The 61,164-nt window shown below is 41.3% G+C and overlaps 6 protein-coding genes and 1 long non-coding RNA gene across 10 annotated transcripts; 4 read left to right on the top strand and 3 right to left on the bottom strand.

Annotated features, from left to right (window-relative positions):
* Window positions 1-2,172: 2,172 nt before the first annotated feature.
* On the bottom strand, window positions 2,173-6,268 carry LOC114354787 (uncharacterized). The gene is made up of 5 exons (XM_028307348.1): window positions 6,061-6,268; window positions 3,800-3,892; window positions 3,194-3,331; window positions 2,872-3,085; window positions 2,173-2,720 (listed from the first exon to the last, which is right to left on the bottom strand). The coding sequence occupies exons 1-5, from the start codon at window positions 6,090-6,092 to the stop codon at window positions 2,436-2,438; spliced, it is 762 nt and encodes a 253-aa protein (XP_028163149.1). The 5' UTR covers window positions 6,093-6,268; the 3' UTR covers window positions 2,173-2,435.
* A 470-nt stretch (window positions 6,269-6,738) lies between these two features.
* ALiX (programmed cell death 6-interacting protein-like protein AliX) lies at window positions 6,739-19,265 on the top strand. Its single transcript, XM_028307312.1, has 12 exons — window positions 6,739-6,957; window positions 7,167-7,285; window positions 8,107-8,234; window positions 8,875-9,028; window positions 9,636-9,760; window positions 9,976-10,077; window positions 10,342-11,055; window positions 11,401-11,517; window positions 12,941-13,300; window positions 13,707-13,971; window positions 15,127-15,263; window positions 18,456-19,265. Exons 1-12 carry the CDS (start codon window positions 6,758-6,760, stop codon window positions 18,543-18,545), a joined length of 2,511 nt encoding a protein of 836 aa, XP_028163113.1. The 5' UTR covers window positions 6,739-6,757; the 3' UTR covers window positions 18,546-19,265.
* A 430-nt stretch (window positions 19,266-19,695) lies between these two features.
* Window positions 19,696-22,897, bottom strand: Cdk2 (Cyclin-dependent kinase 2). Its single transcript, XM_028307347.1, has 4 exons — window positions 22,887-22,897; window positions 21,473-21,668; window positions 21,129-21,405; window positions 19,696-19,913 (listed from the first exon to the last, which is right to left on the bottom strand). The coding sequence occupies exons 1-4, from the start codon at window positions 22,895-22,897 to the stop codon at window positions 19,696-19,698; spliced, it is 702 nt and encodes a 233-aa protein (XP_028163148.1).
* Window positions 22,898-24,670: 1,773 nt separating this feature from the next.
* On the top strand, window positions 24,671-27,759 carry Smu1 (Smu1 spliceosomal factor). Its single transcript, XM_028307313.1, has 7 exons — window positions 24,671-24,902; window positions 24,972-25,038; window positions 25,209-25,467; window positions 25,803-25,991; window positions 26,360-26,480; window positions 26,557-27,334; window positions 27,405-27,759. The coding sequence occupies exons 1-7, from the start codon at window positions 24,877-24,879 to the stop codon at window positions 27,501-27,503; spliced, it is 1,539 nt and encodes a 512-aa protein (XP_028163114.1). The 5' UTR covers window positions 24,671-24,876; the 3' UTR covers window positions 27,504-27,759.
* Window positions 27,760-29,810: 2,051 nt separating this feature from the next.
* LOC114354795 (uncharacterized) lies at window positions 29,811-30,211 on the top strand. Its single transcript, XR_003656051.1, has 2 exons — window positions 29,811-29,946; window positions 30,026-30,211. It is a non-coding gene; the product is annotated as an uncharacterized LOC114354795 (long non-coding RNA).
* A 7,238-nt stretch (window positions 30,212-37,449) lies between these two features.
* LOC114354798 (uridine 5'-monophosphate synthase-like) lies at window positions 37,450-40,417 on the bottom strand. The gene is made up of 5 exons (XM_028307362.1): window positions 40,178-40,417; window positions 39,622-40,096; window positions 39,070-39,539; window positions 38,743-38,854; window positions 37,450-37,751 (listed from the first exon to the last, which is right to left on the bottom strand). The coding sequence occupies exons 1-5, from the start codon at window positions 40,322-40,324 to the stop codon at window positions 37,531-37,533; spliced, it is 1,425 nt and encodes a 474-aa protein (XP_028163163.1). The 5' UTR covers window positions 40,325-40,417; the 3' UTR covers window positions 37,450-37,530.
* Window positions 40,418-42,090: 1,673 nt separating this feature from the next.
* LOC114354799 (zinc finger protein 260) lies at window positions 42,091-60,617 on the top strand. Of its 4 annotated transcripts, none has more exons than XM_028307364.1 (12): window positions 42,091-42,213; window positions 42,755-42,795; window positions 43,277-43,484; window positions 44,607-44,773; window positions 45,442-45,656; window positions 46,486-46,699; window positions 54,567-54,691; window positions 56,053-56,221; window positions 57,151-57,284; window positions 58,402-58,588; window positions 58,950-59,086; window positions 60,400-60,617. In XM_028307364.1, exons 2-12 carry the CDS (start codon window positions 42,777-42,779, stop codon window positions 60,526-60,528), a joined length of 1,704 nt encoding a protein of 567 aa, XP_028163165.1. In that variant the 5' UTR covers window positions 42,091-42,213; window positions 42,755-42,776; the 3' UTR covers window positions 60,529-60,617. The 4 variants fall into 4 exon arrangements, with proteins under 4 accessions (XP_028163165.1, XP_028163164.1, XP_028163166.1 ...); XM_028307363.1 differs by having other exon boundaries at window positions 42,091-42,267; XM_028307365.1 differs by lacking the exon at window positions 42,091-42,213 and adding an exon at window positions 42,360-42,616.
* Window positions 60,618-61,164: the final 547 nt, after the last annotated feature.

Raw genomic sequence — 61,164 nt, 5'->3', positions numbered from 1 at the left:
AGGAACCAGGGCTTCGATTGCGCTAAAAATTTTCAACTGCAACGCGATTGAACGACGAACGAACTTCAGCTGTTTTGACAAATCCGTATCGCGGTGTCGTTTTGACATCTAGGAGTTCAAACGAAGTTGAAACTTAATTGGAGCGCAACTGCCCCTTTACGTAAAAACTGACAGAAAGCTAGCTTCACGAACATTTTCTGTGTATTAGNTATTAGTAAAAAAACATACAAAAGTTTTAATTAAAAGATGTAAAGTAAAATATACATTTTGTAATGCCACCTGGAGGGAAAGTTCTCTTAATATTGTAGATATATTTTTTTTCTCAAAGAAAGAAAAACATTCCTTTATTTTTGAAAAGAAATAGAACTGCATTAAAAGATTTTCCACAATTTTCTTGCCACACCCGGGAATCGAACCAACTAAAATAAGTATATTAAACATTACATCCTGTATTTTTTTTATTGCATCGATCGTTAGGGTTAAGTAAAGTGCCATTTGCCCAATGTGTTATTCCATAAATAACCCTATTCTATGTACTTTATGATTTAATAAAAATAATACAATCAAAAGGCTAAAAACTATGTATTCTAGTTAATTCAAAAGTTTCGTTAATTTTGGGACACCCTTTATAAGGATGAAATCTCTCTAACAAACTTGATAAATCAAATTAAAGGAAAACCAAGAAATCTTAGGGCGCTGTACAATCCGTCATACATTAATGTTATTTTTTATGCGCTCAATAGCGACGACGTTTGATGTAAGCTAAGCCCAAATTATTTTAATTTTAAAAGGTACAGATTATTATATGGTATGGTAGTGAATATCCGATTTTTTTTTAAATCTTTAAATACAGTTCTCTTTTTTTTTCAAAAATAAAGGAATGTTTTCTTTCAGTAAAATTTTCTATCTACAGTGTTAAGAGTACTTTCCCTCCAGGTGGCATTACAAAATTCCATCCTGTATATGATATTTAAATGAGAAAAAGTAAGGGAAAATAAAATAATTTCTACTATAGGCATAACAAGATATCACAAATAATAATTTAGTAAACCGATAATGTAGTGAACGTAGAATGTATTTTTTTGTATTTTATTTTTAATCTTTTAATTATAGATTCCACGACAACTCGATCCCAAGATCGCTCGACTCTGACAAGTTGACCCCTGCAACAACTCAACCTCAACCCTCGAGTATTTTGGAGTCGAGCAGGGATCGAGTCGTCGTGCGCGATACTGTCTAAATTTCAACAGAAGAACGGTCACAAAAAGGCTGCACGAATTGGAATTCGTTAAGAAAACCGCACATCGATCGTTCGTCGCACGGTACCTGCGGTCGCGCGCGAGTCCCGCGGGGCCTGCGGGTTGCCGTTGGCGTCGCGCGTGGGGCTCGCGGGGCCCGCGCTGCCGCTCGACGAGTCCAGCTCCAGCGACGACTGCGACGCCACCGAGCCCGACTCCGAGCGCGCGCCGCTGCCCGCCGACCCCGCCGACGCCGACCACTGCAACACAGTCGCGTCAGTGAGCGCCGCGCTCGCCGCCCCCCCCGCCCCGCCGCCGCCGGGCCTCACCTGCGGCCGCGAGTCGGAGCCCGAGCGCGAGCTGGAGCGCGGCGGCGAGCGCGGCGCGCCCGACGAGCTGCTGTCGCTGCCGCTGCCGCGCCGCGAGCCCGCGCCCGCCCCGCCCGCGCCGCCCGCGCCGCCCGCCCCGACCGAGCCCTCTGCGGACAGAGATTGGAACTCCACTTAGTGGTGCCTAGCCTTGTGTTCTAAAAAAAGATAACTTTTAAAACTTATCTTTTGGGACCTACCAGCGCTTCGTGACATCTCTAGGCAACTAGGACGAGACGCGTGATGCGACCCGGATTTGCAGCTCAGAACCCGGACATGAATGTATAGATCGTGCCATCCACAAAGACGCGTCCCACCAATTTTTGGTCGAGGGAAGCGCGGGGTGCGAGGAGTTTGATCCGAGCAATCCAAGCGTCATTACTGTAGTGTGCGTGTGCGATAATTTAGTAGATTGTACCGATAACACCTACAACCTAAAAAATCTGATTTGCCCCCCATGGGGGGGTAGGTCATACCCATAAGGGTAAGGGTAGGGGGTACCTAAGTCATACCCAGAAGCTGGGTATGACTTACCCCCCCCCCCCCCCTGAAGCTGAGTACGCCCATGCGGACATGTCAACAGGTTTTTTAAAAACTTATTTGCGTCACCCGGAATCAGTCTAAGAATTAATTTTTTAAAGCCGGACTACAATTATTAATGAAACCCTGCCCGGACACCCCGAACGCCCTCTAAAAACTAGGACAAATCGGGGGAAACCAGAAGAATGGCAACCCTATTCGAGACAAACAATGGCAAATACTGAGAAAAAGCAACTATAGTCAGTTGTCCTTGCCAGTCATTATTAAAAAAAAGACATTATGTACTTAATTATAATGACATTCGCATGAGAAAATAAACATCAAAGATCACGTTTTTTGCACGTGTAGTTTTAAAAAGTTTTACAATGTGGAAGCACTGGCCGTTCCATTTGAACATTGATTCGGAGAGCCAGCCCTGACGAACGTAAAGGCGGGAGCACTGACCGCGCTGGAGCTTGTGGCGCAGCAGCGGGTAGAAGCCGCGCGCTGTGGCGTTGTGCGGCTCGTACTGCAGGATGAGGCGGCAGTACTTCAGCGCCTCCGCGTACTGCCGCCGCATGATCGCCGACAGGAACTGCGAAACACGCGCTCGTAATTACGATTCAAGTTAACATGTGCAACCAGTGCAACTGAGGCTATGAAGCCCGAGATAACGAAACTGGTTTTATGGATGCTCGCGGTTCATCATTCACATCAGAAAGCGATCAAGCGAAGGGTTCACTCACCTCTGCGAGGAATTCGCTGGGCGCCGAGAGCGCGTCGGCGTCGGAGCAGTCGTCGGGGCTGGTGGAGTGGCGCGCGGCGTCCATGGCGCCCGCGCCGGCCGGCAGCGTCACCACGAGGCGGCGCGCGGGCGGGGNGCGAGTTGGGCAGCGGGCGCCGGAACACGCGGCGCCGGGCGCGCCCGCGGGGCTCCGCGCGCCGAGGCCGCCGCTTAGGCTTGGCGGCCGGGCCCGGGTACCTGCGCAGACGGCGGTGAGCGGGGCGGGCGGGCGGTAGTCACGGCGCGGGCGGGCGGTACTCACGGCGCGGGCGGGCGGTACTCACAGGCGCGGGTTGGGCGTGTAGGCGCGGCGGCGCGGCGGGCGCGGCAGCTCGCGCGGGGCGCTGCGCAGGCGCCGCGGCGCGCCGAGGTCGATCACGTCCACGCGCTCCTCCTCCGCCTCGCGCACCACCACCTCTAGTCTGCAACGGATCGTTTTGACGATGGCCGTTAATGTTCTGCCGCATGTGTTGTTCGACAGACGCGTTATCTGCCTGAAACACGCTCACGGCGATGCACGATGCCCCGATCGAGAGGCTGAGTGCGACTTCGATTGTCCTGAAAAGCTAACTAATGCTCACAATGGCTGTGAGCATTAGTTAGCTTTGCAGCAAACGCAAGTATCTCACATTATTATAAAACCCTCTATATAATATAATAGGCAGCAGGCATTAATGAAACACCAGCTGCAGCCAGTAGGTACAGGAGATAAAACAAAGAAGCTGTACGAATGAAATATCTAAAACAAAGGAACGCTTCGAAAGTGCTCGCTCGCGCACTTCCTGGCTGGGGGCGCGGACTTCATTAGGACAATCAGTGCCGCCCACCCTCCACCTCATTTTCTGCTCATTATTCAAAGTTCAGTTTAAATATTTCAGAAACTGGCATACCTCTTAGGCCGTTTATCCGCCTGCTTGGGTTGGGTGACGCTAAAGTCTTTCCAGCTGGGGCCGCTTAAGTGGGTAGGCGCAACCTCTCTGAAACTGGAGTAAAGATTACTTAGTTAACTACTTACACAATAATAAGATAAAAAAAAATCCGATTGCCTAAGGGAAACCGTTGATCATTGTCATTGTCTTCTTTCTTTCTTGCTTTTTCTTCTCTTGTCAACCAAAAGACTACCATCTTTCATTAGGAAAGGCCTTACCTACACTTCTGTCTTTTAGTTATGTATAATGCATCTGTCTCGCTTTTATCAATTTTAAGTGTAGAAGAAAAACTGGAATTTTAAATGGGATTTGGTTGACAAACGGGCGCAAATATCGTAATAAAAAGTAATAAGTAATCGATTTAAATAAAAATCGATTATATACATATAACGTTTAACCGTTTATTCCCGATGTCCCCCACTATTTGTCCACCACTGGTGGACATCGAGAAAAAAAGTTGCAATGTCCACCAGTGGGGGACAGCGCTACTGAAATCTTCCCGTTGGGCCCTACTGGTGGACACTGAGAAGAAATGAGTTGCTCTGTCCCTCAGTGGTGGACATCGAAACCAAAAAAGCGTTCTTTCGGGATATAGTAAATCGGGTTAAGAATCACAGATAAAAGTATCGGTTATTGTTACGATTAAAATAAGGTGGTGCAACTCAGCCTAAGCCTATTGTGGTAAAGCAAAATATTATTTTACAGTGTTAGTTATACTAAACATCAACTAGGTAGGTAAATACACTTTTAAGTGCCTAATCTCGGTTAGGTATGGAGCGTGTTATGCAGCAGTAACGTCAGGAAAATAAATGAGTCTTGTTGTACTTAAGTAATCAGTAGTTTATGGCGCGGTCGCAACTCGCAGTGGGTCAGCCGGGCAGCGCAGCGGAAGCGAATAACTCACGCAAACTTTTTACTACCAAAAAGCAATGGAAATCTCAATATTCGACCTAAGTACAGAAAGAAGAATGCTCATGAATTAAAGTTAGCATGCACTCGGCTCGGGCCTCGGGGTCACGCTATGTGCACGTGGAATTGTGGACTGAGTGATCCTTTCTCCAACCTTAACTATACTACTCTATAATCAAGGAAGTTATTAGTAAAATTATCAGTGGTGGATTTACCAGCAGGCTGAAGGCGCTGAAGCCTAGAGCGGCAAATTCTAAGGGGCGGCAGATTTAGTTCACATTTTTCTTTTTTATTTCGATTTACAATTAATAATCAAATTTTTCCTCACACAAAATACGAATTTCGGAAATTGGAGAGAAATGAAAATATTAATGCGATTCAGACTCGCGCACGATAAAACATTTATGAATAATGTAAAACTATAAAACCAGTGTTCTAGTCCTTGAATAAAACAAGTTTATTGAACTAACATTCACATTTTCAGTGAAAAAATATATCGACCAAACAACTGCAATGGGCGTTATTGTAGTCGACGCGACTGCTGACTTATTCCCACTGACATTGCACACGCACACGGTTATTAATACCTATGTGTACCTACACTTGAAGAATTAGCAAACTACCTACTACGACGCAAGGCATTTCCTATTCCTTCGGGTAGGACCAACGTTTATCTACCAAGTAGTACTGACTGGCCTTTAGTACTGCAGATGTTTTTGTGACTACTTATTTTGCGTATTTACAAAAAGGATAAGTATCTATTCCTATACACGTTAGTGTATTGAAATGTTGTGACCAAAACAAAAGCACATTCGAGCTGTATCGATTGTAGGAGCAACAGTTTGCCACGTAGCTAGCACGGTTATTAGAACCCGTTGTAAATGCAACTACAATTTACTCTGTGGATGTCATGGCATCCGAAAGTTTTAGCTAGAACGCATTAGTTAGCATACGACTTACTTTTGATGTATTTAGATTCACAGAGCTAGACCAAGGAATCACAGCTCAGATACGATAGGTCACGATTTTCACACGAGGTGCCACGGCGGCGCCGACCGGTGGACTCCGAGTCTCCGAATCACGCTCGGAATGCTACGGCTACGGGCCTACGCACGCCGCCGGTCCAAGCTAGTGCCAGGCATCGCGCATGCTCACTACATTCTTGGAGAAGGAGAAATGTATTGTAAACCTTTCCTCGTTTCCTCTGAATGTAAAAGCAATGCCGTAAACATTGAACCCGTGTTATAGTGACGTTTAGGCAAGCCAAGAACCTGTTTAACGAAAATACGTATGAACTACTTAGGTACACTTACTTTCTTCCAAATTGCTTCGTTTTAATCACCATTTTAGTCAAGATTCACAACAAATTTATCCTTTTAGTTGTACCTAATATTTTTATTCACATGACGGGCAATCAATACAAGACACCGTGAGCCAAAACAATTGAATCTCCCGCCGCCGTCATGAATGCCGTCATGATGACTGTTTTTTAAGTTTCATTTTTCGCTTCGCGTAACTGTATTATGGGCAATGTTTTAATAAAAATTGTATGATATCAGTGCTTTTAATTAATTGTGGACTACACAATACACATGTTTAAAATTAAATGATTTCCGTGACCCCGTCACAATACGCACGTTTAAAATTAAATAATTTCGGTGCAATAGATTCCTATCATTATTTTGTTAAATTGCAGTATCAATTTACACAGAGCGAGCACATATTTAATTTAACATATTTAGTGTAGTTTAAACAATGATTTCTTTGCTTATTTTTTTGACAGATCATTGATTTAAATGCATGCAAATGCACAAATTAATGTGTCGTGGAAATGGGGGCGCTACTTCCAACTAACACTGTCAAATTCTAGCGAATATAAACACAGATTTCATTAGTTCCATTTTTGTCCACCAGTAAGTTTCACTTGGTGGTATTGTAAAAAAAAAAATATGTCATGTCATGTCATTTTTCATTTTACGGAAATAGGTACCTTTTCAATCATTCGTAGAAATGGCTGAGTTGTTGTCGGTTCCGTTAAAAAAGTCTTCGGACGTTGATATAGTTAAGCCGTTGAAAAATCTTATTCAATCGACGTATAATTCAGATAAGGGCACCGAGGACTACAGCGATGCTCTCAACGAGCTCAGCAGGTTGAGGACCAACGCTATCTGGAAAGTGTTCGAGAAGTCTTCGCTCGAGGTTATTTACAGGTAAATAGCGCAATATTTGTTAGCTATGAGTCATCTAGATGATCATTGAATCATTACTAATATCTTAGCTCCTTTATAGAATCAGTTTTTAAATCGGTATACCGAAACAAATGTTTATTATAGAGTTGGTAATGATGTCATTGTTCTGAGAGATAAAAGCTTAATTGGCTGTAGGTAGTTTTATAAATATTGTGTTTCATTGTATGCAGTTACTATGATCAGCTCGTGGCTCTTGAGAAGAAGATACCACCACAGGAGGTGCAAATCCCATTCAAATGGAAAGATGCTTTTGATAAAGGCTCAATATTTGGAGGGCGGATGAGTCTTAGTGAGTATTTCTAACTCTTAGGCTGAGTAGCACCACCTAACTTTGACCATAACTCTAACGATAACCGGTGTTTGTTGTATGGAGTTTGACAGATTTTTTACATTTGTCAAAGTTAAAGTAAGATGGTGCAACCCAGCCATTAGTCATGAGCATTGCACTAATGTAAGTCAAAAATAATTGATAATTATATTAATAAATGTGAAACTCTGAATGTATTGCGTTCATGCATGAACCGATTTTGATGAAATTGGGTATAGAGATAGTTTGAATTTTTAAACATTATAATGCACAATAGTAATAATATTATGAAGAGAAATAAATAAATAGTTTTTCTGTGACATACAATATTGAGGCAGACAGAAGCTAGTAGTTTTTGAGTCATTTGATTGAAGAATTTATTAGTAATTTGTATAAAATTTTTTTGGTGTGTCATTTCATGCTATTTATATTGTGTTTAACTAAGTATTGTTTGTGTAATATTTTTTTGTTTGCTTCACTTATTATTTCCAATAATGGCGAAAGGAATGGGTGTATCTTTTTACCTTTATAAATATCAAAGATAATTTATTTATTTATTTTATTTATTTATTTATATTAGGAAGACCAGGGTTTACATAATTGATTATTTTACAGTTAATAACACTTGATAACCACTTATAGGTCCCCACAGATAGAATTGTGGTGGATATTTAAAGAAATTATAAAAACAGATAAAATTTATACGATACACGATACACCTAATTTAGCTGTTGAAAGGGGTTGCATTATTGATATTCAATTTACAAAGCATACTAATGGAAATGCATTGGGCACGTGAGCAGCGATCAGCTCGCTGGCGTACGAGCGCATGTGCGTGCTGTTCAACATGGCGGCGCTGCAGAGCGCGCTGGCGGCGCAGCAGCCGCTCGACACCGAGGACTCCCTCAAGCTGGCCGCCAAACTCTTCCAGGTTTGCTAATTCTTAAACCTTCTTTGAGCTTTTCTTGACTATTTTAATAATTAATATTCAAGAGCAGTGGTATATGTCACAACTGCTGACTGCTGAGCCAATTGGATACATCATAAATATTATCTTTACTACTAATATTATAAATGAAAACGAAAGTAATTCTGTCTGTCTGTCTCGCTTTCACGCCTAAACCACTGAACCTGATTTTGATGAAATTTGGCAGGGAGATAGTTTGAGTCCCGGGAAAGGACATTGGATAGTTTTTATCCCGGTTTTTGAAACAGGGACGCGCGCGATAAATTTTTGGTAAAGTTTTTCTGTGAAATTCCACGCGGGCGAAGCCGCGGGCGGCAATTGAAAAGTTGCTGTTCGTTAGTCTCACTAAAATTCGAGATAGGCTGTATCGATTTAGTTTATTTTGGTTTTAAAATGTACGTCGTAGTCCAGGGAAATTTCACACGATAAAAAAATCGTTTGTGTTATAAAAAGAAAAAAAATGGCGCTACGTACCTACCATTTTTTTCAGTCAGAAATATAAATATTGAGTCGTCTAAAAAAAATACGGTTTTCATCAGTCAAACCCAAGAGCTATGAAAAATGAAAGTTCCTCACGTACATAATCGAGAGTATCGTGTCGCAGCAAGCGGCGGGCATCTTCACGTACCTCAAGGCGAACGTGATGCTGGCCGTGCACCAGGAGACCACGCCCGACCTCGCGCCCGACACGCTGGCGGCGCTGGCGCAGCTCATGCTGGCGCAGGCGCAGGAGGTCATCGCCTACAAGTGCATCCGAGGTGACCCACCGACTGTTTGAACTACAGGGTGGAATTTTGTAATGCCACCTGGAGGGAAAGTACTTTTAATACTGTAGATAGAAAATTTTACTCAAAGAAAACATTCCTTTATTTTTGAATAGAAATAGAACTGCATTCAAAGATTTCCAAAAATTTGTATGAGACACCCGAGAATCGAACCAACTAAAATTTGTTAAAAATTACACCCTGTATTTTTATTGCATCGATCGTTAGGGTTAAGTTTATGGATGAAATCTCTCTAACAAACTTGATAAATTAAATGAAAGAAAAACCATGAAATCTTAAATTATTTTTATTATTTACAGAAAATTATATGGTATGGTAGTGGATTTTCAAAAATCTTTGAATGTGCAACGTTGGGCGTTGGGACGATTAAATACGCGCATACTACAAATGCAGTTCTCTTTGTTTTCAAAAATAAAGGAATGTTTTCTTTGAGTAAAATTTTCTATCTAAAGTTTTAAGAGTACTTTCCCTCCAGGTGGCATTACAAAATTCCACCCTGTATATTTTTTGTTGGATACGACAATTTATTAATTTGAGATCGAATTTCTTTATGAATCGTATGATCCGCGTGTGCTTGCAGACGAGATGAAGGAGAGCATGGTGGCCAAGGTGTGCGCGCAGTGCGAGGAGCTGTACACGGACGCGTTGCGCGCGCTGCAGAAGGACGCGCTGAAGCCGCTGTGGGAGCGCGACTGGATCCCCACGGTACGCCCGCCGCCGTAAGATACGACTTTCATGTTTTGGATCACGTGTAGATCTGGATCTCTGGCTCGTTTTCCGGCCGCAACGCTTGAAATTCTTACAGAGTGGACGTGGGAGGCCCGGAGAGCGATGAACGGTGCGCTTGTTTGTTGTTTGTTCACGGGCGGGCAGTTTTCACGATTCCTTGTCGTAATTTAATATAGCTTGTTCGCTTTTAGGTGACTGCAAAACAGATGGCGTTCCGTGGGCTCACTCAATTTTACCAGAGTTTAGTCTGTCGTGCCAACAAGAGCGTCGGAGAGGAGATTTCGCGGCTGCAGGTATAATATTTTATTCATAACTAGCGGCCGCCCGCGACTTCGTACGCGTGGATCCCGTTTTACCCCCTTCGTCTATCTTACGCGGTTTAGATTTTTTCGTACAAATGTTTTTTACCGCTTACTCCCGTTCCCGTGGGAATTTTGCAATATCCTGTTGTAACTAAGCTTCAAGTTTACTAACGACGTGCCGAAGGACGCGTCCCTACGTTTTCGGGGGGTCGCGTCCGTCGGCAACGAGCGCCCTGTAACGCGTCGCGTGCGCAGCTGGCGGTGGAGCTGCTGCGCGGCGCGGCGCGCGCGGGCGCGGCCGGCCCGCTGCAGGAGGCGGGCGCCCGCGCCGCGCGCCACCTGGCCGAGGCCGTCAAGGACAACGACTTCATCTACCACGAGCGCGTGCCCGACGCGCGCGCGCTCGAGCCCGTGGCGCGCGCGCCCGTGGCCAAGCCGCTGCCGCCGCAGGAGCGCTGGGCGGCCGAGCGCGACCTGTTCGCGAGCCTCGTGCCGCTGGCCGTGCACCAGGCGCAGGCGGCCAGCGCGGCGCGCTGCGGCGAGCTGGCGGCGGCCGAGGTGGCGCGCCTGCGCGAGGCCACGCAGCTGCTCAACGGCGTGCTGGCGTCGCTGAACCTGCCGGCGTGCGTGGAGGCGGCGGGCGACGGCGCGCTGCCCGCCTCCATCCGCGCCAAGGCGGCCGACGTGCGCGCGGCCGGCGGCCTGCCCGAGCTGCAGCGGCTCATGGCCGAGCTGCCGGAGCTGCTGCAGCGCAACCGCGACATCCTGGACGAGGCGGAGCGGCTGCTGCGCGAGGAGGAGGAGGCGGACGACGCGCTGCGGCGCCAGTTCGCCGAGCGCTGGGCGCGCACGCCCTCGGCCAAGCTCACGGACGCCTTCCGCGCCAACGCCGCCAAGTACCGCCAGATCATCGACAACGCCGTGCGCGCCGACAACATCGTGCAGCAGAAGTACCAGCAGCACCGCGAGGTCAGTGTCGCGAGAGAGACGGTTTGAGACACGTCACATGTCCGAAACGCGTTCGTCCTCTCCTCGAATGCATCTCAGAGAACGTAACGGACGACGTCCCACGCTGAAATTATTTTGCAAGCTCGACTCTTAGTCAAAAAAAGTCAAAAGTCAAAATTTCTTTATTTGTTTAGACTAATAAATAGTTCTTACAAATCGTCATTTTGCTCTTAGACTTAGAGAGCCCTATGTTGCCTAAAATGTTTTAAAAAAAAATGTTTGATCTATATTTTCACTATTGCGGTTCACATTCGATCCTCGCGGTGGCGCTGAACGATTTCTCACGCGACCTCTGGGAACTTACAGAACATAGCGCTGCTGAGCGGCAGCGAGGACGGCATCACGGCGGGCGTGCCCGACGCGCCCGCGGGCGCCGGCGCCGACACCGACGCCGCCGCCACGCTGCGCGAGCTCATGCGCGAGGTACGTACCGCCCGGCGGCTCTCCGCTCTCGGTGCGACACGGCCGCGGACTCTCAAAAAAATAAAAATCAAAAGTATTTATTCAGTTTAGACCACAAGTGGCACTTATGAACGTCAAAATATTATTATAGAAAATAATAAAAAAAGAAAAGGTAGCCTTCTGTTGGACAGGCTGGAGAGGATGGGTATCAGGGGAGTCCAACTCAAACTGTTCCGTAGTTACCTTTCCGGTCGAAGCCAATGTGTCACTATAAATGGGATTATAAGTTCTGAACTGCCCATTGAGTACGGTGTGCCTCAGGGAAGTATATTGGGCCCCACCCTCTTCCTGGTGTACATCAACAACCTGTGCGCACTTAGTATACCACACTGCAAAATCATCTCTTATGCAGATGACACTGCACTTATCTTTACGGTACGCACCTGGGAGGAAGCCTTTCTTAATGCTCAGGCGGGGCTAGATACTGTCTCTCTATGGCTCCGACATAACTTACTTACCCTAAATATCCAAAAGACCCACTATATGACATTTTCAATAAATTCCGTTTCCCCAAATATCTTAAGCAATCTTAACTTATTTTCCCACAACCATGCCAATTCACCCAGTCTCAACTGTAACTGCCTCAAACTTTCTTCTGCCGTTCACATCAAATACCTGGGGGTAATTATTGATAATAGGCTCACATTTAAACAGCACATCAGTACCACCTCCGGCAGGTTACGAAAGCTCATGTTTGTGTTTAGATCCTTGCGCCATGTCGCTGAGCCTGACTTAGTTAGAAAGGTCTACACAGCTCTCTGCCAGTCTCTCTTACTTTATTGCATTACCTCTTGGGGTGGCGCCAGTATGACTGCCATGATTGTGTTAGAGAGAGCTCAGAGAGCAGTTTTAAAGGTCTGTACGTTCAAGCCTTTGCTTTTTCCGACGTACGAGCTGTTCCAGTATTGTAAAGTATTATCTGTACGCCAGCTTTTTATTCTGCTTACTATAATGAAGCAGCACGGGGCTATTAAGTATGACCCTAATATCTCGCAGTCACGACGAAATTATCTTGTAGCTCGCTCATCTTTCAAGACTAGTTTCCCTAAACGCTTTTTCTCTTACCTAGGCCCCTTCTTGTACAATCAACTTCAACGTAAACTGGATACACACACAGGTCAGGTTTTAGTCGGTCACGTCGAGAGCGGAGAGTCCTGGTGTTCTGTAATACAGGCTTGCAGCCTAGCTCAGACACCAGTCTCCCGCAATCTAAGTGTCTGTCCACTACATTTATTATTGTAATTTAAGATAATATTAAACCTTACATTGTTAACTTTTAGATTTAGATTGTGGAGAAAATAAAGAAAAGAATTATTATTATGGGGCACTTTACATGTCTCCTTATCTTTTGGGCCCTATCATTGAGCCCTCCACTGGCCGGCAGGTGGAGGAGCTGAAGGCGGAGCGCGACGCGACGGAGGCGGAGCTGAAGGCGGCGTCGGTGGACCTGCGCGCGCAGTTCGAGGCGGCGCTGGCGGCGGACGGCGCGGTGGACGAGCCGGCGCTGTCGGCGGGCGCGCTGGGCGCGGCGCTGGCCCCGCTGCGGGAGCGCGTGGGCGCGTCGCTGGCGCGGCAGGAGGCGCTGGCGGCGCGCGTGCAGGCGGCGCACGCGGCCTGGGCGGGCGCGGGCCGCGCGACGGGCCGCGACGAGGCGCTGGGCCGCCTGTGCGCCGCCTACGACGCCTTCCGCGACCTCACCGGCAACCTCAACGAGGGCGTCAAGTTCTACAACGACCTCACGCAGGTGGGCGGCCGGAGCTCGGCCTCGACGTTGTGCGTTAGGTGCACCCCAGTGACGCATCGTATCGTTTTTCCTCCATTAATTGCAGGAGTGTAGCGACTTTTTCTCGTGTATTCGAGATCCGGATATTTATTTGTGACCAAAACAATTGCAACTCGTTTTGAGATAAAAATAAATACTTTCTATTGTAACAATATCGACAAACGGCGGACGCTTTATGTTTTGCATTTATAACGTAACGCGACAATTTGGCGTCCTCTGATCACCCATGGATAAGACGATCCGGGTGATCGAAGCGGACTCCGGATTAATTAATATTTTAGTTTCCTTCGATCACCTACGAATAAATCACACCTCTGAACGGACACCCTGATAAAATAAAATAACAAACAAAACGTCTCCGCCGCAGCTGCTGGTGGCGTTCCAGAACAAGGTGTCGGACTTCTGCTTCGCGCGCAAGACCGAGAAGGAGGAGCTGCTCAAGGACCTCACGCAGGAGGCGTCGCGCGCCTCGCCGCGGCCCGCGCCCGCGCCGCCGCAGCACCACGCCGCCGCCGACGAGCCCGCCGCCGTCCGCCNGGAGGCGCCGCCGCGCCCGCCGCCGCCCGCGCCCGCCGCCGCCGCCGCCACCTCACCCGCCGCCGCCGCGCTGCCCTACCCGACTCAGCCGCAAGGTCAGTGTGTTGATGACGGAGGTCTTGCACGACTGCGTCACGTTCTTGTAGATTAAAAAACAAATCACGGTCGTAATTATTGCTAGTGCCTTCACGATCTGCAGCTAGAGAGTTGAAATTTTCACAGATTATATTTTTCTGTTGCCGCTATAACAACAAATACTAACTGAACATTGAATTATATCAATCTAGTATGTATGATCGAAGGTCCTTGCCGGCGACTCAAAATTTCATTCAGTTTTGTTAAAATTTTCGCGCCAAATGGTTAAATTGTTTTATCTACGGCTTTAAAGCCTCGAAAGAGTAACTGTAACCTATTATTGATACCGTTGGATTAGAGCTCGTGAAGTACTTTTAGGATCAGTAACCAGTTTTACGATTTATTCTGTAGTATGTACATATTATGTGGCTGTACCAAATGCATGATAGCTGGAAGCATTGATTTTTCGAATAGATTCAGTTTATTCTGTAACCGATTATTGATACCGTTTTATACAGGGTGTTAGGTAAATGGGTATATGAGCCGACACTAGCCCATGTTAACATAGGCATATAAATGGTATGGTGAAGTCAGAAATTTGATATCATCATTTTAATTTTTTAAATTATCATACAAAATAAATTTTATAAAATCCGATTTGTATGAAAATTAAAATAATTAAAATGAAGATATCAATTTTCTGACTTCATCATACCATTTATATGACCATGTTAACATAGGTTAGTGTCGGCTCATATACCCATTTACCTAACACCCTGTATAGATCATGAAGCACTTTCAGGATCAGTAACTATTTTTTTGATATCAAATAAAGTTTAGAAATTATCAAGTGAGATCACTTATCGTTTCCATCCTGTATTTTTTTTTATTCGGAAAACCAACAGCAATACAATACAAATAATGGGACCTTAAATTATGTATCTAAATAGAGCAAAGTCCCACGATTCTGCAACGTCAAGTGGCGAAAAATGGGCGAAATACATTATAATATAGAGCCCCAGTGACGACGATATCAGTGGGACAACTATAACATGTGAAAATTTTTCACTGGGTACGAAATATTAGTTCATTTTGAAGGACGGTCTTACTTCCTTGTAAAACGAAACTCGGTCTTACGAGGGTAAGTGAGGTGTGTAACTCGTGTCGTGTCGCAGGCATGCCGCTGCCGTACGGCGCGCCGGCGGCGCCCTACCCGTACTACGCGGCGCCGCTGCCCGCCATGTACAACCCCTACGCCACGCTGCCCTACCCGCACCACGCGCCGCGCATGCCGCCCGCGCACCAATACCAGGTATTATCCTTACGTAAGAAAACGTAATAACTTGTATATCCTGATAAAAAACAGTAATAATGCTAAATAACAGGCGATACTAAAAAATACATAAAATACCAAGAAAATGGCAACAAATAATAAAAAAATGTTATATTTCGAAAAAACTGCATTCTAGCTCGTGTTATTTTGGTTATTTAATTTCGTTCGTTCGTTTCCGCCGAATGAAGTCTACTGCCGGACAAAGGCCTCCTCCAAGTTTTCCACAATGCGCGGTCTTGCGCTGCCCGGTTATTTATTAAACTCCAAATATTTTATCAGGATATACCTCTTAGTTTAAAAGTTATTACCTACGTTTTCTAGCTCTTCAACCGTTTTCTTTACAATAAGTAATGGAGAAGTTTCTTAATGTAGAAAACATAATATTTCTCTGAATGGGATTAAAAACATTTAATAAAAACTGCTACTAGGCAGCATTTTTCAAATATAACAGCGCGAGCGGCAACCATACGAGGTCGTAAAGTTGAAATTCGTAAAGAGCACCTCGAAATATATAGAAATACCAATTTTCATTGCTCTCGGAAAACTTTCCAGGTATAGGTGTACCAGAATCTCATGGCAAACAAAAATATTGGAAAAGTGCNGGCCAGCGCGGGAAGGCGGCGCGGTAGTCGGGCAGGCGGCGCGCGCCGGCCCACAGCGCGCCGCCCGGCGTGCCCAGCGCGCGGAACACGCGGAACAGCTGGTCGATCTCGCTGTCGCCCGGGAACAGCGTGCGCCCGCTCGCCTGCGGACGGACCGAGAGGTGACGGGCGACCCAGCATTTATTTTTGCTAGGTTAGGGTTGAATAGAGTTTAAGCACCGAACGATATTAAGGATTTACGCCCGTATTCACAAACGATGCTTGCTTATGTGAAGCAGCAAATCGAACGCATAGCGTTGAATAGAGCTCTGTGATTGGTTCGTATGTCACCCTATGCGTCCACACGCACTGTGAGACCACATAGTAATGTTTGTGAATACGGGCGTTAGTAAATGTTCATTTTGTTCGGTGCCTAAGTTGTTCCGAATACAGGTTTAAGTTTTGACTTGAATTTAGGGAGGGAGGGAAAATGCATGGAATTCAAATACATAATTATTAAATAAACTTGCCGCATTTGTGGATCTATGGCAAAAAATGTGCCTACTACCCGTTCGCGCTAAGTTTGCCGGTCCGTGGAATGCGAGTCCCCTCCCCCAACCGCGATTAAACGCAATTAATGTGTCTTATTTTACGCAAATACCAATGATATTATATAAAAACAAAAGCAGATATGTTAAAAGCGCTCACGCTGTGAATACTCAAATACGTCCCAATTGGGACGTCTTGTGTTAAGTCTTCGTGTGGCCTGCGTCGTGCGCAATCGCGTGCGTACCACACCGTAAGTTCCTGTGTTCTTACCAAAATAAATAAAAAATGCCATCGTGTGTGTTTCGAAAGTGTACCAATTGACTCTAAAGTAAACAAAATACAAGGGATCTCTTACCACATGTGATTATGCAAAATTATTAAGTACTTATACACTCGCGAGCAAAAGTATGGAATCACTTACATGAAGTTGTTTCCATGCGAACTTGTGTACTAACGAATTTGTTACGAACAAAAAAAGTGGCACCATTTTAAAGATTAAACTTTTATCTTTAAATTGATACCAAATTCATTTAAATCACATCAGTATTTAAAAAGATATCCCGGCTGATGTGAAGAAGTAACAAAAAAGACATCTATGAACTGTTTGATACGTCGCGAGTTGCGGCCTATTTACCCCTTATAAAAGCACGCGTTTTCGGATTTTTGCTTTCACACGTTGATTCATACACATCTCCGCTTCTTTTGACACTTTACCTGGGATTCTACACCTTCAGAAGCAGCACAAATCGTTGCACTATTGCAAGAAGGGCTCAGCCAGCGAGCTGTCGCACGTCAGCGCCACATAAGCCNTATAGGTGTACCAGAATCTCATGGCAAACAAAAATATTGGAAAAGTGTGTTTTTCATATGGCAATTGTCTATGGTTTAATTGTCACCTGTCAAAGAAAATTATGAAATCTGTCAGCCGCTGCAAAATTTTTGTAATCTCTTCTTGACTATTTGTTATTTTTGTGAAAAAGTCGAAAAAGTTCAAGCAAGGCATATTGTTTTCAATGTGAATTGTAAAATAAGGCATAATTCAAAGTCGATCTTTGATTCTAAAACGCGTCGTCGAGTTGACAGTAAGTTGGACTGAAATGTTTTGATACATTTAGTTTATTACCCAACTGTGTCAGAAGGAGGGTTGTGTTTTTTTATATTATTCTTACTTAATAGCTGCTTTATCGGGGTTTTCAGGTATATCTCACAAATTGGTGCAGAACAGATGTTATAACCATGTAAAGAAAATTGAAAAAGATTTCATAAAGCAAGATTGAATAATGGAGAAGTTTCCAATTTTTTTCTTTGAAATAAACTCGAAATAAATATAAGTAGAACTAATAATAATTGTGAAATAATCATGAAAATATCTCTACAAATAAATAAGTTACAGGGCCCTAGAGTTGCGCATAACTATTCACGCCATTTTGATTGGTGTATTCACACAGTCATTCGGTGTACAAACAGTAAATCACCCCTGATCCAGCCAGTTCATTTTTTTTAATCTAGCAGTTTTTAATTTTTCAGCTAGGGTCACTCAAGATTCTATTTTAGTAAAATTTTGTAACCTTTTTTTTAAATAACCCAGACCTGGCCATATACAAAAAGAACGGCACCGCCTATGTTTCAGTTCTACGCAAAAATATGTAGGTAATTCAAATAATTAATTTCTCAGACATTTCTTTTCTCACAGACGATTTATTTAATTTCCAAGACATTTTCCTATGTTAAAAACCTGATGTATAACAACATTCTTCATACACATACCTACCTAAAATGTATATTCGTACTTCATGTTCATTAATATTAGTCATAAAAGTAAAAAATTAAACAGTATCAAGATCGTTTATTCCAATTTCCCCAGTATTGCTCTCAACAAAGTTTATTTTCCCTATTTGCCATGAGATTCTGGTACACCTATAAAGCCATTATATGTATCTTCTGTGAAAATTTTGAAAACCTTGTCTAATTTTCGATGAAATAAATCAATTTTATAACTGTCTACGGCAACGAGTCTAACGCAGACGTTTCTTGCTCGCAGCCCTACCAGTACCCGCAGCAGCCGGGCGGCGCCGGCTACCCGCAGCCGCCGCCCGCCGGCTACAACCCCTACGCGCCGCACCAGCAGTAGGCGTGACACGTGGCCGCCTCCGCCCACCAGCGTCGATTTGGCATTCTTATTTACGACTATTGATATATCGATCGGATAAGCGCTTAGATCTAAGGAATGTGAGATGATGCGTGCGTCTCTTATCGTTGTGAAGTACGTCTCCGCTTCTCGGAGTTAATTGTTGTTCGAAAGGCGATTCCGCTTGTAGGCGTCCCGTGGGCGCGCAGGAGACGATATTAGACTTGTTTACATCGTTTTGGTGCGACTTTGTTATGGTTTTGCTGTGTTGTTTATGCATTTTTATGTAAGGCTCAAACGAAGTTCATTGATTTCATGCAGGGAATGGGTCTGAAAACGTTTTCATTGAGACGATAATTGCTGAGAGAATTAATTTAGTAGAACTTTTATCAAAATATTTTGTGCTTTAATTTTCTGTAACGTAATAATTTTATACTTTTTGACTTGAGATCTTTAATTGTTATAGTCGGTGAACTGTGATTACCTGCCTTGAATCTTGGATCGTTGAATCAATTTTGTTATTTACTGGCCTCCCCACTATGCATACTAACATGCACGATATAGAGAACTAGTGAAGGCACACAATTTATAAAAACAAATGTTATGTAAAATTAACCATTTTAATAGTATAGGGTATTATTTTTATATTTAGTTAACTTATGCGAACCATATTTTATAGTATCCAATGAAATGATAAATTAGGAAATAAATATATTTTTTAAAGACCATTATTTAATTTTTGTACTTCCTCAAGAAGTACATCTGTCATTTTTGAACATGAGTGCGCCTGAGGCGGAGATTCACAGACCAGAGCAGTCAAGTATTATTAATAATAATTAAGCTGTTCCAAACTTCAGGCTATGTAGTCGGTCTCGGTATTGACTTAGGGTAAATGTATCAAATAATAAAATTTAAGTTGTATTATTTTATTCCCAAATCTGAGACTGGGCTGGCTGTCGGAAAAATAACGACCTTATAATTTCTCTGTTGATGCTCTGTTCTGCGCGCTGCATCCTCACAACCCTAGCGGGTCGATACACTTAATAACAAATATGCAACATATTACATCCTTCATAATATTACAACTAGCGAGTCACATTCAATATCATCTAATAACACTTTACAAACTAGCACTTTGGCACCGGCACAACGGTCAGTCGGGCGTGGCGGCGGCGGCGGCGGCGGCGGCGGCAGCGGCGGCGGGCTCGGCGGCGGGCTCCAGGCGCGGCGGCACGAGGCGCGCGTCGCGCAGGTAGGGGTGCGGCAGCGCGGCGCGCGCCGACACGCGCTGCGCCGGCTCGTAGCGCAGCATGGCGTCGAACAGCGCCGCCGCCGCCGCGTCCGCGCGCAGCGCCGGCGGCAGCAGCAGTTCTTGCAATAGTGCAACGATTTGTGCTGCTTCTGAAGGTGTAGAATCCCAGGTAAAGTGTCAAAAGAAGCGGAGATGTGTATGAATCAACGTGTGAAAGCAAAAATCTAAAAACGCGTGCTTTTATAGGGGCTAAATAGGCCGCAACTCGCAACGTATCAAACAGTTCATACATGTCTTTTTCGTTACTTCTTCACATCAGCCGGGATATCTTTTTAAATACTGGTGTGATTTAAATGACTTTGGTATCAATTTAAAGATAAAAGTTTAATCTTTAAAATGGTGCCACTTTTTTTGTTCGTAACAAATTCGTTAGTACACAAGTTCGCATGGAAACAACTTCATGTAAGTGATTCCATAGTTTTGCTCGCGAGTGTATTTTCAATTATTTATGCAAACAATCAAGACGCCATGCGCCATGTTCAACTTAAGAAAGAGAAAGCGATCTTGTTTTGACGTTAGAGCGATAAGGATGCGTGCGCTGCGGACATAGATTAGTTAGTGCAGAATCGTTAAAACTATAGCTATCTCTTTCATTTGCGTGCTATTTCGTATCTTTTGTTTCACTTATCAGTTACATTTGTCAATGTGTGCAATTTGGAATAGCTCGGCACGGATTAAAATCGTAATTTCTATGAACGTAACATATCTATAGTTCTATAATATCATTGGCAAATACACAATTTTTATCAATAATAATAAATATTTTAAATATAGTTTGTTAAAGTTATAGACGCTTTTTTTCGAGTGACGTCATATCGCGAACGGATAGTACTCGCCTTTCGAGTGCACCCCGCGAGCTCGAAGAGGGCAGATGAGAATGAAGGTTTTGTGAGCGGTCAGTTGAGGAGTGGTTGGTTGTCCTTAGTTTTTATCTTAAATGTTTATTGCTATTTAGTACCTGTGTGATTAAATAATAAATAATATATTTTTCAAGTCACAATACGATTTACGAAAATGTGCAATGCCCCATGAGCAGAACTTTATTTTATTTTTATTTTATTTTATTCGGAAAACCAACAGCAATACAATACAAATAATGGGACCTTTCATAGCTGTAATGGCGTAAAACGCGTTTCCGAAGCGTCTTTGAATGGGTAAAACAAATAAAAAGAGGTGCACTTCGCGACAAGAACGTGTAACCCGTGGACACGCCGCCTCCACTCGAGTCACGTCGCCTCGGTGTGGGCGATGCGGCCGTACTCAGGGACGCTCACTCACCATCTCCGCGTAGATGCAAGCGAGGCTCCACACGTCCACGGCGGTGGAGTAGAACTTGGCGCCGAGCAGGATCTCGGGCGCGCGGTACCACAGCGTGACGACCTCGTGCGTGTAGGCGCGCACGGGGATGCCGAAGGCGCGCGCCAGCCCGAAGTCGGCCAGCTTCACGCGCCCCGCCGCGTCCACCAGCAGGTTCTGCGGCTTCAGGTCGCGGTGCAGCACGCGCTGCGCGTGGCAGTACGCGATGCCCTCCAGCAGCTGCCGCAGGTAGCTCTGCGAACAACGAGCGCTGTAGTGTCGCCGGCTCGCGGGCCCGGGCGGACCGCGGGCGGTCGCGTACCTTCACGAGGTCGAGCGGCAGCGGGCCCCGGTGCAGGTCCATGAGGCGCTTGAGGTCCATGTGCAGGAACTCGAAGACCAGGTACAGCTTGTCGCCGGACAGCACCACGTCCAGCAGCTGCACGACGGCCGGGTGGCGCAGCTCGCGCAGCACCGAGATCTCGCGCAGCGCCGTCGACGGCACGCCCTCCGGCTCACTGTGGACCGACGCGACACGCTGTTGATGCTTTTGTTTCAATTTTAAACAATAATGTACTGCATGAATTCAAACATTGGTGCATAATTAAACATGCTCTATAGGGGGGCCGGGTGGACTGCACCCACCCCAAAAAATGGTGTAGTGCATACCCCAGAAAATCTTAGAAATAGTAAATCTATATACTTTATGATACTACTCCCCCCCTCCTCCCGCGCTTCCTCATGTGAGGGTCCAGCCCCCCTGAAAAATAACCCTAGCTAGATACACCGATGAATATGATATAATGTGAACAAAAACAATTGGTGACTGAGTTTGTTGCGGCGTTTCTTCTCAACACTTGCCAAATGTTGGTCTCGAAGCGCTGGTAGGGTAAAAAGATTATGAGACATGTAGAGGCTCCTTAAGAGCAAAATATTTGACGATTTGAAAGCTATAATAGTCTATGCAAATAAAGAAATTTTGACGTTGACTCTGACTTTAGAGGCAGTTGTAAGTCCTTTGCTTATTAACAACTAGCTTTCAACCCGTGTGGAATTTTGTCTGACACAGAAAAACTTTATTGTGCACGTCCCTGTTTAAAAAACCGGGATAAAAACTATCCTATGTCCTTTCCCGGGACTCAAACTATCTCTGTGCCAAATTTCATCAAAATCGGTTCAGTGGTTTAGGCGTGAAAGCAAGACAGACAGACAGTTACTTTCGCATTTATAATATTAGTATAGATAACTACTAAATTAGTAAAATTACTGGTAAAGAGTGACTTTAGATCCTAAACACTTAATAAAAATCTATTCAGATATAATTTTAAGATCAAATCACCTGTTGCATTACATGGCCAAAATATAAATTGCAGAATCTTTAATCTACTCACAAATATTGGTGAAATGATTGTGGGTTGAATATTCTTTAGGCTTTTCTTAGCTATCTGTATTCATGTAAGCTGCATGTTTTCCAAATAAAACAAATGTATAATGTTAAAAGCACAAAGTTATTGTTTACGAACGGGTTGTATTTAGGATCAAATTGAAATATGTACTTATTTATGGGTCATTCCACAAAAATGTGTCAACTCTTAGTCCGCGCCACATTTCACATGGAATATTTGTTAAAATATTATTCCAAAATTGTTAAATAACAGCTCGCAATGTGTTTTATTCATTACCCATTTAATTTTTAAAAACTATATTTCAAACATCTTAAATTCCTTTTAAATTACCCAAATGTCATTCCCTAGGCACGTCCGTACTCCAAAAGTTTGTGTTTTGGAACCCATATTTATAGCAACTTGATCCTTTGTTTTAATTAACGAATAATCTATTTAAACGTATATTACACCAAATTCTCTTAATATTTTGCAGTAACAATAAACAATAATTTGATTTTCTTTAGATGAAAAAGAGTCCACAGCTTTTAACGTCATTCCCTCGCCAAGCACTGATTTTATTATTATGCGCTTTAATATGTATTTAGAGTGAATGACATTTAGCTAAGTTTAAAGTAAGATACGAAGTTATCCTCGGACCATACTGGCTTTGCGGCAGCCGTTTTAATCTGCGTTAAGCCTAAGTTAATCTGCATTTGTGTTAAATTTTACTCCAAATCGTCAGTCCCTAGACGTCAGGCCCTAGCTTTAAACGGCGCTAGGGACTAAGTTACTAGTTAGGGAATGACGTTTTTAATATAGTGATAATAACAAAACAACTGCATTAAGTATATTAACTTATCTATAAATGTTAAGGTTATAAGTTTTATACTTTATTAAAAGTCATGTAGCAGTAATGTAGTATGAAAAAATTTAAAATTATAATTTCTCCTAAAATAAAGCATAAAGTGACTGGCCCTTTTAGACATAACATAATTAATAAATAAACTATAATTTACACTAATAAAGTATTCAAAAGCATCTTAAAAAAGTTTAGGACAAAATGACGTCGAAAATATACAGATTTTTATGGAATGACCCTTCATGAATCCTAAATGAATGCACTATGCATGTGTGTGAATGAAGGAAGACTCACATTAACTTACGAAGAATGAATACAAATAAAATTCTATTAAGACTTCAGGGCTTGTTTTAACCCTCTCCAAATAATACAGGCTGCCCTGCCATCTAGATTGTTGTCCTGAAGATGTGGTGGTGGCTAGATTCTAGTCTAGATGCATGTTCCAGAAAAATGCAGTTAATAAGCCGGGTCTTCAGTGCCTGATTTGCCCTATACAATCAACAAAAACATGTCATCATTCAATAGTTTTGGTAGGCAATTTTGTTATATATGTTGACGTTTTAATGTTGATTGTCCAGGGCAAAACGCGCTGGTAACCCGGCTTTAATTTATCTGCTAAAATATTCACAGAACTCCGTTGAATAAAATTTCTAAGTGAAAAGTTAATTTCAAGAACTTGACATCTAAATGTCATTATTTCGCGCCAAAACTTACTTCTCAAGTTTGATTTTCTTCAACGCTATTTCTTTGCCAGTTGAAACTTCTGTTGCTTTATAAACAACACCGTATGTCCCTTCACCAATTTTTTCTTGTGGTGTGTAGTTATCCATCGATTAACACTAATTAAACTTAAATTACAGAATTTTATCAAATCAACACACAACACATGTAAAAGGCAGTCATTTTTTGGAATTGGATTGATTCATTTCATTCATTCACTCTCTCACTGATACGCACTCATTCATTCTTGTTTTTTTCTGATTTTGACATCAATGAGCCGTGGCGCGCCTTACTGTTGTAACTTCTTNAACTTGTACTATTTTGATGATTTAAGACTCGAAATCACGTTTAAAATGGCACGACACGACATAGCCTTATTCATATTTTAATATGGTGTCCTTTGTCTGTGGCATGTGGCATAGAGGAATTAATATGATCTGTGGCACAGATATGGATTAGAGGATCTGTGGTGTCAGCCGTTTGGATCTACAAATATAAATCCAAAGCCGTAAAACTTCTATTAAAAAAAAAAAAGTGATGACAGTTGGTTGGTGACAGTGACAGTTTTGGTGTTAGTTTTTTGGTTTTTGTTGGTTAGAATCACAGAATTTATTGTTTATTGAGAGAAACTCAAGTGTGTTATGTGTTTTTTGTGTTCCTCGCAATAATTTAATAATTGTCCGCCTTTGAGAAATTCTATGCTATAAGCGTAAAGAATTTATTTTATTGCTTTTACATACATTTTCTTCGATAAGCATCAAAATGTCTATAGAAATTGAATCAGCTGAGTAAGTATATTAGCAATAAATTAATTAAATATTTGAGCAATAGATAACATTTTATTGTATTATTTTCAGCGTTATACGGCTCATTCAGCAGTATTTAAAAGAATCCAATCTTACCAAAACATTGCAGACTTTACAGGTAAACAACTGAAATATTTTAAAAATCTATCTAGTTTCGTTACTATTCTAAGTATTGGGGCATGGAAATCCATTATGATGAATTATGGAATACCTACGGAAATATTTATATTTTTTTTTTGCAAATTTCTGACTGCAAATCATTGATCGCTTTTTTAATTTTTCTTCCAGGAAGAAACAGGTGTATCTTTGAACACAGTGGACAGCGTAGACGGGTTCTGCGCGGACATCAACAACGGGCACTGGGACACGGTGCTGAAGGCCACGGCGTCGCTGAAGCTGCCCGACAAGAAGCTCATGGAGCTGTACGAGCAGGTGGTGCTGGAGCTCATCGAGCTGCGCGAGCTGGGCGCGGCGCGCTCGCTGCTGCGCCAGACGCACCCCTGCCTGCTCATGAAGCAGCACGAGCCCGACCGCTACATCCACCTGGGTGCGTACAAGTGCGAGCGAGGCTCGGCCATCATTCGATAACTGTTCAATAATTAATGTAACTAATTACTCATGAAATTGTATTTTGTATTTAATTGCAGTTAAATATTAAACCACGATAGCCGAACGGTGAAGGGGACGGACCTGCCGACTCGTGACGCGAGGAACGCGGGTTCGAATCCCGCCGCTGCTCGACTGATTTAGTATTTAGGAATTGCTAATTTTCTTAAAAAAAAATTTAAAATATAATTTAAAAAATGGCTTAAGCCATTCGATTTCGGCATCATAACAGTGACCAGTGACCCGTTAACAAGTCGGCTCTCGGCCCCCTCGCAGAGAACCTGGTGGCGCGGTCGTACTTCGACCCGCGCGAGGCGTACGGCAGCGGCGGCGGCAAGGAGCGGCGGCGCGCGGCCGTGGCGGCGGCGCTGGCGGGCGAGGTGTCCGTGGTGCCCAGCTCGCGCCTGCTGGCGCTGCTCGGGCAGGCGCTCAAGTGGCAGCAGCACCAGGGCCTGCTGCCGCCCGGTAATGCCCGCGGGCGCTCCGTTTGAGCCTTGCGCTCTGTCTATATCTCTATGTGCATGGATCGAATGGGATAAGATCTCGGAAGGCTTTATTGTTTTACGCAGGGTTGTTGATGAGTGGCCGAGGTGTAAAAAATCTATTAATCGCTCCTCTGTGTGAGTTGCAAACGGGAGAAATAATGAATGATCATTTTCAGTCGTATGTCATTATTGTTTTACCAAATAAATAAATTATTACTGTAAGGTCTCCGGGCTCATAACAGAACGGATTCGTTTGTTGCAAATGAATCACAACACATTCTGTGGCGATGTTATTTCACGTCGACCCTCTTTCGTTCGAACAATACGAGCATAATGACACTGTTTCAGGGACGACGATCGATCTGTTCCGCGGCAAGGCGGCCATCAGGGACGAGGAGGACGACCAGTGCCCGACCCAGCTGTCCAAGATGATCAAGTTCGGGCAGAAGTCTCACGTGGAGTGCGCCAGGTGGGTGCCGCGCCCGCTGCGACGCGGCCGGCGGCGTGTGCGTGCGCGTGTGCGAGTGACGCTCTCTCTGCCGCAGGTTCTCGCCGGACGGGCAGTACCTGGTGACGGGCTCGGTGGACGGGCTGGTGGAGGTGTGGAACTTCACGACGGGCAAGATCCGCAAGGACCTGCGCTACCAGGCGCACGAGGAGTACATGAGCATGGAGGAGGCCGTGCTCAGCCTGGCCTTCGCGCGCGACTCCGACACGCTGGCGGCCGGCGCCAACGACGGCGCCGTGCGCGTGTGGCGCGTCAGCTCGGGCCAGGTGCAGCGCCGTCTGCCGCGCGCGCACGCCAAGGGCGTCACGTGCCTGCAGTTCTCGCGCGACGCCGCGCAGCTGCTGTCCGCGTCCTTCGACCGCACCGTGCGCATCCACGGCCTGCGCTCCGGCAAGCTGCTCAAGGAGTTCCGCGGCCACGCGTCCTTCGTCAACGAGGCCGTGTTCACGCCCGACGGCCACGGCGTGCTCAGCGGCTCGTCCGACGGCACCGTGAAGCTGTGGTCGCTGCGCACGGGCGAGTGCGCCGCCACGCACAAGCCGCTCGGCGGCGGCGAGCCGCCCGTCAACTCGCTGCTGCTCACGCCCAAGAACCCCGAGCACTTCGTGGTGTGCAACCGCACCAACACCGTGCTCGTCATGAACATGGCGGGGCAGATCGTGCGCTCCTTCTCCAGCGGGCGGCGCGAGGCCGAGGGCGGCGCGCTCGTGGCGGCGGCGCTGAGCGCGCGCGGCCGCCTGCTGTACGCCGCCGCCGAGGACCTCGTGCTGTACGCCTTCTGTACCGCCACCGGCAAGCTGGAGCGCACCATCAACGTGAGTGGCTCGCCCGCCCCCGCCCCGCTGCTACCCCGCCCGCCCCGCTCACGCGCGCGCTTGCTTTCAGATCCACGAGAAGGCGGTCATCGGGCTGACGCACCACCCGCACCAGAACCTGCTGGCCACGTACAGCGAGGACGGGCTGCTCAAGCTGTGGAAGCCCTAGGCGGACGCGGCGCCGCGCGCGTTCGACTCGGAGCTTCCGCTTCCTTCGCGGGAGTGCCGTTTTATGATACGAAGGATTCCGTTTTTTTTTGTTAGAATTTATTTTTTCATGTTTTATGAAATAGTTTCATTTTTAAGCTTCCGAACGATTCAAAATAGCTATGTTCGGATTAGGCTCACGGTGGTACGGACTGTAGACGGACCGGTGCTCTTATCGATCTGATACGACTGAATACAGACCATAAACCGAACAATATACTGTGGTTTAAAAAAAATGGACTACAACGAGTACTTTGTGTATTATATTACTCGGAAACGGATGGTGCGGAGGGTGGAAGCGTTAGGCCCTTTTCACACGTCCCGGTTGCCGTCTAACCGGCGCCGGGTACCCGGTCGTGAAGTGTATGGGCATGCCGGATTAATTACGCCGGAACATGTGAAAGCTACATACCATGCCCATACACTTCACCACCGGATACCCGGCGCCGGTTAGCCGGCAACCGGGACGTTTAAAAAGGGCCTTACAGTCGATGTTCGTGTGACAGCTCAAACTTAGAGGCCTTGCCACACTGGCGGCGGGTAACAAGCGGGTTCAAAGTGGAGCGGCGACGCCGCGTCTCCGCCGCGGATACGCGGCGTGTTCGCTGCGTCGCCGCTCCGCTTTGAAAACCGTTTGCAATCCGCCAGTGTGGCAGCTCACTATAACTTACATAAATAGGTACTTCTGAATTTTTCTTCTGTTATAAATGTAATCATCAACTAGGATCAAACAAGTAAACATGCTAATATCGTGACAATAAATGAAATACAACTGTATCTCTGCTGTCCCCTTTGTTTAAATCTATGCTATGGTTTAAATGCTATGGTAAAAAATAATAATAAATTAGTGTAAGAGAATCGTGTTTTATTTAAAGACGACTTGAAGTAATAAAAATGTTCCTAATAAGATTTCCTGCAAATAGGCAATGATTATTATTTTTTGCTAAATCAGCGTCAATCCTACCCAAGTTCTGGTCTCTTGTTACAATTAAATGGTATTTTAATGGTACAATTGCCTATCATAATTTATACGAGTAGTATGTAACTTATACAGTGTGAGTCACGTTAAAGTGTACATATCAAAATAGATGAAACTAGACCTATTTTTATCGACAAAAAAGAGGTCAAAAATTTTTTTAGATTTTTTTTTAATTTTTTATAGAATTTTTTTTCTTGCAATTACTTATTGTAAAGAAAACGTAATAACTTTTAAACTAAGCTGTATATCCTGATAAAATAAAAACAGTAATNCAATGAAACCAATGTAAAATCTTTATTTCTTGACATAGGTATCATTAAAAATGATAAGTGTAATTACTGGTAAAACGTTTTAGGAAGAAATTACTGTAAAAAATGTGAAAAATGTTTACAATGATCCAATGTCGGAAATCACGAAATAAACACTTACGCGTGGAATCTTATGTCACTTCCAGGACACCACGTACTACCGCAACCACGCACTACGAAATTTTGCACCAATTCTTGTGATAAAACAATGATTATTTCCTGTAAACAATCTCAAACGAAATTAACTGCTTAATAAACAAAATAGTAAACAACCGCCATGATGGGCCGGATTGGGCCGATGTTGCCACATGGTACCGATTACCCAGGAATTGGGATTGTAATTCCCTGATTCGCCAACACATTAAGCCTAAATGGCCGACAATTTTGTGATTTTTTATTTAACTAGGTAATCTTAGTTACAAATATTAATTATTTATTTGTTTAACTTCTGATTTGGTTAGTGAATCGGCTATTTCGAAGAATTTACAAGGAGATTTAAATCAGAAGATAGCAATACTACAGTTCACACCAAAAAGAGAGGTAGGGCCGCAGAGAGCGATATAGACATAAGTAGGTATTTGACTCAAGTTTTTGTTCCAACTCTGCCCTCCATTTTTATCTTTAGCTTCATGCTTCTTACCCATAAAGTTAATATTCCTTCGTTCTTACCACAGCACAGATAAGGATAGCTAAACGCGCGCAAACGCGGTCATAATAAATCTATCAAATTCCCTCAGATTAAGGAAAAAACACCGGTTAATGTTAAAATTACGGTTAAAGTGAAAAGGTGCAACTGGGCTTAAGTAATCTCTAAAAAATACTGACGCTGATTTATAGAAATCTAATCCCAAAATCAAAATGTATGCAGATTTTTGTTTTCACTGTATTTCAGATATTTCTTTATTATTCGGCATGTGACGATGCACAGCATCTGGTGAGAGAGATGCGTCTACTTCCGGTGTAGTTTTTTACCATTTTATACCTTAAATGACGTCATTTCCGCAATTATTTAATAGGAATTGATTTGACTTGCTTCCGTTTGCCGCCATTTTAGTCACCTGGAGGCGAGCTTGCTCGGAGTTCTTCATAGCGTCTTTAACTTCCAAACTAGCAACATCGTAAACAGAAACTCTGCTCAGATTTTTACTGAAATAATTTATTTCTCAACGTTCTTATACTAAGTTTAAATTTAAAAAGTGCAATTGACCGCGCGTGTGTGACCGCGAACGACATGTACGTGATGGTGGTTGGCGCCAAAGGGGACGAGTGTCTTCCGGACGACGAGCAGGTGGACCCAGAGCGTCGGATACCGGAGAAACTCGGACCCCGGCGAGATTCAAAACGGATGAAACGAGGTACGTGGGATTCTGATAGCTTTAACACTCTTTTCGATCAAATGAGCATTCTCGCGAATCTCTATAAATAGATTGAATAACGTACCCACAACCATCTTATACAATTTTAACGGCGGCCTNTAACAACAAAACTGAAAATGGCTCTAGATTTGTAATTTTGATAAAGACAAGTTAGATTTCAAATAAAAACAAAAGATTTCGAAGTAAAATAAGCATTTTAGTTAAAATTAAAATTGTCTCTACCTGTAGCGGAGAATAATGTTGTGGCAGGCCTTTGTTCAAACGATCATAGCAAATGTTGTGATAGGGATAGAGACATGCGATTTTTGGTTTTACAAAGATAATACGGTTGAGAACAATAAAAAATAATAAAAACCACCGGTTATAGGGGCATTTTTTGGAGAAATTTATCAAATAACAAAAAAAACACGAATTTTAAAGCAGATTTTTTTCAAAAAGTATCATTTTTTATTATTTGTTGGCCTTTTTTGTGTATTTTATGTATTTTTTTAGTATCGCCTGTTATTTAGCATTATTACTGTTTTTATTTTATCAGGATCTACCGCTTAGTTTAAAAGTTATTACGTTTTCTTTACAATAAGTAATTGGAAGAAAAAAAATTCTATAAAAAATTAAAAAAAAATCTCAAAAATTTTTTGACCTCTTTTTTGTCGATAAAAATAGGTCTAGTTTCATCTATTTTCATATGTACACTTTAACGTGACTCACACTGTATTGTATTTACTTTACATTCAAAACTCAAAACCGGTCAAAAGTTCAAAACCACTTTTGAGTACCAAAGTCAGTAAAGCACGAGATTTAATCGTTTATGTACTTCAAAATTATAGAATCATTGCGTAGGTACTTACAGTATTATTTATGGACCTAAGTATTTGAGTTTTTTTAATAATGATAAATTTATTCAACAAAACAAAATTAGCACAAACAAATTGCAGAACTTATAAGCACTTACAAGTAACATAAATAAATTATTCAATGCTAAATTTGTATTATAATGGTTCTGATTCTAATAGAATTTCTACCCTAGGCTGGTCGCGCCGACGGTCTCACAGAATGGGAAGACAATAAATAATATGGGGGTAGAATTAGATGATACTACCCACCACCTTACGCATGACTTGCTTGACGTGCCAGTCAGCTTGTGACCGCGGGCACGGCCGGAGCAACCCGTCAGGCAAATACTTAGAGGTAGGCGTATCGCGTTAAAATCTGTTTAAATTCATTTTAATAATTGACGTTAATTGTGATTTTTATAGAAGTAGAGTGAATTAAGTGTTGTTTTCTGGTGTCGTCAGTCTTGCTTGCAGATTCCATGTGATAGGTATCTTAGCATCGATAATATGAATAGATTTTACTTAATTCTTTGCAAAGAATTAAATAGGCACCCAGACTTTACTGTTCTTTGAGAGCCAGATAAAATCACAGATACATAGCGATAATCATACAGAAAACACCAATTCTGTGTAATGTGTTCACAATTTATAGAATTTAGTTTATTTAGTACTGATAATAGCATTATAAGGGTCATTCCATAAAAATCTGTATATTTTCGACGTCATTTTGTCCGTAACTTTTTTAAGATGCTTTTGAATACTTTATTAGTGTAAATTATAGGTTATTAATTAATTATGTTATGTCTAAAAGGGCCAGTCATTTTATGCTTTATTTTAGGAGAAATTATAATTTTCAATTTTTTCATACTACATTACTCCTATATGACTTCTAATAAAGTATAAAACTTATAACCTTAACATTTACAGAGAAGTTAATATACATAATGTAGTTGTTTTGTTATTATTACTATATAAAAAATATCATTCCCTAACTAGTAATTTAGTCCCAAGTGCCGTTTAAAGCTAGGGCCTGACGCTCTAGGGACTGATGATTTGGAGTAAAACTTAACACAAATGCAGATTAACTTTATATTATAAGATGCTTAATACGATGTGCCGAAAATAGCCAAAAAACCACACGTAAATACTATTAAATTATATACAATTTCCTATTGTAATCAATAAAGCTACTCAACTAGGGACTGACGAAGTGACTGGATTAACACATGTTTCCCCAACAACTGGCACGTTTACACTAATTCAAAAAACGGCTACCGCAAAGCCAGTATGGTCTGAGGATAACTTCGTATCGTACTTTAAACTCAACTAAATGTCATGCACTCTAAATACATATTAAAGCGCAAAATTATAAAAATCAGTGCGTTGCGAGGGAATGACGCTAAAAGCTGTAGACTCTTTTTCAACTAAAGAAAATCAAATTATTGTTTATTGAAACAGCAAAATATTAATAGAATTTGATGTAATATACATTTAAATAGATTATTCGTTAATTAAAACAAAGGATAAAGTTGATGTTTTTATAAATGTGGGTCCCAAAACACAAACTTTTGGAGTACGGACATGCCTAGGGAATGACGTTTTGGGTGGTTCAAAAGTAATTGAAGATGTTTTAAAAATAGTTTCAAAAAATATAAATGGGTGATGAATAAAGCACATTGCGAGCTGTTATTTAACAATTTTGGAATAAAATATTAACAAATATTTCATGTGAAATGTGGCGCGGACTAAGAGTTGACATAATTTTTGTGGAATGACCCATAAAATGTAAATCACGCAAGAAATTATCAAAGCGAGCGTGTGACGGTGCTTGTTGAAATACTTAGTAACATTCGTGGGGGTAGAATTAGATGAATCTACCCCACACGGACGATCAATCCCCTACTCGACGCTCCAGTCCCTGACTACGGCCAGTGCAACCCGGGTGAAACGTCAGGCGAATAAAATAGGTAATATTTAGTTATTGCTAATTGCGTATACCATTTAATTCTATAGTAATTTATTTAAATAATGCAACTTGGATGCATGTAAAAGTAATTAATCTAGTCTGCACGTATGTTCTCGCGTTTCAAATTGTGAAACTGTGTGCTGCGTCCTACCGTCTTTTAAAATAGTACCCATTTGTATCTTGACCCATATCAGATACGCCATATTACATGTTTCAAATCTATTTAGATACATACATACACACAGTGTTACACTTCATTTCATTTAAAAACTGCATTATAAAATAAAAATCCTTGATAATTTGCAACTTGGCAATGAATATAATCATTAATTAATAAATTAATTTATAGTTTACACATTTATGAACATTGTATTTATAACACATTTTGCAATCAGTGTACCGGTCAAATTACCTGCGAGACCCAGCACCTGGCTGGGGCTGGAATGCGACTCTTTTTGCACTCGCCCGCACGTGCCCGCACAGCTCTCCGCGTTGGCCCCGTAATGCAGTGACATTACACTGGTGTGGGCGGATTGAGTTGTCGCTGCGCAGAGGAGACATGACAAGGTTTTGTTTTTGAGGTAAGCTTATAAATCCATACTTTATTGTCCATAATATTGTTTTTTCAAGACGCAAAACAGATTACAATAAATTGAGATTTCATAGGAAAATTAAGATTGAGAATTAATTTGTCAGCAAATCCTGATGGGTAATGACGTCACGTGAACACATCACAGGCTTGTTGCAGAAATATTTACATGCCCAGTTAAACAGGTCGATAGCCCACTTAATAAAATCATCAGTTTGTATGTAGGCAAATATGTGATCGATCATCCATTTTGTGATATCTTACCAATATTATAAATGCGAAAGTTTGTATGGATGTCTGGATATTTGTTACTCTTTCACGCAAAAACTACTAAACGGATTTTGATGAAGCTTTACAGTATTAGTGTTTATAACCCAGAATAATATATAGGCTATAATTTATGACGATCTATGACAAACTAAATTTCACGCGGGTGAAGCCGCGGGTAAAAGCTAGTTTATAATAATTTCATTTGTGTGTTAATGAATTAAGTAAGGTACTTAACCGTTACCTAATCTGATTTTTGGTGGTTAACATAATATAAGCTTTTTTATGTAATTATTATTTCTCCTTCTTTCAGAGCAGAGGCGGCGCTGCGGCTGCGGGTTCTTGCGGGTTCTCGCGGGCTCGCGCCGGGGCGCAGCAGCCGGGCAGCCGGGCGCTGGCGTGCACGTTACACTTCAATAAGTAAGTAGGTACGCCTGCAAAAATATAACTATGCATCTGACGTGTGCCTTACACCGCGCCTCTTTTCTTTGTGAAGTTTTTTGGTTGGTCATTCGTATTATTAGATGATTAACAACAAATTATAAAATGAGACGTTTTACGTATCTTCGTACCATTAAAAAGAACTATTTTTTTTTTGTAAAAATAAACTCATTCATATTAAGTCAGTGATTGGATTTGATTTTTTCGTCATCGCAAGCGATAATAATTATTGTAAATCAGTCGATCAACGGAATGTGAAGCGCCATATTTAGCATTTTTGTTTAATTTTCTAAAAGTTTGGATATATGTGACAATGTTGAATTGTTAATTAAGTTTACTGTTCGTAAACGTGCAATCAATAGGCAAGTCAAACAAAATTTTAAATAATATAATAACCGTACGTCGCCATAAGAAGAAATAGATAAAGTAAATAAGGTAATAATATTTTTCCAATAATTAGGTAATAAAAGTATTTTTTCGTTTAATTTCAGGTTCGAGGGGCAGCCACCGGAAGGAGCCAGGCAGCCGCGGCGGATATTCATGCGGATTTCACCAAAAACATGAAGGGATAGGATTTTGACCGGTAAGTAGGGTAGATGTCTATGACGTTATTAGAAGTGTCTGCTGGACTTGACATTTGGTGGTATTAACGTAGAATACTGACGTTGCAGGTGCGCGGGCGGCGCGCGGCGGAGAGCGAGGCTGGGGAGCGGCGCCACACTCGGCAGGTAACGTTCTCTGCTGGTAATTATAATTTTCTTAAACTTCCACCGTTACTTGCACTTGGGTTATTAATAAACCGAGAACACTGGGGAGCTGATTAGATGTCCTATCCATCACATTGACAGGGGGGCGCCACCATCGTTTAACTAGTTTCGAACATGACAAAAATCGAAACCAGCTATCCCCGATTGACGGTGGCGCCCCCCCTTTCAATGTCACTGGTGGGATGCGCTGGACGGTTCAGTGTAGATCAGCTCTTAACTTAGGATTGATTTACAACCATAGATTAATAAAGCCTAGATAGTAAGCGTACAAAAAATGAGACAACTTTTAGTGGAAACTTTCTAAGTTTACAACGTAATATTATTTTTATTTCAAAAAAAGATGAAAGACCCTGTCTCAACCTGCCCTGGAAAATAAAGTTATTTTTAAAAGTTGTTTTCTCAGTTCCAGCAAGCGGAACACCGTCCGACCACATCCGAGCGTCCGACGAGCGCGACCCGAGCACCGCGACCGAGGCCGGAGGCTGCAGTGCGGCTACGCTTATCGTGTTGCAGGTTAGTACCTGACTGAGTATTTGTTTATTTAAGGGGAGCTGATAAACAATACTCTAAAAAAGTACATTATTAGCGGACTATAAATAATGCTCAGTGTCGAATGAATGTTAATATTCACTTTGGAATATGTACAATTTCCGAGATAATTTTTTTGATCGATGCGGAATAGCTGCCTGGTCCCATAAAAATGAAATTCAATTTGGTTATGTAGTTTTTTTTATGAGCAAAAATGCTAACTTGAACGACGAAATTTTCACGACATTTTTATTTATGTACTGTACTTAAAGATTTATGATCCGATTTGAGTGATTATTCTTTCGTTCAATAGGAGATATTTGCTGTTAAGCTTATTTTAGTTTGACTTAGTTTTTTGAATTCTATTAGTGTGAGAATCTATGACAGCCTAATTATTAAGTTATTATACCCACTCGTAGTATTCTAGGAATATTATAGCTATTTTTTTTCCTATATAAAACTTTCTTAGCATGATTATAAAACTAAATTAGATCTAAGAGAAATTGTTGACGATAGTTATTATTTACCCGATCATTGACAAAAAACGAATTAAAAAGATTTCCTCTACAAATTAAAGTCGAGGTCCAGTGACAAACGATAACCGCCGCGTGCGCTGCAGCGCGGGGGAGGGGCGCGGGGGGGCGCGGGGGGCTGCAGCACTGTACTACACTGCTATATTTTTCGTAGACGCTCGCACGTGCTGCGCACGCGCTCGCGCCAGANTGTACCATCCTAGACTGCATCTCACTTAACACCAGGTGCGATTGCGGTCAAATACCTGCCTTGGATAGCATAAAAAAAAAAAAAAAACATAGTTAACAACTAAGTTAGTTTCGTATAGGTATACAGGGTGGAAACGTTAAGTGATCTCACTCGATTATTACTAAACTATACAAGATATCGAAAAACTGATTACTGATTCTGAAAGTGCTTCACAAGCTCTTTCAAACGGTACCAATAATAGGTTACAGAATAAACTGGATCTATCCGAAAATTCAATGTTTCCAGCTTCCATACATTGAATAAAACGACATAATATTAAAAACTGTACAAGATATTCAAAAACTGGTTATTGATCCTGAAAGTGCTTCATGAGCTCTATCCAACGGTACCAATAATAGGTTACAAAATAAACTGAATCCATCCGAAAATTCAATGTTTCCAGCTTCCATACATGTAGTATAGCCACAGTCGCCAGCACTCATGTCTTGATACTATTATAGCAAGTAAAGCCTAAAACCAATACTTTCAAAGAATAATTTTAAATAAGAATGCAATTTACGAGTTCATTTCGAGTGTTTATTATTTCATAAAAAAAACTTAATAGTACTTTTAATATTGTTTGGCTGGCAATGCTGGCATACATTTAATATGGAGGCTGGAAACATGTAATTTTTGGATAGATCTGTAACCTTTTATTGGTACCGTTGGATAGAGCTAGTGAAGCACTTTCAGGATCAGTAATCAGCTTTTCGATATCTTGTATTGTTTAGAAATAATCTAATGAGATCACTTATCGATTCCACCCTGTAGAATTGGTATAAGATTTTTTTTTATAAAATATCAAGTAAACATTTAACAAAATATGTATCTGTTAAGTAATTCTTTTGTTTTTTGTACAAAATGCTTGCCTTAATTAATAATTAGGAATGTAATGGGGTCATATTTCATAATTATTTTTTATCACAGATATCATTATTTTAAATAGTAGTATGTTAACCAAACAAGAGATAAAACTGAAAGATAACTTCTGATAAATCTTCATAGTAGTAGGCACTCACAGTTTTCTTAAAGAGCAAGTATAGTAAACTGAACTTTCAATAAAAATAAAATGTTTCCTGAGGAGCTAATTAATGAGGCAAAATGTCCATTCATAATTTTTTGCTAAAGACAATGCTGTCTTGTACTTCTTAAATCATTTAAAATACTCTTTCATTATTCCATTTTTCCAGACACTCTCTTGAGGTAGTTTTTCCATAGAGCCTCTTTGTAGACCAGTGCCTCAGCAGCGGGGTTCTTTGCAGACAGAATGCCTCGGCCCACAACCACGACGTCTGCGCCTTTCTCCAGCATTACCTTCTCTGGAGTGTTGTACACCTGGCCCAGATCGTCTTTGGTGCTTTCCAGCTGCACTCCTGGAGTCAATTGTATTAGACCTGGAATGTGAGAAGAGGCTTGATACAATAACTGTTTGCTTAAAAAAAATTGGTTAAACTTTAGCTACTGAGGTGGATTTAATTTCACGTAAACACTGACGTGGGGGCCTGAGGCCCGTACATATGTGTGCTTATTTTTAGGGTTTTATGCTTAATAATTATTAATAGTGGTTATATTTAAATACAATAAAACGATTTTTAGGTAAATTATTTATTATTTCAATATTTACTTATTATTTCAATATTTAGAAAACATGTAGCATTTTTGGCAAAAATTTCATGAAATCATGATTCACAGTTATCATGAAAAATATTCATAAATTGAACAAATCAACTTAGAATCTTAATTTTCAGTAGTCTTTTTAGCTAATGATATATCAGTAATCCTAATATGAAATAGGGGGAAAAAAATTACACACATCAAATAGTGCGAATTAAACACAGTCTGGATAAACTTGCTTTGCTCAGTGAAGGAAGGCATACATGTTTTTAAAATGTAGATTTCATTTGAATCTTCAAAATACATGTATGCCACTTGGTTTCATCGTTTAAATCTTGATAGACAGGTACAGGCTTATCATTTCCAAGCATAATGTGCCAAAAACTACTGTTCTTCTATTTTTCGTTAAATGCTGGTTATTTTTACTTCCGAGATACCGCTTTCTCTCGGACGACGTACTGTGGGCTCCATATTATAGATTTTTTCAAATTATTTCAAGAAAAGACAACTAAATGAAAACTATAGACAAAAAAAGTTAGGCCAATACTAAGGTGGGGGCCTGAGAGGCCCACAAGAAACTTTAAAAAATTTACCTACTGAAATTGCGCGTGCAATCACGTGCACCGTTATTGACAGCCTCGGCGCAATGAAACTCGAAGGTACTAAAAGATTCGGGTGTGTCATGCACGTGGGAGAGGAGAAATTCAACAATTTGACTTTTTTTAAATAGTTTTTTCATTAATACTGACAAATAAAATATTTTGAACTTACCTGGTTGATTGAAAGTATTTTTGTTCTGACAAACAAATCCACAAATCAAATTCAGATAATTTGAAGCCATACTGACTGTTTTCTCTGTGTACTCTGGTGTGATAAGATTTCCCTGTAATGAGAATTGTTTAATGTAAGTATTAGTTTTTACTTGACTTTCTGTTAAAAAAATTACATTACATTTTAAAAGTTATATTATAACATTGCAAAAACAGATCTTATTGCCTAATGGCAATCTTATTGCCTAATGTTAATGCATTGTATGAAACAAATCAAAATATGCTGATTGGAGTAAATTGAATAATTATGGTTCAATTGAAACCTTACCTCACTACTCATCTCTGCCAATAAAAATACTCCTTGGCTAACACCGTTGGTTGCCCCATTGATGGCTTTAAGAATTCCCTCTCCAGGCAAAGAATGTGCGGTTATACAATCAGCCCACTCTGAAACTTTATGCAATCCTTTTGCATACTGCAAAGATACAGTATTTCCAATATCTGCGTACTTTCTATCTTCCAATATAAGAAAGTTGAATCTTTTTGCCAAACTTTTAAGACTGGTTATGAAGTCCGTACTGAAGTCTTCAATAATATCAGCATGTGTCTTCACTAAACACACATGTTCACCAACTTTTTCCAACAAATCCAATATACTTGTGGTTGTAGTTAAGTCAACAGACACACAAAGATTGGTTTTCTTTGTTGCCATAACATCAAACAGCTGCTTAGCAATTTCATTGGTTGCTAATTCTGCCCTTTTCTCAAATGTGAGGTGTGTGCGGTCTTTAGGTTTCTCTGTAAAAATGTTAAGATAACAATGTCATTACTTTACAATAAATAATGCAAATAATTATGAATAGAAAAAATAATGAAGTACCTGAAGTTGGTGCTTTTGTATTTTGAAGATAATCTTGAACCTTAAGAGCCATATCCTTGTCAATCTTTTTATTCTTCAGCAATATATTAATTAAATTTGTCATTGTGAACAATGATTTTACAGATACGTCATTTGCAGCAAGGTTCTCCCGTCCACCTTGTTCTCGGTCCAGGATGATAATAGCTTCTTGGGCTACCAAGCCTTCTCTACGAAGGTCTTTTACAGTTTCCAGCACGCTGGAGCCTGATGTCACTACATCTTCAATAATGAGGCACTTCTGGCCCGCTTTGTAATGACCTTCAATCATTTTCTTTGTACCATAAGCTTTGGCCTCCTTACGCCTCATCAGCATAGGTATCTTGGCCTCTACACTCAGCAATGTGGCTATCGGCAAAGCTGTGTAAGGTACACCACACAAATGATCACATTTACTGCCTTCTAGGGCATGATCTTGTATGAGGCGAGATATTATTTGCTGGAATAAACAATACAGCAATTATCACTTCTGGACATTTAACTCTATGTTAATAATTTAAAATTAATCAAAACAACATACCATCACATCAGGATAACTAACTATAACCCTCAAATCAAAATAAACCGGTGTAGTTAATCCACTTTTAGTCGTGAATTCGCCAAACTTTATGGCATTTATTTCAAAAAGCTGTACAGCCAAGGACTCAAGTTTTAATTCTTCACTCATTATGTAAGTTTATTTTAGAACAAACTACGAATTTTTAAATAAAAACAAAACCCACGCGAGACGAGCGAAGAAAATGAATGAATGAATGATGACAAATGTCAGATGACATGACACGAACGAATGGAGCGAATGTTGAATTCGGTGGTTGAATTAAAAATTACATTGATATCATGAAGCTAAAGATAAAAATGGAGGCCAGACTTAGAATACCTACTTGAAGCACAACCTATGTATCACTATCTCGCTCTCTGTGGGCAGGCTCTCTCTTTCTAAGTAGGGTAACCTTTTATTTATTTTTCTCAGGACGACAAAGACTGATTTACGTTTAAACAGTGTGTCTTGATAAAGTGCACTTAATATGATTATGAAAAAAGGTTTTCGATGTTTTTGTTTTAAGATGAATTACAACATTAAGAAAGTGTAAAGGCATCGAAAACTGTGGATATTTGATAGAAAACAGATTTTAATTTGGCAGTTGACAGACGGATTTGGATATGGATTGATTACAGTAAACGGCCGTAGAAAACATTATGCAAAATTAGATAAGTAAGGTCCCACAGAAAGTCCCAGATATATCCTCAATATGGTCATACTACTTCAAAATGTCTTATAGAAACAAAAATTTTAAATTTGCTCAAAGTCAATGAAACTCAATGTAAAATCTTCTTTTTCTTGACATATGTAACATTTAATAATAAGTTTAAATACTGGTAAAACGTTTTAGGAAGTAATTACTGTGAAAATACAAAGAAATATGTTAACAATGATCCACTGTCAGAAATCACGAAATAAACACTTACGCGTGGAATTTTATATCACTTCCAGGACAACACGAACTACCGCAACCACGCACTATACAATTTTGCACCATTTCTTCAGACAAAACAATGATAAGGTCCCTTGAAAAATCTCAAACGAAATCAACTGCATAGTAAACAACCGCCATGATGGGCCGGATTCGGCCGATGTTGCCACATTACCGATACCTCAGAAATTGGGATTGTAATTCCCTGATTCGCCAACACATTAAGCCTAAATGGCCGACAATTTTGTGATTTTTTATTTAACTAGGTAATCTAAGTTTCAAATATTAATTATTTATTTATTTAACTTCTTATTTGGTTAGTGAATTGGCTATTTCGAAGAATTTACAAGGAGATTTAAATAAGAAGATAGCAATACTACAGTTCACACTAAAAAGAGAGGTAGGGCCACAGAGAGCGAGATAGATATAAGTAGGTATTTGACTCAAGTTTTGTTCCCAACTTTGCCCTCCATTTTTATCTGTAGCTTCATGATTGATATCAGTGAGTGAGATCCGAAACTTTTAAATTTTTTAAAAATGAATCATAATAAAGTAACTTAATTTGATTTATTTAAAAAAATATGTATTTTCTAAAAAATGTATCAAAATAGCTCATTAATTTAACAACTTCTGCGTTATTCCCTTCTTTTCTGAATGAACCATTCATTCTTTCCCGATTAGGAAATTTGTGTTTTAATATAATGTAGATAGAGTTCAGTTTTGCTTTGACACTTTATTAAGTTTGGCGAGAAGTTTGAGAAATGTAGATTTCTTAATTATAGACCTTATTTTCAGGACACAAGAAACACAATTTAGATGGAGGCTATGTTAGAATGAAAGAGATAATATTTTAATAGTTAGTTTGCATCGCGATCGCACGCACCCTTCCCTGTCAAGTGATGTTTTCCCTTTCTCCCCATTTCTCCCTCCCTCCATCCCACAGATATGGATCTCCATCCCAAACAAATTCATTCATTCATTCTAGTCTCGGACGTTGTGTAGTGGTGTGGTGTAGTGAAGGTTTTACTATTTTGTGTTTACTTTTTACTTGTTTTGGAGATTTCCTGGTTTTTTATACATTTATGTGAGTGAGACAGTGCGCAGATTTATAATACATAGGATTTTGCTTCTTTATTGAGTAAGTTTTATATTAATTGAATATGAAGAATGTCTGCGAAAATGCAAATTCTTTTAAAAGTTTTTGGCGCCACAAATCAAATTCACGAACAAGTTTTCGATAAGTAATATAATTATTGTGTGTGACAACTTGGTTTAGGTAGGTACCTACAAATGCCTTTTCTATTTTATCGACAGGCAGGTAGCGGAATTTGAATCAATGTTAGGGTTAGGTAAAACCCACCCTTCGTAACGGTCCGACTCCGATCCGAAGTGGGGTCCCCTCCCGTGTGTAGGGGATCGGGGAAGTTAGGGTAGACAAAGGGTAGTCACCCCTATTCGGAGGGGAGCTTGGGCCTTGGGCGTTATCGGTGAGGTTGGGACTGCTAAGTATAACTCCCTGTATCCCGTCCAGTTGGCCGGTCGTCATCCGCGCAAAGTTTTCGTTACAACTTTTTGTCGATCTTATTTTGTTTCAAGTATCGCTGAAGATCCTTTCTTGTTTTCAGATAACTTTATCAGTGTTAAATTATGGAGAACCCCATAGATGGTAAGTTAAATAATGTTTTTAAATGCTGTTTGTACCTACTTGCTTAAATAAGTATTTTTACCTACGTTATAACATACCTACTAAGTTAACAACTGATACTTGTCAAAATCCAAAACTATACATTCCATGTCAAGTTGTAAAAGTATAGTTATTACTTTGAGAACTTTGTTTTTCATTTTGTTGAAAGACCGACGACGTGCCGGTCAGTAGGCCTACCTCGTAAAATTAATGACATACTTGTATTAATACGAGTGTATGTACCCACTACATGAATATTATGTATTGTGTTCTTCTTATAAATGAACTAAAGTATCCTACTTACAAGCTACTTACTTAAAAAACCTTAGGACCACTTTTAGCGATATGCGATAAAAGAGCTACATATACGACTATAAAATATACTACGCCGTTATGATACTCTTATTAGCAACTAAATACATCGTATTGTCATCGCCATGGACTGAAACTCACTCTCTTTCAGAGTCTGACCCCAATTACATGGAGTACGCTCTGAAACGGAGTCTGCTGTCCAGGAACAAGTTGGCCATAATCCTGAAAGGGCCTGACGGCGACACCGAATACTGCTGCGTGGAGTGCCCGGTCAAGTACAAGGATATTGAGCAATTACAGCTGCACTTGTGTGTGCATACCAAGCAGTATAGGTTCTTATGCAGGATTTGCGGCACTGGGTGGGTAGCATTTAGAATAGAATAGAATAGATCATCTTTATTCAGCATTTAACATTTAGGTGCATACATGTCAGAGGTTAACATTATTGAGCCATGCTGAAAAGGCGCCCCTTTTAGCGAAAATTGTAACATGACACAGGTAGTCAAGTCACGAAGCTGGTTCCCAGCAGGTACCATTTCAGTTCCCCAGCGTGTATTATTGTTTTTTGAGCACTAAAGATTTGTGCACATAGCTGCAGATTACCACGGTCCGGTTCCTATTGCAGGACCTCAAATTGTATGGGAATAAAAAAATACGCGTGCGTCGCTTGTTTTACAATCAATTTGCCAAAGTTCTAACTCGCTCATTGAATTTTTAATGTTACTACACCTCAATACTTTTATTTTAAAATCCTACTAATATTATAAATGCAAAAGTTTGGATGTCTGGATGTTTGTTAAGTACTCTTTCACGCAAAATCTACTGAAGAGATTTTGATGAAACTTTACAGTATTATTGTTTGTAACCCAGAATAACATATAGGCTATAATTTACGATGATCTGTGACAAACTAAATTTCATGCGGATGAAACCGCGCGCAAAAGCTATAGTGTAACATAATAATATACCTACCTACCTACTTTTTAATAACTTTGAACGAAACTTCGAAACTGAAGCGGCCCTATTTTCGGGGGCGCTTTATACACCTTCGGTCACACAAAAGCCCCTAAGTCTGCTAATCGTGGCGCTTATTATACTAATAATGTAACTCCCATGCTAAGTACTGTACTTAAACGACGACTTAGCGACTTGACTGTTATGACGTGTTTCTACTATTTATTGCTCCAAGTAGAAAGCTCTTTATGTACTCACCGTAGTGTTACGTGGTGGTTTGTACTACATACTTATAGTACAAAACGACCATGGGCTGGAAGACGTAGCGTGGGCAGGCTTCCTACTAGGTGGACCGACGATCTGGTGAAGGTCGCGGGAAGAGCCTGGATGCGAGCAGCGCAGGACCGTTCATTGTGGAAGACCTTGAAGGAGGCCTGTGTCCAGCAGTGGACGTCATTCGGCTGAAACGAACGAACGAACGATAGTACAAAACATGTTCTGGTGACGTAAAATATTTTGCTTTTTAGGTTGAAAAGGAAAGAGCACTTGGACAGACATACTTTGGAGCACCAGGAGCTCCGCCCTCACAAGTGCGAAGACTGTGGCAAGGCCTTCAAGCGGAGGGAGCACCTTAACATCCACCTCACCATACATAAGGACGACAAGACGTACGAGTGCTCGCTCTGCAACCGATGTAAGTTATTTCTGATAATGTTGGCCAATGGACTGACGATCTATTGAAGACTAGCGGCCGCCCGCGACTTCGTACGTGTGGATCCCGGTTTTACCCCCTTCATCTTACTTACGCGGTTTAGATTTTTTGATACAAATGTTTTTTCCCGCTAACTCCCGTTCCCGTGGGAATTTTGCAATATCCTGTTGTAACTAAGTTTTAACTTTACTAAGGTACCTGCATACTTTTCAAGCGTCTAACTTAAGCGGTTTAGATTTTTCATACAAAAGGATTTTCCCGCTAATTCCCGTTCCCGTGGTAATTTCGGGAATTCCTTTCTTAGTGCACCTCTACGGTACCTATAAGCTACATACGTCCCATCCAAATTTCAAGTGCCTACGTAGCAGCCGTTTTAGGCTGTGCGTTGATATGTCAGTCAGTCAGCACAGGATCGGTAGTTGTGGAATTCCATGTCCAGCTGTGGATATGGATACAGTTTTTAAAACTTATATTAATAGTTTGACTAACAGTACAAAAAACTGCTAGTGTGTAACCAGCTTAGTTATACCTATAGGGCTGCCGACGTGATAAATATCCAAATCTTCGGTTATTTATTAAAAATAAATTGTATGAAATATTTCAATTGGTTAAATTACTTTGTCAATATAATAACAAACCTCTTGTTACAGCTTTCCACCGTAAGGACCACCTCCAAAAGCATCTCCAAGTTCACAGCAAAGTGTTCGAATCCCATAACTTGCATCCAATGAGTGACCAAGAGCTCGAGGCACAGGTGAAAGAGGAGTTGAAGGAAGAGATATGTGACGTAGAAATATATGACGATGAAGGAAATCCTATTAAAGAAGAAGAAAGCTATGGGGACTACGAAATGCAAGAGTATGAGGTATTATTGTATAGTTTTCTCCATTTCTTCTAATTCGACCGGGCATGTAGCCTCAATTAACTAGTACTTACTTACATAAGGTAATTAGATTTATCACAAGGTTGAAATACACTGTTGCTTTTTTTACTAGTCTGTTAAAAGTAAACTTATATAATGTGGTCACGTTATTTGTCCCGAAATTCTAGCATTCAAATCTGGCAACCCTAGTGCCAAACCGGAATATCAACTAGGTACACCTATACTAGACCTTAGCCTCTGAATCAGGAATCCTACTTCGTAATAAATTATGCATTTTAAGGCTAGCCATACCCTGTGTCCCTGTGACATACATAAGATGTTAATAAGCCGCAGGTGGTGGCTCGCAGGGTATCGATTAATTAAACCTTACATTACATGTAGGTACAATTGTACAAATCAAAACGTTTGTACCTTTATTTCATTTGAAACGTCCTAATCATTCTGAACTTTAAAAAGTTTTTGTGGTTTTGGGTGTTTTATTTCGTTTTTTTACCTTCACGAGAATTCGTTTACTTATCCCAATTTTCATGACGTCTAATGGTCATACTCTACCCTGCCTATTTTAAGAATTACGGGACAACCCTGTTTCAAACTTGCCTAGGGCTGCGAGCATGCGCCAGCCATTAAAGTAATGGTGCGTCCACACTGGGCGAACGGGCTTGCGCGGCAAACTCGACATCCTCTTCACCCTGCTCTTGAGTGAGCAAGATGTCGAGTTAGCCGCGCGAGCCCATTCGCCCAGTGTGGACGCACCATAAATCTAACGGCCGTTGTCTAGGCAATTCCCACCTAATGTGAGGCCATTTTGTAGGCTGAAGATCCGGACAACTGCGAGTATAACTCCGACTCCCAATCGCACTCGTCACCAGTCGAACCGAGTATAGAAATTCGGACTCCGGACTCAGGAACTGGCAGGCCTTACGTGTGCAACATCTGCTACAAATCGTACAAGAGGAAAGACCATCTCAAGATCCACAGCTGGACGCACATGAAGAAGGACAAGCAATGCACCGGCTGCTTCAAAGGTTAGTCTTTTGTTTTGCCACAAAGTAGAGAGTTTAGATTTAAACCTTTTTGTTTGTTGAAAAAAAAAACAGTCGAATTGAGGACCTCCTCCTTTTTTTTTAGTCCTTTGGTCGTCGTTCTTAACCATTTTTGTTAACGTGTTAACATCTGTTGGGTTTCGACCTTATTTTGTACCTTGGTCATAAAAAAACAATAGACAAAAGGTATAAGTTAAGTGATGGTTATATGTATAATTACGAGAAGACATGGAATTTTTTCCTAAATAAATAAATAAATAAATGAAAATAAAATAGAGTAGTAAAGTACTAAACTAAAGAAGTGACCTTAAGGTGCCTAAGCCTTCAAAATAGAGTTCAAAGTGGACTTTTGAACCCTGTATCATCTGATGCTCTGTCCGATATCACGCTACAGTCAGTCAGTTAGCTAAAGTTTATTGAGTGGGCAAATCAGGTGTCAAAAGCTAGTAGCTCGACTGCTGCCCAAGTGCGGCTTAATAACTGTTATCGAGTGACACAGGCGGCTTAGCAGGGGTTGCGAACTTGCGAGCTAAAACCTTCAAATACGCATGAAACCACCCTTTTGATAATACCTATTCAACAAAAAAATAATCGTTCAAATTGGTTTATAATCGGCGGAGATATTGCGTATAAAAAAGTTCATCTCCAATTTTCCACCCTTGGGGGTTGTTTTTTTTATTATTAAATTTAAATGGGACCACCCGTGAGGTATTACCTATACGCCGAAAAAAGATTTGTTCAAATCGGTTCATAATTGGCGGAGTTATCGCGTAACAAACATAGAAAAAAAAACATACGGGTCGAATTGAGAACCTCCTCCTTTTTTTGAAGTCAGTTGAAAACAGGCTGTCAATAATTTGTGACTTCGTACTTATAATTTTCTTAATTATACCCACATTTCAATCTGATCAAAGTGATGAGATAACACAGTTTTGTATTTTAAATTATAACGGAAATTTTGATAAAAAGCAACAAAGACCGCCATCCGCGCCGGCCCCCTTTAGAGGAAAAATAAAAGTAGGGGAGGTCCCCTAAAAGAGGGGCTGAGTACAGATATTGACAATTTTAGGGCTTGCTTATTGAGTTTGAAAATCAAAGCAATTTAAACTTAAGTTTTCGTCTTTAGATAAACTTCAAATGCGGCTCTATCTAGAGTGCTTACTTCTTAGATATATCTAGAAGGGTTAAGTTTACTAAGCTTTTTCGGCAAAGGGGTACAACCTACAGGAAATGTATTCCTGTTGAATGTTGAACCTTATTTGGTTTACTATAAAATTCAAAATCAGTTACAAGTAACATTCTTCTGCAGTTGACTATACTGTGTATCATCATAAACTGAAACTAAGATCATCCAGATGTCCATTATGGTTATGGTAGCAAGGTTCTAAATCGCACGGAGTGAACCTGTAAGAGGACTCGAGAACAGCTTATTCGTAGTAAATTGTTTTGTTGGTGAAGTTGAGAAATATCTATGTTATATAGAAAATAGAGCACACACCAAAAAAACACCAACATAACATTAAGTTACATTGAATGGCAATAGCAGGTTATTTTAATAAGTTTTTTTTTTATAAATCAAACTTCCTAACTACAAATAGTTCTAATACTTCGGCTAAATTCCGAACCGGTTGATTCACTAAACACTAGGGGACAAAGCAAACCTGTTGTAACGTCCCAAAACTCCCAAAGACACATGGTAGGCACCCAAACAATGGCGTCACCCCACCCAAAAATAAATTGGATCCCAACCGTCCCCTCCAGTAGGCATCCCCTGAAATGTAAGCTCCCCCCTCCGGCAGCCCGTGGGGATCTCGATGCGAGGGTCTCGAAAGGTCGCCATATACGATCCTTTAGAGATGTGCCGAAACTGCCAACTCCGACAAACTTGAGTTTAAGTTCACTTAACTAAGATTTTTAAAGGGAATTTATACTTAGCTACTATACTTTATAAACTGAAGCGTACGTCGGTACAACCTTAGCATTAAACGGGTCTTTAAGGAAAAGTATGTACAACAATCCAATGTAAAATGTTAAAGTTGTTAAATAAACTTTTATTATTTATTATTTTATTAAAATTCCTGTCAAAGTGCTAATTTAACACTAGGTGTATTTTGTGTAACGATTTAACACTAGGTGTATTTTGTCCAGTGTAGCGGCCGACGGGAATCCAAAACCTGTTAAGCTATAGTCTTTAACAGATGACGGTGTCGGCACATTATCTTATGTGGGTAGTTATGATAGGCGGCAATTTGCAATAAAAAATTGATGTGCTGTGATCTGTACTTGTAACACATAGCTTTGATTAAATGATAGAGCTAGAGCCAAGAGCACTTCATGACTTCGGTTACTCAACTAGTTACCTAAGTAGAGTTGACCCAACACTACGATCCGTTATGTAGGCGTATTCTGAACCCTTTTAAAGTCTGGATGTGGGGTATCGATTTTAGAATAAGTTAAAGTACAAATTGACGGCTTTTACCCACGTGTTCAGAAATGAAGGGCAGTCAGTCTTCTGACCAATGTTTAGATAATGTTTGAACTTACTATGCGTTATGTCCCTAGCTCAAATCGTCACATCATGTACTACTATCATTACCAATTTATTATTACGACTAATTAATTAACTTAACTAGACGTTAGACTCTATTCCCCATACCTATTAACTAATATAAATAACAGTTACACCCAAGTTGAACTGCCTGCCTTTATAATAATAGAGATATTTCCCCTAAGCTTCACCTTACGTTAAACTGCGCTTGAGTAAAACTCAAATTCACTATAGTACGAGTACTTTCCTTCTACTTTGTCGTTTTCGCCTATTGCCGTGCTTGTTAGGATCCCACCCTAAAGGTGAACTCACACCTGTCCGCACCGAACGAGGCGAAAGAATTTTCTCTACCCATTTCTTCGGACCGACCGCAGACGCAAAATAAAATGCTGTTTACTCTTTGCTCTCCATACTACAAGGAAGAATATACTTAGGTAATAATAAAAAAAATCATTGCTTGAGTTACTCTACCACAAAAATAGGTACCTAATTCCGAACAGATTTTAAATTGAGTTTATTACTTACTGATAAATTAAACTTATTTGAAAGCTTTTACACAAGAACACATTGCGTCCTTCTCGATCTATTCGCGTCTACAAGCGCTCCCCAATCACATGGGGAGTGGGGGTCATTACCCTCCAAGACCCGGCGTGGGACCGTGGGTGGGTAAGGCTAGGGACCTAATTGTCAGTTGCTCAAGTTATGCGGGCTTAACGTCAAACCGCGCCACTCCAAACTTGAAATTATCCTTGTCGCCCTTGGGCATCAGAAAACGCGGGAAAAGGATGAAACGGATACGGATAAAGCCAAATGATCGTCTTCTTTTATTATAGACAATCATGGTGTTAGTAAATTGAAGAGATTTTGCAAAGAAAATGTAGAAGTTTGATCGATGTGCTCGCACAAAACTGATGTAAGTGGCAAATGTTTTACGACTTAATTGAAGACAAAAGGGGTGTATCCTTTTTTTTTTTGCTGCCAGGATTTATTGCCTCATAACTCTAGCGTTCTTACGTTTTTTTTTCTTGTGCCACTAACAATTACTTATTTTTTTACTTGACTGACAGATTACAGAATTCCTACGTACAGGCGCAGAAAACGGTTTATTTTATTAGCGTTTGCCTTTCCTTAACCTCATTTGATAAAAAAAGGAGAGCCTGAGCTAAGAAATCGACCATGACGGAAATTGTTTTTTTCTACACTCGGTTATTTCTATAACAAAAAACAACACTAAAAAATCTCTCTCTCTCTCTCTCTAAGGCGCGCACAGTAATTGTAGAGTAGTTTAATTTATTTCCCCACTGCAAATCTGCAGTCCTGCCAAGAATTTGCATTTTGACCGCCATTGAAAATCGCCTAGAGGTCGAGTAACTGTTTCGGGACCCGCAGCGAAATCAGAAGTTTGACGGAACTCCAAGTTTACTTGATGTGGTCTTGATCATCCTATTGGTTGTGGAAAAGGTCGCTCCTGACAGCCATTTAAACGCGTTGTTTTTGGGCGATTTTCAGTTTCTTGTTCTGTAATACTTAAGTATACGTACAATGTAGAGCGTTCTATCTAGTAGGTAGGTGATTGTAATAGGCATTTCAAAGCAGTCGCTATACGACATTGTAATTAATGTTATTATCGTCCCTCTAGGTAGTTCGACATTGATCCAGGTTTCAATAATTTTAAAGCTGTGTGTAGTATTTTGGGAAGGGGAGCCCTCCCTTTCTCCCCCCTCTACCCGTTCCATCATGTCCGAATCATCGCAGATCGATACAGTCATGACGCAATAATTCGGACCAGTCTGGCCTGAATCCACACATTTGATGTATGCAAAGCATACCATAACGATCTATCCATACAATACCTGTCTTTCGATGAAAGGTATACGAGTAGAGATAGATTGGACCTATGAGAAGGACAAGCTACTCGTATGTTGTGGAAATGAAACATAGCCTTTAAAATAAAATTAAAATTTTAAACCCCTTTGTCGGCTTTCATTAAGTCATCGCATCGTAAGTACATATGTAAGGGAGACCGAGGAGAGTAAGAGACATTGACGATTTTTTTGGAACTTATTAACTACTAGTGAGCTCGTAACAGTGCGCGCTTTTTAGTTCAAGTCTCGAGCTAACAAATACGTGCTGTTGCGAGCTCGCTGATATAGTTAGTTCCAAAAAGTCGTCAATGTCTCAACTCTCCTCTGTTACAACTCTCCTCGGTCTCCCCTACTATGTATTTAATATTGTTTAACAATATGGATTGTTATGTTTGCTCAACTTTACTGTCATACTCGTATCAAGTTTTTAGCCCTTCATCAAAAAATTATAACTGGCAATAATATAGCCTCTCCTACAACAAGGTGTCCATGATCTGTGGTAAGAAATTAATACAATCAATCAATATGTTACTATTTTTTTCACAAAATATTCTCTTCTTATCTATCTACAGTTATTTTGTAACACAAACAGGTCTCTTACTTAGTTAGGCCCTTAGATAGGCAGGAGGCACTTATTACTACTTATTTAGTGTTGCATAATTATTGATAGCTGACCTTGTGTGCTATTTGAGTGCAATCGATAGGGACCCCCTTATTACTAAGTGACGGGTCAATACTATTATTAAGACTTTTTATAACTTGTATTTATTTTAACCGGTGGACAATGGTAATGAGTTGGTTGCGAAGCTTTTTTTGTCATTCTAGTATCAAGACGGTTTGTCTGTAACTACAATGTAGTCTAGCTAGCCTATAACTCAGTGAGCATTCGAAAGATTTATGCTTGGACCTTGTTTTGGGAAAAAAGCCGGCAGGCCAAACTAATCGAGAATTGATTCTGGATGTTTACTTACAGCAGTAGACTGTAGTTGTCTGAAATGATTCACCGATATTTATCGATAGTATGTACCTTTATGCACCATTGGCCGCTTTGGTACCAGTCTGCCGTTAGTTGTTGCCACGTAGGTCGTAGGCACCGGTTTTTATGCGGGGCGCGCGCTGTCACATTTGGTTACGGTAAAAAAGGGAGGGTTCTCGGAAGGGATAGGGTTCTGGGGGGTCCGATACGCTTTATTTATAGACACGAGAAGAGGGGACGTTTTTTTGGAATATTACACAAGTACTTTCACGGGGCAGTGGCGTTCGCATATTGATTTTAAACGGATGGGTAATATTCTTGTGATTGTCGAATCAATACTCAATACTCAATCATTTATTGCATTACCTCATAGGACATTCACATTAGGTCTTACAATTTAGGCAGTTATAAAATGTGGACCTACTTAGGGCACAGCAACTTTAGGAAGGAGACAGAACGACGATCTTAATATGTAGTTTCAAAAGATATTAATGATCTTATTATAGTCCCAAATCCCAATCAAAAATACAAGTAATTTTGGTTTCTCCATTGTGTTTTTGGTAATACATAGTTACTGTTAACTACGTTTTTACACGTCCGTGTGAGCAGCTGACACTGTCCCCCCTTTCATAATGCAGCAGTTGATAAACTAAAAATTGTTTATCAAGTTTCAACCGTTGCACATTTTGTCACTTTGCATTCTCCTTCATTCATTCATATTGCAACATTACCGAGTCTGATGCAGATGTAACGATACTTTAATGAAAGATTCAAATTCATTATCATATCAGTTGCCTTATAATTTCACTCACTTAATCCCATTGATTTGTTACAGGCTTAAGAAGGCCTACTTGTTGCCATAGGCAACTTGCCCGTTATACAGGATGTGCGTAAAGCCAACGCTTAGTTCCCGAATCGCCCTCTATTTTAATCTGTTAAAGTATTTTACTGCCTATAATTATGGCTTTAGTGTATTCAGCGAATTTAAAACATTAACATTTTTCTATGAATATTACCGTAATAACAACAATTTTATTTAAATCATTGTCAAAAATAATTATGTTGCCCTGAGTTTAGTAAATCCCACGCGATTATGTCTACGCTGTAACGTATTCCGAGCAGCTTAGGGTTTCAAGGGGGGGCCAGCTACCTGCCCCGGGTGGGTCTGGGGGCGTCTGACCCATGATTCATCCCTTTGCCCCTTTTTTGCTCCCTTGTTGCTCTGTTTGACGCTTACAAAGCGTAGTTTTCGGTATGCGAATAATTTCTTTTAAAATACCCACGGACCAAAAAGGTTGGAAAAAAAACTATGTTAAGTGGGAGATGGATGTGGTAGGAAAAAAATAAGCACCAATGTTACCCACTGGGTGATAAATGATTATAAAATTAGGTGGGTAGGTAGTATTTGAAGTGACTCAACCAAGAGTAGTAGATTCACTTATTTTAATACAATACGAACCACTTTTCCCGGGTTTGATTCCCGGTTTGGTCAATTTACAAAACGTCACTAATTTGGTTCTGTTTAAAAGAAACATTTCTCTGGTACTCTACATATAGAGACCATATAATGATTGTGATAGAGAAACACGGGTCTCAACGTATCTTAAAACCCGTGTTTCTCTATTTTAATTGAAATGGATTGAGTGTTGTAAAATATGTGGGTATTTTTTTAAATTTAAGTACTGTTACTTGGCAATTTAAGCATCGGACTCAAGTTGAACTGTTACCGTCTTGTGCAGTTTACAATAAATATGATTTTGCAACATTTTGCAACAAAAATATTAGTCTGATGTTGTGGACTTTACTTATAAATAGTTTAAATCAGACGCGATACCTCAAATTCCATTTGCATATTTACTTTAGGTACCTCTACCTAATTTCATTGCGGGCACAAGACAGTTTAGTTTTCCCCCGAGACTAGCCGAACTTTAGTCAGGTTCCATGGAAGGTCGAACGAGAATAGATAAATAGCAGGTGGGCAAGGATGTGCTGTACTCTGTTATTTAATAGGTTAGAACTTAGAACGGTCATTTAGTTTAAAAAACAGGTCATCTGCTTAAATGAATCTTTTTATGCCGCTAGGACTACTACATAGCTTTACGTAGGTACCCAAGATAACTTTAAAATCCCTGACACTTACCTATCTACGTGGCGTAACAAGGCTATCATAAACTTCTGAATTTAACATTCGTTGAATGGAGAAAATGCCGAAAGGCATTAAGTCCGCCTTATGTACACTGTTCTATGTGCATATAAGTTTGAAATAAATAAAATGTGTGTAATTGGTTGAATTTTAAAATAATTAGCTCCACGATTAAGGCACCAATCGTGGTTTCGAATTTCGCAATGAAAATACACAAATGTAGTTTGATAGTGAAAATACTTAATGTCAGTAGAGTATAAAATTAGTCAAAATAACATTAGTTGTTCATGCTGAAAGGAAACGAACTATTGTTGCAGCATTCCACACGGACTCCCAGTTGGTGTCTCACATGCAGTCCTGCATGCTGGTGCATATCTCGCAGTATCGCGGTGACGACGCACCGGGCCAGGAGGCTGACCTCGAAACGGAAGAGATGATCCTGGTAAGTTACTTGAAGATACAAACAATATTGTAGAACACGATTTTCAGCTTTGAAAAAATCTACGATTAGGTGCAACTCGAACTTGCGACCTTTCGTAGGTTAGTAGGTACCTAGCTGTAGGTACCTCCCCAGATATAAGTAGGCATTTTTTTGCGACTGGAAGATGCACTGAATTGCATACCCAATGGTCCAGGGGGGGCAATGGGTTATGTGGGGCTCTACTATTAGGTGCCATAGTCACAATAAGGTGCGATAACATTTAATTTTAGAGCAGCGCAGTTATTCTTCTCTCCCAGACAACCTCTAAGCGATCTTTTCAGGCAACCTTCAAGTGGGTAGAGGGCAGATGTTTAAAAATAGGGAGGGTGGGGAAAAAACAGATTCTTAACGTAAAGACTAAATTTCATAAAATCTGTTAGGTTTGATTTCGGGTCTCCCCACACCCAGACTTCAAGGTCAGACGAGGTGACCGGCGGGTCGAGTCCCACACCGCAAGACTATTTAGTATATGCTGTCAAAACATACACAATTATTACGTAATCGTGTATGACGTATGATGTGCGTGTTAGGTATTTTCCCTAGAGCCCCTTTTGCCCACTCTGAGACATACTTAGGTGCTGGAAGATTTAAATCCCCCTTTCATTTAAGCAGAATGTTTAAAGCATTATGTCTCAACTAAGTAATTTCCATTTCTATAGCTACCAAATTACTTAGCCTCGTACCGCGTAGTAGAAGATCCTTTGTAAAGTAGCCAAAACCAACTAGTACTTATAAATACGTAAATAAAACTTATGTAAAGTTTCACATGTCGAGTAGGCGGGTTAGTATACCATATGGAAATAGTTACATATAGTCATCCGAAGATAGGGAGATTAACTTACCGCGTCTCAGTGCGAAGTTGAAGCCTCCCTTTCTCCCCCACTTGGTCCCCTTTTTGGGGGAAAATGTAGGTAAGTACGTACGAGATGCATCTCATGAATTTCAAATTGCGAGAGATTAAAATCTGCAGAAAAGTACTACTATGCGTATTGTCGAAATCAAACGTTAGTCGTTATACTGGAGCCCTAATAGAGATTGTACTCGTATGAAGGCACACGCACACGAAAGGGCATTTACATTAAAAAAAATATTCCCATTCAATTTGTAAATTACTAATAATCCCGTTAAACCCTCGTGGTAAGCTAAATATGTTTGTGTTACGAGTGGGTTAACCACAATAGTCGAGCAGCAGCGGGGATTAAACCCGCGTTCCTCGGATCACGAGTCGGCACCTTCATCGTTCGGCTATCGTCACTTGCTGATGTTGTATTTATTATTAAATTAAATACCTTTTAGTAACGTTACTTCTATTTTCCTTCTAGCCAGAGGATCCTCTCTTAGAAGTGCGGGTGCCAAAACTAGACGTTGCGTTAAGGCCGCACGAGTGCGTGGTCTGCCACCGGCGGTTCAAGAGGAAGCAGCATCTGAAGGTGCACGCCAACGTCCACCTCAAGCAGGAGGCCTCGATATGGTGCTCCTTGTGCAGTCAAGGTAAGATGGTCCTTCGAGCCGGATAACCTAGCAATAAAAGTAAAAAATCAAAAATGTCTTTATTTGTATAGAACTCACAAGCGTCCAATCATTATATCAAAGGTGCTAGATACCCACCCCCCTGCTGTTAAACAATTAATTTGTAATTCGAAATACTAATGCCCCTTTTCACGTAATTTTTAAGTGCATTAGGGGTATGGTAATATCAGGAATTTTGCTGTCATAGGGGTCACTTAAAAATTAGGGATTGATAGTGAAAATGGGCATAAAACTTATAAAAGCAGTACCTTGCTTAGTGTGTGCAGAAACAAAGGACTTTCGTTAAAATAGATCTTGATTGACAACACTCGTGACGGCTATTAACTCTGGCCGACCCCACTCCGCAGTGCCCACTATTAATTAATTAAATATCTATAATGTCTGTTTGTTCCGGTGCCCTACTTTTTTGACAATAAAGGGCGCTCGATTGGACCTTTGACGCATTTTGCTGATGTTTTACCACTTAGGCCTGGTTCATACACATCAATAAATAAATAAATAAATCATTTCATAAATTAGTTGAGTTACTAAAGAACTAAAGTCGCTGACATAGCCCAACGGATTAGAAAGCTGAAGTGGCAATGGGCAGGGCACATAGTACGCAGAACTGACGGCCGATGGGGCAGAAAGGTTCTGGAATGGAGGCCGCGTACCGGAAAACGCAGCGTGAGACGTCCACCCACAAGGTGGACCGACGACGTCATAAAGGTAGCAGGAAGGCTCTGGACGCAAGCCGCTATCAGCCGGGCAACATGGAAAGCATTGGGGGAAGCCTATGTTCAGCAGTGGACGTCCTATGGCTGAGATGATGATGATGATGATTGAGTTAACGAGGAAAAAGACTGAATCCAAGGGTCTTTAACTAACCTACCACTTTTAAACTCTTGCAGGCTTCATAACCAACCAGCAGTTCGAGAAACACGACTGCACAGCGAACGCCACGCCCGAGGGCCAGGAAGGATCGCAGCAACCGCAAGAGGCCAAGAAAGAGAATAAATCGCCTGCGGACTATCTGGTGCAAGAAGTAAGTTTGGTATTTTGCATTTAACAATATTTTTGCTTCATTTACAACCTTTTCATGTGGAGACGAAAGTTCACTTTAATAAAAGAAGGAAAAGGACCAACAACGGCAGCAAACCACGTTAGAAGTAAACATAAGTATGTTGATGTGACTCTTGGTCACTTGTTTAAGTTACCTGTTATTATCATCATCAGGTCACTTATTATGCCCGTTTTCACCATCAATCCCTAATTTTGAAGTGACCCCTATGAAAACCCTGCTATTTATTACCATAGGGGTCACGTAAAATTAGGGATTGATGGTGAAAACAGCCGTAAGTCTAGAGTTGATAACTCTTGACTTATCACACTTGTCACTTGTTTAAGTTACCTGTTATTATCATCATCAGGTCATTTAGTCTCTAATGTAGGAATACAATCCTCTCCAATTTACCGGGAAAAAGACAAAGGACTTGGCTTACACTCCCTGTAATCTATATAAATAAAAATGAATGAAGTTAATCTGATTAAAACTCGAGAACGGCTGTGCCGATTGAGCTGATTTTGGTTTTAAATGTTTGTCGTAGTCCAGGGTAGGTCTAAATGGTGAGCAAATAAGGAAAAATTGCGATGACTTATTTATTGCCACCGCAAGTTCGCCGGGTCAGCTAGTTTGTAAATAAATACAAATACTAATGGTCTCGTTAACTCCTCGTGGTAAACTAAATATGCTTGTATTACGAGTAGGTTCACCACAATAGTCGAGCGACCGTGGAGATCGAACCCGTGTTCCACGGATCACGAGTCGGCCAGACCGACATCGTCGCTTCATTTGAATGATACCTACTATAGTCTGGTCTGTGAGCACGTAGAATTTTGTCCAATGACCCCAAGCTACCCATCCTTATCGCTCGCGTGTAATTATATTGCTGTCGCGCTCGCATACTCACTGCTGCCGACCATCGCACAGTCGCGACAGCGCGAGCGATAAGGATGGGTAGCTCGGGGTCATTGGACAAAATACTACGAGTACGTGCTCACAGTCCGGGCTATAATAAGTTCCATTTTAGTTGACCAAGATAAAGTTTTTCCGTCAATGTTACTTCAGAGCCACACTAAATGATACCTAATTTTCTCCCCAGATGACAGAGAAAGGTCCGGACGACGCGTCATATCTCATAGTACAGGACGAACAGAACATTCCCACGCCTCAGCGAGTATTCGTATGCCGTTTCTGCCAGAAACCTTTCAAACGCCGCGACCACTACAAGATTCACCTGCACATACACACTGGGGTTAAGAGTTTCTTCTGCCCTGACTGCGGGAAAGGTAAGGAACTTATGCCCGTTTTCATCATCAAGCTCTAATTTTTAAGTGACCCATATGAAAACAAAATTCCTGTTATTCCTGGTAAGTCCGTCTGGCTAGCTACCACCATCTTACCAAGTCGGTCGCCATAACAACAATGTTAACAGCATTGTTGTGTTCTGGTAGTTAGTGGTAAGATAGCCAGTTCCTCCGTGGTTGAGGATTCCGGGTGAAGCTCGCTTCCACCTTCGGCCTGATCGTCACTTACCATCAGGTGAGATACAGGCCAAGAGCTTCCTCGTTGTGAATAAAAAAAAAACTCAAATATTTTCCATTCACATGACGTCATTTAGTTTTAAACTTAAACTATTATCTTCCCCAGGCTTCTACCGCAAGGACCACTTGCAGAAGCACAGCCAGACGCACAAGAACAAGCCGAAGCCCAAGAAGCAGCTGCCAGAACTACTGCCGCTCAGCCGCCCCGCGACAAGGGAGGTCAAGCCCGAGATCACTATACATGTAAGTTTCATCATCTTTTTTTTATCCACTACGAGGAAGCCTTGGCCTGTATCTCACCTGATGGTATGTGATGATCAGGCCGAAGGTGGAAGCGAGCTTCACCCGGAATCCTCAACCACAGAGGAACTGGCTATCTTACCTCAAACTGCCGGAACTAGGGTTTCTGCTCGNGATATAAAAAAAAGTTCAAACTATATAACTATAAATTATGTATTAACTTACTGTCAAAAGACCAAAGTTTAGCATACAAAAGCTTTCATACTGATATCATGCTTGGTTATTTTTAAATAAAATGTTAAAGTCGTAAGAGCCTTAATATACCGAAGTAGGGGGCACTTACCTTAGGTAAGATGGTGGTAGCTAGCCAGGCGGACTTAGAACAAGCCCTACCACCAACCAAACCGAACAGAAAAATCTGCCCCCACTGGGAATCGAACCCGGGACCTCTGCGTCTGAAGCAGGTGGTCTTACCACTAGACCACAGAGGCGGTTAGTGGTTATGCCATTAGGCCATTTAAGGTCATAGCAGACTTATCATAAGAAAGGGATCAACACCGTATCGCCTTTCGCGAGCTGTCATCGCCTTTCGCGCGTTGTCACAACCGCGAGGCGTTTACGTTCGTTCGTTCGTTTCAGCCGAAAGACGTCCACTGAGGATTTCCACAAAGACCGGTCCTGCGCCGCTTGCATCCAGGTACCTCCCGCGACCTTCACCAGATCGTCGGTCCACCTAGTGGGAGGCCTGCCCACGCTACGTCTTCCAGCTCGTGGTCGCCACTCAAGAACTTTCCTGCCCCAGCGGCCATCAGCTCTTCGAGCTATGTGCCCCGCCCACTGCCACTTGATTTTAGCGATTCTGCGGGCTATGTCAGTCACTCTGGTTCTCCTACGGATCTCCTTATTTTCGTTTACGTTACGGTGCGAACAAGGCCCAGAACAGACGGTGAAACGCAACTGCAACGAAACTGCAACTGCTAGTTACTTTTGAGTTGCATCTAAGTTTCTGCCATAGCGTCCGTTGAGAGACCACACATGACGCGACCAGTTTGAAACTTTCAGTTTCATTCATAAGAATCATCAGAAAGTTGCAGTTTCGTTGCAGTTGCGTTTCACCGTCTGTTCTGGGCCTTAGTCTTTTTAAAAAACTGACAATGGTTGATAATCTGGCCCCAAAGAATGATTCTGAAAGCACTATTATGCGCTCACATAAAGCCCACCGTTTCAGTCTGATAATAAGATCTCATCTACACTCCTGTTACCTGGTAAGACAGTAACAAAGAGCCAACCAATACAACACGATACAATTGTTCCAGGCGCCATCAAACAGCAAGCTGCGAGTGCCGCTCCAGATCAAGGTGCCGTACCAGATGGTGGTGTCGGACGCGGCCGGCGCGCGCCGCACCGTCACCGTTGACCCGCAGCGACGAGAGGTGCTCACGTAGACACGACTTGCAACTTTAAATCTGGGACGATAGAGACTAATTTCCGTTTTCACCATCAATCCCAAAATTTTTAAGTGACTCTTAACAGGAATTTTGTTTTCATAGGAGTCATTTTTTTATCCACAAAGAGGAAGCTCTTGGCCTGTATCTCATCTGATGTAAGTGATGATCAGGCCGAAGGTGGAAGCGAGCTTCACCCGGAATCCTCAACCACGGAGGAACTGGCTATCTTACCTCTAACTGCCGGAACACAAAATGCTGTTAACATTGTTGTAATGGCGACAGACTTAGGTAAGATGGTGGTAGCTAGCCAGGCGGACTTAGAACAAGCCCTACCACCAACCAAACCGAACAGAAAAATCTGCCCCCACAGGGAATCGAACCCGGGACCTCTGCGTCTGAAGCAGGTGGTCTTACCACTAGACCACAGAGGTGGTTACTTTTAGGGTATGACGGTAAAAACGGGCATTAGTCTTCAAACGGCATCACATTTTATTGCTGGGACAATAGAAACTGACAGTCTTTTAAACGAAGTCGGATAACATTTGACAAAACATTGCTTAGGTATGTCTCGGAAAATTTGAGTTAGGCCTCCCACACTAGCATCTTTCGAACGCGAGTACAAGTTACATAAAA

This window comes from Ostrinia furnacalis, unplaced genomic scaffold (genome assembly GCF_004193835.3).
Source record: "Ostrinia furnacalis isolate ACB-3 unplaced genomic scaffold, ASM419383v2 OfSCF2162, whole genome shotgun sequence".
In the NCBI taxonomy this organism is placed as follows: Eukaryota; Metazoa; Arthropoda; class Insecta; order Lepidoptera; family Crambidae; genus Ostrinia; species Ostrinia furnacalis.
Note: the sequence above shows the minus strand (reverse complement) of the source record. Positions and strands in the feature narration are given on the sequence as shown.

Excerpts from the sequence above, each read along its gene's own strand:
- Cdk2 (XM_028307347.1), bottom strand. Across the intron at positions 21,406-21,472 it reads TGCCGCTCGACCTCGTGAAG|AGCTACCTGCGGCAGCTGCT; the intron begins GTACGCGACCGC and ends CGTTGTTCGCAG. Across the intron at positions 19,914-21,128 it reads CATCTACGCGGAGATGGTGA|AACTGCTGCTGCCGCCGGCG; the intron begins GTGAGCGTCCCT and ends CACTATTGCAAG.
- Smu1 (XM_028307313.1), top strand. The coding sequence starts at position 24,877 with ATGTCTATAGAAATTGAATCAGCTGA. Across the intron at positions 24,903-24,971 it reads ATAGAAATTGAATCAGCTGA|CGTTATACGGCTCATTCAGC; the intron begins GTAAGTATATTA and ends TATTATTTTCAG. Across the intron at positions 25,468-25,802 it reads CGACCGCTACATCCACCTGG|AGAACCTGGTGGCGCGGTCG; the intron begins GTGCGTACAAGT and ends GCCCCCTCGCAG.
- LOC114354798 (XM_028307362.1), bottom strand. The coding sequence starts at position 40,324 with ATGAGTGAAGAATTAAAACTTGAGTCCTTGGCTGTACAGCTTTTTGAA. Across the intron at positions 40,097-40,177 it reads TTAGTTATCCTGATGTGATG|CAAATAATATCTCGCCTCAT; the intron begins GTATGTTGTTTT and ends TGTTTATTCCAG. Across the intron at positions 38,855-39,069 it reads TGGCAGAGATGAGTAGTGAG|GGAAATCTTATCACACCAGA; the intron begins GTAAGGTTTCAA and ends TTCTCATTACAG.
- LOC114354799 (XM_028307364.1), top strand. Across the intron at positions 54,692-56,052 it reads AAACGGAAGAGATGATCCTG|CCAGAGGATCCTCTCTTAGA; the intron begins GTAAGTTACTTG and ends TTTTCCTTCTAG. Across the intron at positions 58,589-58,949 it reads CTGCCCTGACTGCGGGAAAG|GCTTCTACCGCAAGGACCAC; the intron begins GTAAGGAACTTA and ends TATCTTCCCCAG.